General features: G+C 36.9%; 4 protein-coding genes across 4 annotated transcripts; 3 read left to right on the top strand and 1 right to left on the bottom strand.

Annotated features, from left to right (window-relative positions):
• Nucleotides 1-1,604: 1,604 nt before the first annotated feature.
• LOC131437000 (actin-related protein 3) lies at nt 1,605-4,202 on the top strand. Its single transcript, XM_058606022.1, has 6 exons — nt 1,605-1,837; nt 1,940-2,120; nt 2,341-3,109; nt 3,164-3,246; nt 3,308-3,391; nt 3,462-4,202. The coding sequence occupies exons 1-6, from the start codon at nt 1,794-1,796 to the stop codon at nt 3,555-3,557; spliced, it is 1,257 nt and encodes a 418-aa protein (XP_058462005.1). The 5' UTR covers nt 1,605-1,793; the 3' UTR covers nt 3,558-4,202.
• Nucleotides 4,203-13,599: 9,397 nt separating this feature from the next.
• Nucleotides 13,600-26,591, bottom strand: LOC131435111 (ribosome quality control complex subunit TCF25). Its single transcript, XM_058602648.1, has 5 exons — nt 26,196-26,591; nt 25,039-25,448; nt 23,926-24,975; nt 14,844-14,996; nt 13,600-14,784 (listed from the first exon to the last, which is right to left on the bottom strand). Exons 1-5 carry the CDS (start codon nt 26,346-26,348, stop codon nt 14,436-14,438), a joined length of 2,115 nt encoding a protein of 704 aa, XP_058458631.1. The 5' UTR covers nt 26,349-26,591; the 3' UTR covers nt 13,600-14,435.
• Nucleotides 26,592-26,674: 83 nt separating this feature from the next.
• Nucleotides 26,675-28,619, top strand: LOC131435112 (nedd8-activating enzyme E1 regulatory subunit). Its single transcript, XM_058602649.1, has 3 exons — nt 26,675-26,882; nt 26,957-27,761; nt 27,823-28,619. The coding sequence occupies exons 1-3, from the start codon at nt 26,815-26,817 to the stop codon at nt 28,519-28,521; spliced, it is 1,572 nt and encodes a 523-aa protein (XP_058458632.1). The 5' UTR covers nt 26,675-26,814; the 3' UTR covers nt 28,522-28,619.
• A 4,370-nt stretch (nt 28,620-32,989) lies between these two features.
• Nucleotides 32,990-49,438, top strand: LOC131435503 (syntaxin-7). The gene is made up of 6 exons (XM_058603475.1): nt 32,990-33,411; nt 33,683-33,800; nt 33,865-33,934; nt 33,991-34,375; nt 34,430-34,585; nt 48,745-49,438. Exons 2-6 carry the CDS (start codon nt 33,683-33,685, stop codon nt 48,832-48,834), a joined length of 819 nt encoding a protein of 272 aa, XP_058459458.1. The 5' UTR covers nt 32,990-33,411; the 3' UTR covers nt 48,835-49,438.
• The last annotated feature ends 11,510 nt before the right edge of the window (nt 49,439-60,948 follow it).

Genomic DNA, 60,948 nt, shown 5'->3' with positions numbered 1-60,948 from the left:
GGACTTATTCTCAGTGTAGTACCGAGTCTTTTGGAATTTTTCTTCAAAGTGAATTTTGATAGGTGGCTTATTGGCCGTTATCACAAAACCCGCCAGATATTACGATAAAAAACTTTACCAAATGATGTTACACACGGAAAATAAAATTGTAATTGCCGGTATTTATTTATTGCAAAATCAAGAGACATGATATGATCCTAATGATTATTTCTAATACTAAAAAGTTGGCTCTTGTTTTATTATGCAGATAGATTTTGTATTGATATGAACATACAAACAATCTAACAAGAACATGCTCTTAATTCAAAATAATAGCATTTTATATTCAATGAAAGACCATTTTCGAAACAAAAGTTTTTCAGCTCTTCAAATGATAGTTTTTACTTTGCATAAAAACATCAACGAGTACTCTCAAAATTACCAATGACTTTCTTAAATTTACCATCGTGTGCAACGAGCGTGTTTAATGCGATTAGTGCCGTACGCAGTGTATTATAAATATTGCAATTTGAAAACGTTTCCAAGCTAATTAGTTAGTTTTTGCAATAGGAATGTTAAAATCTGTGTTGAATTCTATCTATCACAAACGAAAACGTGGTGATTTGTTTTCGTCAATGCCCATCCTAATCCCATTGTAGATATTAAAAGCTCTCACCGCGTCAAGTAAGTCACATTTTAATAAAATTTTCAGTTTCGGATAAACTGTTTTTTTTTACTTGAATCATTTGTTTTAGCTTGTAACCACGGAAATGGTCGTAACTGTAGCTTTTAAAACAACAGTTTATCTGTTTGTGATACCAGTTTTAGACACTTTTTAAGGATTGTATTTTGTATCAGTTACTGAGGGGTAGTTAAAATTGTGATACAGTTTTTCCAATGGGAACGACATATCGCGTCATCGATGAAGCAATATAAGATTCCTCACATTGTAATTTTTTTGCCTCATAAACGACAGGAGAAACTCATAATTATTTACCATCTAAATAACATTTCTGAAAACGTACAGATATGGTTCCAATTTATTTGGGATGTTATCCCGTAAAAAAATAAACCATTGATTTTACATAAAAAACAACTGATTCACAATTAGATCTATTGGTTACAATACATTTTATTGTATCTTGACAAGATAGTTTTCATTTCCAACCATTCAATATATTGTTTCTCCGATTCTACAATTGAATTTATTATACACGTTGTGTTTCAAACAGTATGCAAACTGTACATTTAATTGTTTCCCAAGAAAAAATGCATGAGAAAATTTCATGATTTGAATTGTTACGATACTTAACAACCTATACATTCTATTGTAAAAAGCATGTTCACAATTAATTGAATAGTGTATAACAATGCAATAAAATATTTTTCAATGGTCAAAGCAAAATTTTGGAAGGTTTTGTAACAGCAAATCGTATTGTTTTTCTACAATATTTTTTATTCGGGATGGTAGATTCATTACTATTCATTATAAATTCGAACATATGATTAACATATCGTTCTTTTCAGTGTATTATTTCAAAAACATTAATATTTTAGTAATTTCGAAACTTCTGCGAGCACTGGCACGCTGTCAAAACTAATCTTGACAGTGCTTGCTGCGAATCAGCACACAAAAGGAAAATTGCATTGGAGTGACAAATTTCTTCCCCGTTCTGTAGGTGTGGTTGAAAAATTATCGTTTTTGGAATAATTTTGATTCAAATTAGTATCAGAATTGGTTTTTAACTCAATTGAAGTCTCGATTTTAGTATCCGGGGCAGATTCGCAAAAGTTGTTATTTGAAACAGTTGAAAATGTCCGGAAGATTACCAGCTTGTGTGATCGATGTCGGGACAGGGTAAGTACAGAGTTGGATATTGAGTGTGAAGCACTCTGCGTAGCACAATATCTGATAATTTTCTTATCTACACATAACTCGTCATCGTTTTGTTGTTTGCAGCTACACAAAGCTGGGGTTCGCAGCAAATAAGGAGCCTCAGTTCATCATTCCATCGGCAATAGCCATTAAGGAAACGGCCAAAGTCGGTGATCAAAGTGCCCGTCGTGTAACAAAAGGAGTGGAAGATTTAGATTTTTTCATCGGTGATGAAGCGTTTGATGCCACTGGATATTCTGTTAAGGTATGGTGCAAATATAGTGTAGTGCAGATCAAGTCAGTTTTAGTGAGAGATTGATGATTCATACCAAATAATGATGCCTTTTATTGGGCTTTATTCATTTTTATTTATATATGATATACTCATTGCATATATTAGAAAATTTGAACGTTATGATTTTTTTCTGTTTTCGATTATTGTTTAGTCATGTCAATAGTTAGTAAAACAACTTTTTTCATTGTAGTACCCTGTTCGGCATGGTCTGGTTGAGGATTGGGATTTGATGGAACGTTTTCTGGAGCAGTGTATTTTCAAGTACCTCCGAGCCGAACCGGAAGATCATCATTTTCTCTTGACGGAGCCTCCTCTAAATACACCGGAAAATCGAGAGTACACCGCGGAGATTATGTTCGAAACCTTTAACGTACCGGGTTTGTACATTGCGGTACAAGCTGTGCTAGCTCTAGCCGCTAGCTGGGCATCCCGCCCAGTAGAGGAACGAACGCTCACCGGAATCGTTGTCGACAGTGGCGACGGTGTGACTCACGTTATACCGGTCGCCGAAGGGTACGTTATTGGATCGTGTATCAAACACATTCCGATTGCCGGTCGGAATATTACTTCGTTCATCCAAAGTCTATTGCGAGAGCGTGAGGTAGGTATTCCCCCTGAACAGAGTCTGGAAACGGCTAAGGCTATCAAGGAGCGATTCAGCTACATCTGTCCAGACATAGCGAAAGAATTTGCGAAGTATGATGCCGAACCGTCGAAATGGATGCGTCATTATGAGGGAATCAATGCCATCACAAAGCAACCGTTCGGGGTCGACGTGGGGTACGAGCGATTCCTGGGACCGGAGATATTCTTCCACCCGGAGTTCTCAAACCCCGACTTTACAACACCTTTGTCCGAGATTGTTGACACTGTAATCCAAAATTGTCCAATAGACGTACGAAGGCCACTGTATAATAATATTGTACTCAGCGGGGGCTCGACAATGTTCAGGGATTTCAGTAAGTTTGTTATAATTGAAGTAATCCGTGAATATCTTTAAAACTTCATCTCAGGTCGTCGACTACAACGAGACATCAAGCGTAGCGTGGACGCCCGTTTGAGAATTAGTGAAAACTTGAGTGAAGGACGTATAAAGGTGAGAGAAGAAAACGATATTCTACTCGGCAAACGGTTTTTCTGATTTACTATTTTTTTAGCCAAAACCAATAGACGTTTCGGTGATCTCGCATCATATGCAAAGATACGCCGTTTGGTTCGGTGGAAGCATGTTGGCATCAACGGTAGGCTGCTTTGCTATGCATGAAACAGTGTGAATTCATATATTGATTCTGGTTTATTTTTCGCTCACAGCCCGAATTCTACCAGGTTTGTCACACGAAAGCTGCCTACGAGGAGTATGGACCAGGCATTTGCCGCCACAATCCAGTATTCGGTACCATGACGTAGTTCTTTTTTTCTAATTTGCACTATACTAAGTAAAGAAAAGAGAACATGCCTAAATGCATGCATACATAACACAAACATTTGAATAATGCAGAAAAATAGGGTTGCTTTTCAACTGGATAGCAAAGAATAACAAACATCATTCCTTCGAAAAATTTCCGAAACAAATTGTGCAAGTAAATGAAGCTTTTCAGATTTTGTATTATTATTTTTTTTGGTTGGTTTTACTTTTCACTGTCGGTTAATTTTTATAATTTTGATATGCAGCATCGAAGAAACATTCATTTTTATGATGCATGATTTTTCAAAATTGAAGAAACTAAGAAACACACAAAAGCAAAGCAATGGGACTACGAGCTCAGGCCAAGAGCAGATATTTTAAGCCAAACAACAGAAGTATTGTCTTGCGAGTAAATACTGCATTTAATGGAACGATTAATGAACTTTTATATCTTGTTTTGTTTTACTTGTTGATTGAGTGATATAGAAAAATACGAGTATGTAAAAAAATGTTCGCATTATGTAGAGCACACAAACGAAGGTCTGCCGACTTAAAGGAACTCAACTTGAATGAACAATCGCGATTATCTATGAATATATAAATCAAATGTGTAAACAAAAATTAGATAATAAAGTTCGAGTCAACAAAAAAAACCCGCTGTTTTTTTCTACTTGAAACCCAATCAGAGAAATGAAAAACAGAACACTTTTCTCTTTGCATCGAAATGCAATGTCTATACTGATGAGTCAAAGACGAAACGTGAATAAAATGAGGTCTTTTTTTATGCGGTCTTTTTTATGCGTTTTTTTACGCAACTTTTTTTATGCGAATTTTCAGAGTTATGCGGTTTTTTCTATGCGAAGTTTCAAAGTTATACGAATTTTTATGCGAATTTTCAGAGTTATGCGGTTTCCCTTCTGTGTTTTTTTTTATGCGAAGTTTCAGAGTTATGCGGTTTTTTTATGCGAAGTTTCAGAGTTATGAGGTTTTTTTATGCGAATTTTCAGAGTTATGCGGTTTTTTACGCGAATTTTCAGAGCTATGTGGTTTTTTTAAGCGGTTTTTTTTATGCGATACGTAAATTCGCATAAAAAAAGACTTCAGTGTATATCAAAATCGGTTATATGCCCTAGCACAAAATTTGACTAACCCCTGCTGAATCACCAAACCTGCATCGACCAGAAAGAGTCGAAAACACGTTTTCGTTCAACACACCATTATAGACAATGCATTTCGATCAGTTCGTGCTCGCATCTCAGCCAACAAAGTCGAAAATCGTTTGCGGTCGAGGCAAAAGAAACAAAGACAATACAGTGCAGTGAACAATAGAGTGTACGGAATGGTCAAATACGATTTAACAAAGCCTGAAACTTGGCCAACAAGGCCAAATTCAATTTGTATAGATTTCAAGCGTTGCAAAGTTAGACCAGCAGCAAATGAAATTGAAATCTTACTTAAAGAACGAATGCATCTAGACGCTAATAATGTAACTGAGATTCAATTCAACAAGGCGTCTAACTGTGTGTACATTATGTTTAAACGTGAAAGCGATGCAATTGCATTCGCTTCGGTTAACAACGAGGTGCACAGCGTTGAGTGTGACAACATTAAATACAAAATTCCTGTGCACATGGTGGACAACGCCATACAAGTACGCGTGCATGACCTTCCCCCGCAGTCCAGCGATCAGTGCGTTCGGGAAATTATGTCGCAATACGGTGAAGTTCTTTCCATCGAAAGAGAAGTATGGCGGAATTTTTTCCCCGGCATCCGGAATGGCGTGCGAGTGGTACGTATGCAACTACGTAAGGCAATTCCATCATACATCATTTGTGGTCAAGGTGGGACACATCCGTGTAAAACGCTGATTACCTATGAAAATCAGCTGGTTACATGTCAGTTTTGTGAACAACCTGCACACTACGGTAAACCTTGCACTGAAACTGCGAAAAGAACATCTTCAACCAAAGACAAGGTCAACCGTTCAACAACGAAAACTAGTGAGCGTAGTACTCCTGTTTCTCCATCAAACCAACCAACAACTGCAACCAATGTACAACAAGGCGCTCCTACAGCAACTAGCAACGAGCTCAAGACTGCGAACAACAAGGAAAACGAAAAGAAGACGGAAATCAACAACAAAACCACCGATGCGGCAATGGAGGACGAGACGAGCCACGAACAAAGTGCCCCTCAACCCTCGCAGGAGGGAAATGGAAGCTCTTCTCCTCCTAGAAAAAGAGTGACAACGAGATCCACTTCAAAACATTGTTTATTTAAAAAATCGGCTAATTCGGCCACGTAAAGCTTGTACGCAAATAGGCCTGAATAAAAAACATCTTTTAAATAAAAAAAAAAAAATGCATTTCGATGCAAAAAAGTGTTCTGCAAATAGCAGAAACTTTATGTCTGCTTAGCGATTCAAGTTAAACTGTCGAATTTCGCATTAAGCAGTTCAATTTGAACTGCTATGCACAGATGAGTCAAAGACGAAACGTTAAAGTATCAAACCCTAACTGTCTAACCCCTGAATCAGAATAGTAGCTTAGCAGTCAACAAAAAAAAACCCGCTGTTTTTTTCTACTTGAAACCCAATCAGAGAAATGAAAAACATAACACTTTTCTCTTTGCATCGAAATGCAATGTCTATACTGATGAGTCAAAGACGAAACGTAAATACAATGAGGTCGCGACTTTTTTTATGTGAATTTTCAGAGTTATGCGGTTTTTTCTATGCGAAGTTTCAGAGTTATACGGATTTTTATGCGAATTTTCAGAGTTATGCAGTTTCCCTTCTGCGTTTTTTTATGCGAAGTTTCAGAGTTATGTGGTTTTTTTGATACGAAGTTTCAGAGTTGTGAGGTTTTTTATGCGAATTTTCAGAGTTATGCGGTTTTTCATGCGTTTTTACGCGAATTTTCAGAGCTATGTGGTTTTTTCATGCGGTTTTTTATGCGATACGTAAATTCGCATAAAAAAAGACTTCAGTGTATATAAAAATCGGTTATATGCCCTAGCACAAAATTTGACCAACCCCTGAATCACCAAACCTGCATCGAACAAAAAGAGTCGAAAACACGTTTTCGTTCAGCACACCATTATAGACATTGCATTTCGATGCAAAAAAAGTGTTCTGCAAATAGCAGAAACTTTACGTCTGCTTAGCGATTCAAGTTGAACTGCCGAGTTTCGCATTAAGCAGTTCAATTTGAACTGCTATGCACAGATGAGTCAAAGACGAAACGTTAAAGTATCAAACCCTAATTGTCTAACCCATGAATCAGAATAGTAGCTTTTAAACGAATCTAAGTCTTTCGAAATCAAGTTTATTTTTATCTCCAAGAAATATTGATGTATTAAAAAAACACTGCGATTTGTCGGTTACGTAAATAACATTACATCTCTTGGATCGGAAATGTTCGCCATAATCCTTCCAAATTTAATTGATATTGTTAGTTTTTAAATTTAAAAAGGACCATTTGAATATTGTTCCGGGTTGGCGGTTCAATGCATAGGACGCTGGTCTTTACACGCCAGTTGTCGTATGTTCGAGCCCCGACCTGAAAGGATTCTTAGGCTGTGAACCATTTCACGGTTAATTTTAACTTTTGGTTAAAATCTGACACTTGAGTGGTTATTTGGTGTCGAGTAGTTAAATTTGACTAAAACTGTGGCCCATTTCAAAATTTGACGGACGGAAAGTTATTTGGGTTTATTTTCCACTTGCACTGGAAATAATTTCAACTAAAGAATTAGTATTAGAATTTGCATCGCGAGATTTTTTTCAGTGTTGGAAAATAACTATCGATCTGTCAAAAATAACCATGCTCTCGAGCAGGGTTATTTTTGACAACATCAAATTAATCACTCGAGTGTCAGATTTTAACCAAAAGTTAAAATTAACCGCGAAATTGTTCACAGCCTTAGTATCAGTAGGATCCATAGTACTAGCAATGCAATGATTCTGCACACTATAAGAATCGGCTGCGAAGTCTGTTGAAACAGAAAGGCCAAATTCTACAAAAGGAATGTACTGCCAAGACTTTGCTACTTTGATTTTTAAATAAGCCTTGGTTTATCGAAATTTATTGAGCCATCTTCGAGAAAATTCAGCCGATGAAAATTGTACAGCTAGTCGGTCATTTATACTATTAGATCTTCAGAAACTGAAGTCAAAACCATTTGATTACCGAACTTCATCCGAAATTTAATAGTAGCTTTCAGACGAACCAAGAAATCTGTATAAAATGTTCAAAACGACGTATGTAACAATGAGAGATTCTCTTTGTTTACTTTCTCTTTCGATTATTGCGAAATATTCCTGCTTTTTTCGGTAATTTCTCCAGAGCAGATTAAAAGATGATAGCTTTAGTTATTATTATCGGCAAATAATTGGAGAGAAGAATTGCTAAGAGTGCCGTAATAATCAAAAAAGAAAGTAAACAAAGAGAATCTCTCATTGTTACATACGTCGTTTTGAACATTTTATACAGAAATGTTGCAATCAGCTCAGCCGTCTCTGAGGAAACAGAGCGGTATAAAAAAAACACGTTTTGTCGTTTACGTCACTTATAGCATTATATCTCCGGAACCGGAAAAGCCAACCATTTGATCTTCGAACTTGAACCACAATTCAGTAGTACCTTTCAAGCGAGCCTAGAGTTATTAAAAGCGGCTCAGCCATCTCAGAGAAAATTGAGCAGTAAAATAACAACGCGTTTTGTTGGTCACGTCACTTATATTATTATACGTGGCCATTGAGCACAACCAAAGGTCGAATGATTTTGTGCGGTTGCGTACTTTACTTGATCGAAAGGGTTTTCTGAGTCCAAAGTACTCACGATTTCCTGCTAAAATACGCCTCTGAATTTCTCTACTGGTATTATTATCGGCGCCTAGCTTCGGCTTTCAGTTCGATGTATGTTTCCATTATCTTCTCAAAGTTACCCGCCCAAAGCCAAATAGCTTTACGGACACTCGGAAGATAATACCACTCGTGTCAACACTCGCTCTCGGAATAACACCTTCCAAAGTAATATTAAACTAGAGACAATTCCATCACCTTGTCGTAACCTTCTCCGAGATTCAAAGGGACTCGAGAACGTCCCAGATACTTGAACGTAGCACATCACTCAATCCATCGCTGCTTTGACCAATCGTGTCATTTTATCCGGAAAACCGTATTCGTGCATAATCTGCCATCGCTGTTCTCGATCGATTGTTTCGTATGACGTTTTGAAGTCAATGAAAAGGTGATGCGTGGGTACGTTATTTCCACGATACTTTTGGAGTAATCGTCGGATTCTTATCTCGAATAACGAGTTTACTTGAAAAAAAATATCCGGAACATTCACCATGGCGCACGAAAACATGAGTGTAGGAATATTTAGAGTTATTTCCTCGTTTTATTTATAAATTACTCCAGTTTTCACGACAAAATTAATTAAGTAGATCTTACGCTTGAGGTTGGCCCAACAATTCTCAATTGAACGCAGCTAGGGGACGTTGGGCGGGTTCGCCGACTTGGGTATCACATCGATATTCAGCCGCTCCATCTCCTCTAACGATCGCTTCGAGTAATGGGGCGACGACAGATCGGACCAGAACACCGCATCGTCGCCCTAATTATATTTCTACATGAGCGACGCAACTTCCGGCAGGCATTTCATACTATAAATTTCACGGGTCACAGTCTGTCCGGAGCGAAAAAAGAGCGGCTTCGACCCCGTGGTGTTTAGAGTTCGACTGATAGAGTTGTCAAACGTTGTCTACTGACTCAAGGGTTACTATGATTGATGCTGCATGGGTTTTTTCTTCAGTGCGGGTGAAGATAAATCCATGAAAAATCAGCAATTTTGTGATTCGTAGTAGCACGGACCCCAGTAAATGCCGTTTGGTACGGCCCTACGAATGCATTAGCTATTGGTGATAGCAAAGGATTTGGGAGAGTACCTTGTAGGCGGTGTTCAGCAATGTGCAACAGTGAAGCTTATCAACCTTTCTGTAGATAGGACATAGAATAAAATAAAGATAAAAAAGTCTTATCGATCTAGTGTGTATAGTCCAATACGCTTCCAATGCGAAATTGATCAATGACCTAACAGTAGCTTTCAAACAAGTCTAAGGTTGCTGAAATCGACTCAGTCATATCCAAGAAACTTGCGAGGAGATAAAAAAAACTTTGAAAAGGATAACATACATACACACAACACACACGTATATAACAGGAGACGTCTCCGCGGCTCCGATCAGAAGTTGTTCTTTACAGCAATTCTATTATTTTTCTAAAGAGAAAGGCAAAAAGCTTTAGTGAATGGAATATAAACTCGATGTTTTAAAAATGTAGAAGCCTAAGTAAAAGATTTAAGAAATGAGGCTACAGATTTGTTTGCCCCAGGCCCCAAAAAGGTTTGAATTTGATTTAGGTTCCTTAGCAATTATTTCTCGGAAAGGACTTACATGCTAAGTTTTGGAACATGATTTTTCACTTAAAAAGATTCTTCATACTGAGCTGAGTAACTATCGTGAAGACATCAAACATTTCAGATCAACCGTTATAGCTTAATGGAAGAAAGTCAAATTATATTACGACCAGCAGTGGTGCTAGATATATTAAGGAATGACCCATTATTCGGACCTTGTATCGGTTTTCCTTTAATACCTTTTCTACAAATGCCGGATTGTCTCGCGGTCTTCGAAGATTTTCTTCTAAAATTTCCTGCGAAAATAACACATTCACTGATTTTTAGAGTCTGTAGGGTGATCTCCGGACGATTTTGTTTTGTAAAGTCCCATACAACCCGCATAGCGTTTTGGCTACCTGGGCAGCCATGGCCACCAGACGGCTACCAAAATTGATTCAGTGACGGTTGTCAAATCCAATTTGACAAAACAAAGTCACCTGTATCTAAGTTAGCCGAGCGTTTTCTCACCTTCGCTGAAAATGTCAAAGATTTCAATGTGGAAAAATCCTGGTGGATACGGTTGTATCGTTTGAGTTGTACATCTGGCAGCGGTGAGGCAGTCGGCCCCAGAATGTCTGCCAGCCATATTTTTCCAGCTGGCAGTGTTCGTATGCGGGAAACTTTACACCTCGGTCGCGAAAATATAGTTTCACCGAGCGAGCTAAAATTTTGCATAGTTCTTACGGGACTCAAAAGAAACACGAAAAGTTAGGTGGAGCCAGACCCTGTCAGCTTGGAGCGATCTCAATCTTCAGTTCAGCAACGCCATCGCTCGGCGTCTCATTCAACATGTCATGTCAATTGTATGGGTGCGCAGTGCTGCTATTTTGTCGCGTGCGAATTTGACATTTCTCTCCCCTACTTCTATATACGTGATTCGATGCGGACTCGCCTGAGGGCGCCATGGTCGCAAAAAAGAATATTGCCAAAGATTTGTTCGGGAAATGTGAGAGCTGAATATCTTGTTAATGTGATGTCTTTGGTGGAGCTGAAATCAAATTTTTGTCCCGACCTACTGGCCATAAAAACGGTCCCCAGAATGCGTTTCTGGAAGTACCAAAAATATGACTCAAAATCTCCAAAAAGGAGCTTAATTTTAATTTATGTCGTTTATTTATACCCGGCTTTAACCAAGTTACGGTCGTTTACCGGAAACCAAAACGGAGCTCACTCACTTGTCTTCGAGATGGTTCAACCAATTTTCACAAAGAAAAGGCCCAAATAAAAGGTGTTCCGGAACCGATTTAGACCGATGCTGAAAATAACTGAAAAATAATTTTAAGGCTGTGCTAGGTTTCGCCCGGACAAACTTCTCGGTTTCTATTCAATAACCATTTTTTATTTAAGAATACCACAGTAATATTGCTGAGATTACCATTCACATGAGAAAGGCATTATTACACCACTAGGTGAATTACAACAGATTTTTGATAATAACATAAAAATCAACGTTTAAACCAGCGTTCACAAGCTTTGTCGGTTGGATCAAGATCATCACAAGTCTCAACAAGAATGTCTTTTCGATGCCTTATTTTATTGATTAAAAAAATCAACGCTTTTGGCAGATACTCTTTGGCTTTTTTTGGGTCAAAATTCAACATGTTTAGCATTAAATAAAAGTATGTTTCTAGTAAGAACTCAAGTAAACAAATATAACGTTTTGAAGAAGGAGTTTCTACTATCAAAATAGTGCTTTAAGATCAAAATGTACTTAAATGAATTAGTTAACATAAAAAGATATATTGATCTAGTGCACCTGGTAGACGTGGATTCGGTACAGACAGCTATCTTTAAGTTCTCCAAGTAGTCTCCAATTCATGGAATGTTTCTGGTCTACAAGAAAGGCAATAAGAGAGATAAACTGCTCGTTCCAGGCTGCAATATCCAACCATTGCAAGTAGTGTATTGATGACATTCAACACTGGTTCATGTCGGAGCGCTGCACAGCCACAAAACTCTTATCCTTTAAATCTTACGTGACAAACGTCATCGCAAAGAAATTGTACGCGGGCGTGGCCTACGTATTTCGATCTCTGCTCTGCTTTCGACATCATACTTGCAAAATTGGATCGGCTTGGCCTTGATGGAAACGTCCCTCGATGAATGACGATTGTGTTTCCGAGCATCTACAGCTCCGCATGGAAGGAATCTGATTCCTTTGATTTTTGTGCTGTACTGCAACGATGTTAAAGTCTCGCTTGTTGGATCGCGCATATCTATCGCAGATGTCCTCAAGATCTATCATATCCGCAGCCTAAAGGACCCGATCTTTCTTCAACCGGAATTGATGCTATTTGCTGACTGACGATCAATCAATCATACTGATATTTATTGCCTAAAGTCCTTATACTGCTTACTCGTTCTTTCTACTATAGAATATTGTCCGGTTGCTTGAAACCTTTTTTACTACCTCAATGGAGTTCATAAAATAGAATCGATACAGTGTAGATTCGTTCGTTTTGTTCTTCGTCGATTACTTTGGAATATTCTACATCAACTGCCGAGCTATGAAAGTCGTGGATTGCTGATTGTCTCTGACACACTACAAGTACGACGGGAGCTAACGCGTACTCTAATAATACCAGCTGTCGTTTGATAGCACTGACTGTCCCGCTTAGTTCCATGAGGGTAACTAATTTTTCGATGAGCGTATAAAGTTAAGAAACAAAAACTTTTTTGATTCCACCTCGACGGTAGGACGGTTTGGAACCGTCGTTCTACACACGGTCGTTGTGTAGAACGACGGTTCCAAACGAGGAAAAATTCTTCTGAATTGGACATCGGATTACGATCCCGAAAGTATCGGAAATAGGGGTCAAAAATTTCAAAAAGAAGTTTACTTTATTTTCTCAGAGATGGCTTAAGCTTGAATGAAAGATCTTTTGGGCGAAGGGGCGAAGGGTGTTTGAAGTTTCATTTAGAGCGACAATGAAAAAACGGAAAAATTCTTCCTAATTTGATTCAAAACTGTTTCGATTTGTAGCTTATACTGTTTACGCCTAGTCAACGTTCCTTGTTTCTGTTGAATGAACAGTATTTTGAAGAATACCTTAATAATATCAATGAGAATATGAGAGAGACATCATCACACTACTAGACAGGGGCGATATAAAGATCCGGTTTTGCAGAGAAACGGAACCATCATCACTAAGCTTCTTAATTTTGCAGACGTCATTGGTATTATTGGTGTTGATCGTAGAGCTGTGAAAGAGGCCTTTGTATATTTTAAGACAGAAGATGAGGTGCGATAATTGGATTGACTATAAATTCTACTAAGACTAAATAGTGGCTAGTTGAGAAGCCCAAACGGTGTTGGTGGAAAAAGTACTTGTTGCGGCTCTTAATTGGACTTTCTACGGACTCCGTAGCCAACTGAAATGCTGTAGTTCCTGTTGTCCTGTACGGTCATGGCTAACATCTAAAGGCTCATAAAACACAACAGATTACACTGAGCTGGATATGTAGCAAGAATGCTAGAGGAGAGGATGACCTGCATGAATACCTCCATAATTGAGCAATCCGGTGTGTAAAGGATACGTGATATTGATCACTTCACGTTGTAAGGCCATACAACCGTCGCTTATGTATATGATCATTTACGAATTGATAAAGTTTATTCATTACAATCCGATGTGACAAACCATCGATAAGCTTATTTCACGTTTTTTTGTGTGAAGATTATATCATCTGGGTTAATTTTTTATCAGTAAATACGATATTTGTTTCTTTATGTCGGAACGAATATAGATAAATAGAGCTCAATGAAATGCTAGTAACTTTTACTCATAAGTTTGCTGATTGCAACGTGCACGACTTTTTGCTCCAATTAGAGTAACGTATATGAAATATAGTCAATCGATTTTATGTTTGTCTTTTGATAAATTTGTAATCTTGATTCCGACCAGTAAGTCTGTTGATGTCATCAAAATTTTATTCAATCGGTATACGTTTTATACCAAATGTCAACACCTACGAACATTTGATTTTATATTGATGAGTGCATTAAAGTGAAGTCAAAAAACGTTTATCGTCGCACTGTTTTTTTATCTTTTACAATCGTAATTATCACTTGCGAAGCGTCCAATAACATTACTGACACTAATTAAATATGCATCTGCTGAATATTCAGTGATGATACTCAAGATAAGCTTTTGATTCAAACTCAACAATGATTTATTTTGTTATAGACATTATAAAACAGCTCAATTATATCAAAAAAGTGATCGCACATTTATCTATTTATCTTCTAAAGATTTCATTACTTCTTGTTTTATATGACGTAAATTTTGAAATCACATTTACGAAAAGGCTTTGACGTAATCTCGAATCAAAACTGTGCTAGCAAAATAAAACAAATGAAAAAAATAACCTACCTTGACAAAAAACACTACGTTTCTTTTTTTAGTAAATTTTTGCTTACGTTAGATAATTATTTTGCTCGTTCTCATCGGTGCTTCCATCGTCGTCAACATCGGCATCGTTTGGGCGTTCAAGCACCCGGATATCTGACAAAAAATCTCGCATAGCATCCACAATCGAGTTCAGCGAATTTGTGTAAGCCTGCAGACCGGCAATCGCTCCGTCTCCCGCGTCAGCAACGGCGGGCCCATCTACTGCATCTCGGTTACGATTTGCAACCTGTCCGGGTTGTTGTTGCTGCTGCTGCTGCTGTTGCTGTAAACTAAAGCTGGGCAGGAGCGATTGAAAGAACATCGAAAACGGTGAAGCGTTGATCATGGTACGAGCGGCTGGACTAATCGTTGGCCTAGAAAACGGGTTGGTAAGATTTAGTTGAAAGCTTGGAGTTCACCAATTATTACTGACCTCTTGTAGATGTTGATCGTATCCAAGGGCGGTAACGGGTCATACATCAAAACAGGCTCGGTTTCTTTTTTAATGAATTGAGCCAACGGAACCTTTTCTTTGAAATCAGAAAGTACGATGTGTCGTAGAATAGCTCGTGGTGGGTTCATGTACCTATTATTATCAAGTATGTTAAATATTATTTGGAAAATAAGGATGAGCAGTAAGAACAGAACAGTAATTTGAGGTTTCATTGTAAATCGTTCGAATGTCACATATTCGATTGAAGACTGTATTGGAAAAATGTTACCCTTTCTCTATGAAACATGCCTGAAAAACATATTGACTTTTGAAGGGGAAAATAGTTTAAAATGCAATGTTTACGTTTACAAAATTTTGTTACAATCTGTCAAGTGGTTACCGAAATGGTTTCCAAGCATAACATGCTTCGACAAAAAATTATGGATGAGTTTATGGGAAATCCAGAACAGTTCCACAGGTGGATCATGAAACAGTTGAGAATCGATATTCTGACCGTGTCCCGTGTGTATAAACCATTCAAGGAGGCCCAGATCGTCCAGCGGTGAGCTGGTAGCGGAAGAAATGCAATGCCGCGAACGCAAGGAAAATGAATAACTAAGAAGCAGGGTTTGGAATATTCATTCACCGGCGAATGAATATATAGTTTCCATTGCATTGTGAGCGAACAATTCCACCGCTCACAAAGAGGACGCCTTTCCAGCCAAAAAGAACCACACAAACAAAACGCTAGTGGAAGCAAATATATTCCACATACGCACAGATGGTATAGTGTGCTGGTATTAGAGTCTTCATGAAGCACAGTAGCCGTGAATATAGTTTGCTCTCTCGTGGTCCTGAACGTCGTTCTTCTCACAAACACTTCATTGCAAGCTAACGATCTTCACGGGGCTAGTAAGTGATGAAGAATATATACTCAGTTTTCGCTAACAGGCTGATGACTGGCTCTCCGACGCGAACGGCTGTTAATGATGACTTTATGCCACGAAAACTGTTGCATATCATTTATTCAACTCGTGTCAAGTTAGTAGAGGGTAAGAATTCTTAGTTATACTTGAATATTATAAACAGAAGTAACAGGAGCGAAGCAATTCGCAATGGCGATCTGGTGATCTCACCAAATACTGCAAACAAACAAACGCTTCGTTTGCTGGCTGTTAGAGAGAAACTAGCTCCTGAACTCTTGTTACTTGTGTAAATCAAATTCCTGCTGAATAGTGTTTAATTGGGTTTAATCGTAGTAGTGCATGATAGGTAATCAACCAGTAGGATGAAAAATAAGTCTTTTAATCAGTATTCCGCATTGAACATTTTTTCATTGAATTTTCATTGTGTATTGCTATAAGCTTCGAGAGCTGTAAGAAACACATGTTACCATTACAGCAAAACCTTTACTCTAATAAACGTTTGAGCGGTGGCAGTGCACACCTGTATGTGCAATTCTGTATAAACAAATGTGGATCGCGTTCGGACCTCGAAGAAACATGCGACAGTTAAGAGCCAGTCATCAGTCTGCTAGCGAAAACTGAATATTCAATCTTCATCACTATCTTGCACCGTGAAGCTAATTTGCTTGCAGTGAATTATGGGGCTAGAGCTTCTCTCTTACCGAGAGAAGGAGAAACAGTAGTAGGGGTGAATATTGTTCGCTCTCTTCTATTCTCGTGCATGGACAGCCACTTCAATAAAGCAACAAGGCTCACGCTTCCTCAAAAGCGACATGGTTCATAAAGCAGGTATATTCATGAATATCATACACTGTGAAGCATGCATACTCATCTTCACTGCTTCATTCATCCAAACCCTGCTAAGAAGCAACATCGCAAAAATAAACAGTTCGCCAATTGTGCGATATGGCTACTATAGCCACGAGAACACTTGAGGCGAATGCATCTATTTTCATCTTACCCTTATATCGTTTTCGCTTGAGAAAACTGAAACTGACCCAGGGTAGTTTTATCAAACAAACACTTTTCCCGAAATTGTGTTGGGTTAGCACTTAGCAACGGGGGTTTGAGCAAACCTGATATAAAACCAGGTTTGAAACTGACTCGATTTTCAGTTCAACAACGTTGAAACTAGCTTCAAACAAACAATTCGACAGCAGTTAGGGAAGAAACTGTGTTAGGTTTGGCATCATGTGAAAACGACATTAGAGTCAATTGATCGAACAGGGAAAGCAGATCTCACTCTAACTCATGGTTTCTGCATAAAAGATAACTACTGAGATGAATGGGACTGGTCACTCTATTCATAGAATAATATTTATTTTTTTAGAATCAACAGACACAAAGTGGTTCTAATGATAATTTCTAATTATACACACGGACCTGAATGACAAAGTTTAAAAGGTCCTTAAACAAATAAAAAAAAAAATTATACACAAGCAACTCAAGTATTGTGTTATACGTGAGAGATCAAAGTCAAATCCTGATGAGCGAATAAGGGAACAGTAGAAGAAGTAGTATACATCTGTGAATAGATTACCCATCCTCATTACGAAGTCTAAGCTGGAAGAAGCTTCAGATGTGTTACTTGAATACCAGTTGAATATAATATAATGGCTTTGCAATCACGTATTCTTAGAGTATTCAAATTAGATTTTTTTTCCGTAAACGTAATGACTGATAACTTGTCGGTATTTCCTATTGTAAGGATCACTTTACACCACTCCACGAAAATTAACAATAACCGTTGGATACAGACTACACCTTCTTGACCGCGGATGTTATAATAGATGTTGAAGTATTCAGCAAACGATAGGCGAGAAAAGTTGATATCGTTGAAATACATTAAGAATACTTGAGGCCCGAGATGGCTACCTTGTGGAATATCGGATGATATGGGGAACTCTTCGTTCCTAAATTATGGTTCCTGAAGTACAATTGCAACCATTTAAGGATGTTCGAGCTGTAACCAATTCAGTAACCGTTATGTCGTGACTGATGATATTAAATGCGGAGGAAAGATCATTGTAAATTAAGTATGTCTGCATGCCGTTTGGTATAGGATCAGTCACGTATGATATAAACAGACAATCGATTGGTGGTTACAGGACGCTTGGGCATAAAACCATGTTGAGTACAGACGATATATTGCTTGCAGTGGTTGAAGATTGGCATCAATATAAACTTTTCGAACAATTTTGTTATACCACAGACTAACAGACATGACAGTATGAGTAAATTGTTATAAAAATCATTTTTCGTGATGCACTAGTTCCACCTATATTGTACTGTGCGAACTATTTACTATCGGTACACCCCTTGTGTTACGTAAAAGGTTTTTTACTAGTTGGTTTCCCCTCGTTTGTCAACACCGATCAGCTGCTTACAGGGTTGCCTGATTTCATCAAAATATTTGATAATGAATCGTCACAATAAATTATTGGAGTACGTTGATAATATATAGGGTGATTTTTTAAGAGCTTGAGAACTTTTTTAAACAATAAAACGCATAAAATTTGCAAAATCTCATCGGTTCTTTATTTTAAACGTTAGATTGGTACATGACATTTACTTTTTGAAGATAATTTCATTTAAATGTTGACCGCGGCTGCGTCTTAGGTGGTCCATTCGGAAAGTCCAATTTTGGGCAACTTTTTCGAGCATTTCGGCCGGAATAGCCCGAATTTCTTCGGAAATGTTGTCTTCCAAAGCTGGAATAGTTACTGGCTTATTTCTGTAGACTTTAGACTTGACGTAGCCCCACAAAAAATAGTCTAAAGGCGTCAAATCGCATGATCTTGGTGGCCAACTTACCGGTCCATTTCTTGAGATGAATTGTTCTCCGAAGTTTTCCCTCAAAATGGCCATAGAATCGCGAGCTGTGTGGCATGTAGCGCCATCTTGTTGAAACCACATGTCAACCAAGTTCAGTTCTTCCATTTTTGGCAACAAAAAGTTTGTTAGCATCGAACGATAGCGATCGCCATTCACTGTAACGTTGCGTCCAACAGCATCTTTGAAAAAATACGGTCCAATGATTCCACCAGCGTACAAACCACATCAAACAGTGCATTTTTCGGGATGCATGGGCAGTTCTTGAACGGCTTCTGGTTGCTCTTCACTCCAAATGCGGCAATTTTGCTTATTTACGTAGCCATTCAACCAGAAATGAGCCTCATCGCTGAACAAAATTTGTCGATAAAAAAGCGGACTTTCCGAATGGACCACCTAAGACGCAGCCGCGGTCAACATTTAAATGAAATTATCTTCAAAAAGTAAATGTCATGTACCAATCTAACGTTTAAAATAAAGAACCGATGAGATTTTGCAAATTTTATGCGTTTTATTGTTTAAAAAAGTTCTCAAGCTCTTAAAAAATCACCCTGTATTTAACTTTTTTAGCGATGTTGGAAAGTAAACATTTATTTTACTCAACGTTGTTCATCTAGACTATTTTTGATTGTGTTGGTAATTTTCATCCGAAATTAAGACCAGAAGCAAGTAAATATTGTAACAAAACGGGTTCGATTTTGTATTTCGTTGTAGGATGAGAAGTAAGCACAATTCTCTATATAGTTTTGGCAATATGTAATTAATCTGTATCCTGCATGAAATTCGCATGGAGGTATACAAATCAATACATTACAGGTAATTCTGTATGAATGGCAACTCGGTTGGTAAATGAAAAAAATAAACACAGTCTAGATGACAGACAGGATGTATTTGATAGGGTAACGTGTCGCCATCATGACATATGCGAGTACTGTCCCAACTAAAGGAATATTCGAAATGACCGTTTATATGGTTAAAGAATCTAATTTGAGTGTCATGTCTGTTAGTCTGTGGTTATACGGTGGTAGTTGTTGTAAAATAAAGATATTATTTTGCGGCGATAGAATACCAACAAAACCAAATAAAATAAGATTGTGTATCGTTTCTTAGTATCTATATTCCCAGCCTGCACACTCCTCTCATTGTCCACCACCTCACTTTCTTTCCCTAGACCTGAAGCATTGGCTATCACTCTCTCTATAAAATTTTCACACAAAACATACGGTACCGCAGATTTGCTCACTGTTCTTCACGGTTGAATTTTTGTCTCCGGAGTTGACTCGTTTTTCACACGATGACGTCATACAGGCACAAATCTCCAAATAACAAGTGGAACGTGTCACTTGAGCCAGTTAGTTCTGATTCCACATTAGAGAATAAAAATTTACTATGGGGCGCCTTTTCAAAATATCGTGAATATCTCTTGTATCCAACGGATCAGCTAAATTTTTGCTTCATTTCATCGGAAATATGATCATTATTTTTGATAACATTTTCAGTTGTATGACATAATCACAAATAATTCCAAATTAAAGTTTTCTGAAATATTTGCCACCAACGAGCAGCGGGTCATTTCGCCGAAACTCGTTTCTTCGAATAGATCATTTCGCCGAAAGTCGTTTCGCACTCCGTAAACGAAAAGTACCACAAAACTTGTCTGGTAGATACACCTAAGCAAATGCTTTGACACTTAATAACTAATAAAGTCAACAAGTTCTCTTGGGAACTTCGTTCTGAGGATCATGAATCAATCTTTATTCAAGAGAGTAGTCTTTCGGGATTAAACACAGGGAAAAAAAATTTAAACGTTATTTTAAATATGAGATATTTCAGAAGTACAATAGTAGCTCTATAAAACGGGCGTTAACGCTGTCGTCTTTCAAATGACCCTTTTGACGAAATGGAATTCAGCGAAATGGCCCATTCGGCGAAATGATCCTGGCCCGTATCAACGAATATCAAAGGAGAAAACTCATAATGCCTTTTTCCCACCTGGGTAAGCATAAAAGATTAACACTTGACATATTTAGTTCAATCCAGAGATGCCAGGTCTGCAGATTTGTCTGTAAATCTGCAGATTTGGGGTATAGTGCTGCAGACATTTTTTGTTGTGCAGACTTTTGCAGACTTTTGAAATTCTCGCAGACTTTTACAGACTTTTGAAATTCTCGCAGACTTTCGTCTATATTTACAGACTTTTGAAATTTCCGCGACCTTTTTTTTTGCTCGCCAAATCAGTTTTGCGTGTCATACTTTATAGAGAAATTGCTGCCAGCAAGACATACTTGCTGACTGCAGATTTTTTTCCAGATTTACAGACCCTGTCTGCAGATATTTGAAATTTTTACCTGGCATCTCTGGTTCAATCTAGCATGCGCAGTTGACGTGCATCATTCCGGTAGATTCAGGTCCAGAGCTCAGTTTCAGTTCTAGTATTAGGAATTCAGTTTAGTATTAAATCATTTGCGGGACATTCGCAGAGCCAGTTTCGCTTCAAACAAGAGACATTGTATTATACGTACTGCCGTTCTACGCATAATTGTCCCATACGTAAAATATGGGATAATTAAGCGTAGAATGTCAGTATATGTCTTCACTTATTTTCACGATGCGGCTCATCAGAATTCACTGGATGTTTGCGATATACTAGACTCTGTCAGCTTGAAACAAAATCGATCTGCAGTTCAGCAACGCCATCGCACGGCATCACATTGAACATATCATGTCAATTATATGGGTGCGCAGTGCTGTCACTATGGCGCGCACGAAATTGACATTTCTCTCAACTACTTGTATGTACAAAATTGTATACGAACCCGTCTGAGGACGCCATGCTCGCAAAAAAAGGTTACCAATGATTTGTTCGGGTAAAGTGAGAGCTGGATATCTTGTTAATATGATGTCTTTGGATATACTCACATTGCGATTAAGGAGTAAGACTCTTTGCAAGTGTATGAGTAATGTCAACAATGTGTGCGTAAAAATAAATTCCGGCTGTCTTTTCCTGATTTTAATCAATAAATCTTCCACATGGTTGAAAAATAAACCAAAGAGTTCATTCTGCTTAAAATTGCAATTCAAGAAAACTGAAAATCTTACTCTAAAACTCTTCCATTTTCCTTAAAACTGCTCGAGTAATATTATTTCAGTTTCAGCTTACTTCCACTGACACATTTGATTAGCAACAAACACATTCCTATATGGATTTCCTCTTGCAGAAATTATTGCGATATAAAGATTTACTACCTTCTATAAGTGAACCCGCAAAATACGAACCTTTAATTTAACACGCGAAAGGCAATGGATATAGAATGTTGTCGTAAAACTATTTATTTTTTCGGAAAACTGCTTTTGTAACAGAAAATGTTTAGTTTTGTTTGTTTTGTGTATCGCAATCTAATTCAAATGCATTGAAGCAGTGTTGCTAACTTTTTTATTAGGGAACTAAAATTTACATTCATAAAATGTAAGCAATTTTCCATCAAACGTTGGTGAAAAATTGATCAAAATCAAATCAGGCTTAACATTTACTTGAAAACAAATTATTGCTAAAAAATATTGTTTGAAACTCAATTGTTCAAGCCACTTTGCTAAACTGGTTGTACAGCATAGATGAACACATAGATCTATGACATACGTACTAAATAAAATGTACGTAATATACAATTGACCAACACAAATTAACTTGGTTTACTCTTGATCCTTAACCACACAACCACTAAGAATAGCCACACCAACACATTCACGCGTGGATTGATCAATGAACTTTCGCGCAAAACGAAATCCATAAATATATGATCTGTAACATTTTACCGCTCAGTCAACGCCTGCCTTCATGCAGAGCAGATGAGTGAAATATTCGCTTTGTCATTTGCTTGTTGAATGGACAACTGTTCGATTTGCAGTGTGGTGTAGAATGCGGGCATGACAAATATGTCAATCTTGTTCGTTTGTATGGGCGTTTATTGCACTGCAGTTCGCTATTTATTTTGGTTCACCGGTGAACGATGTGGTTGCAGACAATGTTATACTAACGGATGAGGCACAACGTTAAGCGCTTCTAACTAGGTGATATGAAGTGTAATTTTCAATTTAAATGTTGGGTAGATTTCTAAAAAAATAAATCCAAAGTAATTTCTGATTTGTTGATTTTTTTTTACAAATTACATTATTTTAGATATGGGTCGGACAAGCAGAGTATAGAACGAATTTTATATTCAATCCTATAGTTAGCTTTAGAATCCTAGATAGTGTTTTACAATATGTATATATTTTTTTTCTACAAATTTAAATCTATTGATCAGTGAAATTGAAAATTACATTTTTAATGTTATCGTGATCAGTCGTTTCTCGTACACAACGCTATAATACATTATACTAGTTACTTCATTATACTAAAAGAATTCAAAATAAACAATTTACACAACACTTTTTAAGTAAATTTTGGAACATTCAAGTAACAATCTTTTTTTTCTACCGCTTCAGACATGGAAGAAGAAATAGGGCAACAGGGCCAAAACCGAGTTATGATAGTAATCCAATCGACAAAAATAACGAGCGTTTAAACGACACAGACGCACGGAACATGGCTGGACTGAAGACCGGGCGAAGCTCATTGTCATTGCTCCGCGAAATTAATATCAACGTCCGACCCCGTGCTCTTCGCAACAGGCATTTTTTTCGACTTCCTGTACGACGAACTAATTACGGTGCTAACAATGCTATTAATGGCTTGCAGATATTATTCAATCGCGTTTTATTAGGACTCGACTTCAATCTATCACGCAGTAGGATACTTGAATATTTTTTTGTATATTACTAAAAATTCCCTGGTGCAATTGCAACAGAAGATACTCATGTCCTTCGTTACAAATTGTTTCGAGGGAATTCGGTCACTTTTGGTACCTGCTGGAAGGAACCAATAATTGGGTGACGTCGCCGAGTTCGTCTGGTATGGAATGTGTGAAACCTGGAAACCCCCAACCCTTGGCCTGAATAGCCTATTAAGATAAACAAATGACGTGTGCATTGATCAAGAAAAGATCGCGGCATCGGCAAGGCAAGCTTGATTCAACATGGTTGTGACTCAATATTTGAGCTACCTTCACCAGAATTTGGGTTCAACGTGAAGCAAAAATCAAGTCTCGTCACAAATTTCAATTTTCACTATCAAATCAAGATTTGATTGTAACAAAACGAAATAATTTCTTCATCTGAAACCGAAATAATCGATTGATAAATCGAGCGATGAAAGCAGAATGATGATAACTCTTACTGCCACTCACCTTTGATTTCTCTTACTGGTATACTCCGCAACAACTTCATCTTTAGCATCTACTCGATCTAACACAGCATTCACGTTCCGTTCAAGCCATGGTAAAATTTCCGCATCCCTCCAAACCAACTTTGAACGGCAGACATATAATGCAATCAGCTGTTGCAGTGCTACCGTCGCCTTATCGAAGGAGTACGTAGCAAAATAACTGTGACTACTGGCACGAGAATCCGGTTGGATGGAGAGTTCATCCAGCAACATTCGTAGTACCGCCGGGAACATCAGCAGGGCGTACTGCAGCGCTCGGTCAGCCTCATCGTCACGCTTCAGATGGAACAACGCCAGTGCGTAAGAGTAAGCCATATTTGGAAGCTGCGACAAATTGTTAGTCACTTCCCACTCATCGTACAGTTGAACGAACCATTCGTACTGTTTGGCACGAATTGCATAGTAATCGATGACCAGTATGATTGCCAACGGATCGTTCACCGGATCGAATGTCAAAATCAGTTTGGCGACTTCCAATGCCGTTCGCGAGCAAGCACGAGACTCAAGATATTGTGAATGCTTGAATAATGTAATAAAAAGAGCTCGATTCTCCTGTCGGCGGTATTCCAGCCGACATGTTCCCTGAGTCAAACTGAACATCGTATGAAACGATGATTCCAACGCAAACAGTGCATGTTCAATCAGATCCGAAGCCATCGCGTGATCTTCGGACATCTTGCACAGCTCACTTAACTGAATTAACGAGTCCACGTGATACGGGTGCTGATTAATTATTTTTATGATATTATCCGAGTCCATACTTTCGACAGCTTGCAGAAACTTCTGTTGTATCAACCTGTACGATGGGCTGTGCTCGAAAGCAAAGTATACCACATTTTTATCGACTGTTCCTTTTACTGGCCCTGAACTACTAGTGCCAGCTGTTTGTTCTGGAGCTTGCACCAGGTTCATGTAGATTCCGGACTTGCCGACAGGAGGCCAGTTATCTTTTGGATTTACCAGATAGGTCGACTTTAAAATACGGGGTCCACGGTTGTTTCGTCGTTTATTTCTGAGATAAAAAAAACGTAATATATTTGTTAGGTTCCCTTATTAAAAAAACTGGTCGACTCACTGCTGATCACTGACAACCTTGCTACCAAACATCCGCTTCATCTCGTACTGAGAATTTAGGTTTTTGTGTTGAATCGAAAGCAGTACCTTCGCCGTCGAACCGGTCGATCCATGGCAAGCGGCATTGTTTGCCATCGCCGGACTATTCTCCGACCGTTCATAGCGATCGGCGAACAGTTTGTCCACCTCTTTGACGGTTTTGGTAAAATCATCCTCGGCGTCTGCATTGTCTTCACTGCTGCGCCGAGCGGAACTTGACACATATTTGCCGGTACGCCTCTTCTTCTTCTTTTTCTTCTTTTTTAATTCAACCAGATTGCTATTTTTCGTTCCGCCGGCTCCATCGCGCTCCGTTTCGTCGTTGTCGTCCTCTTTGACTTCACTTTCGGAAAGTGACTGCTGTTGGTTAAGCTGTAAGTAGTATTGTTTTAGTTTTTGATATGCATTCAGACAGATCAACGCTTTTATTATACATGTTTTGTTCGGTAGTCTAATTAGTCACGGTTTCAATATACTACGAACTAACAGTAGTGGACGACCACAATTAGGTGAAACCGGGGTTAAAAACGATGTAGTAATAATAATAACTACGAACTTAAAAAATAATTGGCTTTAAGTAACGTGTACCCAACTAGAAAACATTGAACAAGAAATAACAAAACGTATAGCAGACAGGACTCGATTCCGTTACTTCTAGTCAGGGAGCCGTTTTTTCCAAAGTTTTGTTGAATATTACTATTTTCCGCAGTATTAGACTTCAATTATCTATATTTCTTTACTGTTAAGTCACGCTAACAGTTCAATATAAACTGCTGACGCTCTGATGAGTCGAAGACGAAACATTGAAAATAGTACAGAATATGCTAAAAATAATATTAAAACTAACAATTTACAAGCTCTTCATTTTCAACTTTGCCCTTATTATTTAGAAGCTGTAAAGGCTCAATTAAAAAAAACGTTTCTCATCTATTTTCACTAGATAGACGAATCGCTGTCTGGTGTTTTGATAATAAGACGAACATTCTCAATTCAATCGATTTTCTAACTTATAGCAACTTCTAACATATTGATTAAATGATATCTTTAAGTACTTTCCAATTAACAAATTAGATCTTATCTCAATCTAGCAACAGCAGTCAATCGCTGCGTATCACTCACCAGATCGAATCGATTGATGTTTATCTTCTTGCGGCTCTGGCTACTAATGCTATTGGTATCGTAGTCCGCATCTGCACCATCTGATATTTCATCAATCGGTTCCTTGATCTCCAGCTCATTGCCCTGCAATTTTCTCAAAATACGGTATGACATGTCGCTGAAATCGACACCTTTTTTGCTTCTTGCTGTTGTTAACTAAACCAGCCGTTTCATTTGGAAAATCACTTTATCAGTTAGTTTTCTTGTAAAGGAGAATATTTTTGTGCAAAATATAAAGCCCAATGATGTGAAACATACAATAATATACTTTTTGCCACTTTTCACTGAATCAAATATCGAGTAGCAATAAATGAAAACACGCAGTTGCGAAAATCTCCCTGCATCGGTCTTTGACAACCAAATTGCTAGCAACCCCAGCAAAAAACGGATGGCAACGTGTCACTATTGCAAGTGCAGAATCCATCTCTGCTGTATGTCAACTTGCTCGAGTAATCCAGATCCAATCCATCACAGATAATTTATTAAAAACCGGCTTTGAAAACTTGGTTTCAAAACAATTTTCATTTGTTTTCGAATAATTCTTTTACCATCCACATCGGTAGAGCTGCAATCTCCTAGAATGTCCTCACCTGCGCCAAAGTCTCCGGAACTATCGGACAAGAGCAGGAAATATGACCGTCAAATTCGGTTAGTGAACAATATTGATATAGGTTGATTGATAGTCTGAAACGAAATTTTTTCCCTTCGATATTTATTTGTAGTCTTTGGGGTGAACACGGACAAACGTTATTGGAAAATGCTCAAATTTGTCTAATCAATGCAACTGCATTGGGAACGGAAATTTTAAAAGGAATCGTTCTACCCGGAATCGGAGGATTCACCATAGTCGACAACGAAATTGTTACGGAAGAGGACATCGGTTGTAATTTTTTTCTAGATTCAGCTTCGGTTGGTCAACCGAGGGCGAAGAGTGCTACGCAACTGTTACAAGAATTGAATCCTGATGTGCACGGCGATCACGTCGAGGAAAATGTTGATCAACTGATCGAGTCACAGCCGGATTTTTTCAAAACTTTTGATGTGGTTGTGGCTACAGCCGTAAACGAACGCACAACCGTGCGACTTTCTAATCTGTTATGGGACCAACACATTCCGTTTATTGTGTGTCGTTCACTTGGATTCTACGGTGTTGCTAGACTTCAGATAAAGGAACATTGTATTGTTGAATCTCATCCGGATAGCCGACAGAGTGACCTTCGGTTAGAACATCCTTTCGAAGCATTGAAAAAGCATATGGCCGAAACTGAAATTACTTCTAAAGTACCCTGGCTAGTGGTGATGTACAAGTGTCTACAAGAATGGGTAGAGGCTCACGAAGGACGATATCCGGATACATACAGAGAAAAGTCTGAGCTAAGGGACCTTATTCGGAGTAAAATGACTGCTGATGAGGAAAATTTCGAAGAAGCTATAAAGGCAGTTAATTCTAGCTTCGGAGCTGGCAAACCAAATTCTGGAATAAGAGAAATTTTGTCTGATGACTGTTGCCTCAATGTTAACAAAGAGGTACTTCCCATGGAATGTAATATTTCATAGAAATATTTATATATATTTGCATTTATTTCAGAGTAACGCTTTCTGGATTTTAACAAGAGCTTTGAGAGATTTCGTAGAGAATGAAGGAAATGGTTTGCTTCCGTTACCGGGCGTTCTTCCTGACATGACAGCAGATACGGCATCGTACATAAACTTACAGAACGTATATCGATCACAGGCCGTTCATGATGCGGAAATCGTCTACCGTCGAACTCGACAATTGCTAAAGGAGTTAAATAAACCGAACGATCTGGTTAGTGAAAGAGATGTTCGATTATTTTGCAGGGAAGCGGCAAATATAGCTATAGTTCGTGGAACAAAAATTGCGGATGAGTACGACAAAGGCTACAAAGCGACTCAGATATCTGCAGGTTTAGAAACGCCTAACTCGTTGATGGCTCATTACATGATATTGCGCGCCGTTGACAAGTTCCAGGCAGAATATGGTTATATGCCAGGAGAGTGTCAAGTCGAGGTGGACACTTCAAGAATCAAAAGTCTGGCGGCCAAAATGGTTAGCGAATGGGGCATCAGTACGCCACCAATTAGTGATGATTTGGCCCACGAAGTTTGCCGCTATGGAGGTGCGGAGATTCACAGCATTTCGGCCTTCTTTGGAGGATGTATTGCTCACGAGCTGATCAAGCTAGTTACGAAACAGTACAAATCTTTCGACAATGCCTTTATCTATGATGGAACGACGTCACAGACGGAAACATTCAAGCTTTGAGCTGGAAGATGTCATGTAATCGCAACAAATGAAAAGTAGTTTCGACTTCTGTCATTTATCCATAATTAGTGAAATAAAACATTGTTTATGACTAAAAATTCCTTTCGAACCTTTATTAGAGAACGTCAACATCAGGTTAAATTTCATGGCAATTATTTGAAGCTATAAATCATTGTCAACATTCTTTTCTAAGAGAAGATTGTGGAGTGCGATGACCAGTCGAGTGTTTTTTCAAAGTTAGGGAAAATACAAATCAATCCAATTTTGATTTCAGTCCTTTTAGAATATTATTTAACCAATTCCAGCCATTACAGAGGTTACATAACGTTTAGGTAACATTGAAATATTTTTGATGTGTTACAAAGATTTCAATTAGCAGTAACAGTGTGCGTTTTATGACACAAGAAAGTTGAAAATAAATTTGAAATCCTTTTCTTAACAAGCCGGCTTTTCACATGAAACTAATAAGCAAGATCCGATAGTTTACTGCTGTGGTATATTTTCGATGAGTACCGAATCATCCATAATCTTTCCATTTGATAAAAACCTGTTTTAATCCACCTAGTGGTGTAATGATGCCTTTCTCATATCAATCATACTATCATATATAATACTGAAAAAATAAATAATTTTCTTCGATTCTTAAAAGAATGATCGAAATCGGTTTGTTTGACCGTCTACTGATAAAAACTATCAAATTGGAAAAGATTTGAGATCGATTTAGAAATTTTTTAAAGGTTTATCCCCATTTTCAGTGATGGTATACAATTTTTAACCCACTTTACCCTATATTTCCGGATCCGGAAGTCGGATCCGCATGAAATTCGGGAATAACGGATGGGACCACAGGACCTTTCATTTGAATCTAAGTTTGTGAAAATTTTTTATGGAACCTGAAGACCTTTTATTTGAATCTAAGTTTGTGAAAATCGGTTCAGCCATCTCTGAGAAAAGTTAGTGCACTTATTTTCACAATTTTTTGCACATTTTACCCCATAATTCCGGAACCGGAATTCGGATCCAAATAATATTCAGGAATTTTGTATGGGACCACAAGACCGATCATTTGAATCTAAGTTTGTGAAAATCGGTTTAGCCATCTCCGAGAAAAGTTAGTGCAAAAAAACGTTACATACACACATACGCACATACACACACACATACACACACAGACATTTTGCGTACTCGACGAACTGAGTCGAATGGTATATGACACTCGGCCCTCCGGGCCTCGGTTCAAAAGTCGGTTTTCACAGTGATTGCATAACCTTTCTATATGAGAAAGGCAAAAATTCAATTTCGAAGTAATTTAAGGAACGTGCAATATGCGCCGTTTGTTCTGATCCTACAGAAAAGATTCGCAGACGTACGATGGACGCAATTAACTGACTTGTTCGAGGTTTCCTAGGTTTTTCCTACAAATTTCAAGTGAAAATTGTATTTTACTCTCTTTACTGTGAGGTGTCTTCAAAATTCGTCCTGTGGAAGAATGGTTGTACTGAACGCAACAACATTGTTCTTTCTCTGTGGTATCAGAAATATGATCAATGTAAAATTTATATAACTGAACAAATAAAATTTAAATCGTCAAGTTTTTCGGATATACACAAGTACTAAATATCCAGTTTTTCTTAGAACTCCAGCATAAACTGTTGAAATTCACTGAAAATTAACAAAAAGTCGCGTAAGCCGTAAGTCGCCTAACTTTTACACTAACACATTCATAAAATGAGAGAAATATCAATGACATTTATAATATTACTGTCAATTGGGTTGAGTGAGCATCCAGAAACAACCCACATTATCACATTATTGAATTCCGAATCAAATCCGAATGGGCGAAAAATTTTCATTCAGAATTCCATGTGAAATTCAGTATTAAATTCGAATCAATGCGGAATCTAGTGCAAACGATTCCGAAAGAATTTCGCCTCCAGCCGGTTGGTTCGGAAATCTACCGAAATTGATTGAGAAGATGCGGACTGAATTGTCGATTTGTTTTCTTCTCATTCTCTCCCGATTTTGTTAGTTTTCGTGGTGAATTTCAGTTTATTTCTAAGGCTGTGAACCATTTCGTGGTCAATTATAACGATTATAACATTTGGTTGAAATCTGACACTCGAGTGGTTAATTTGATGTCAAAAATAACCCTGCTTGAAATTATTTCCAGTGCAAAATCAACCCAAATAACTTTCCATCCGTCAAACTTTGAAATGGGCCGCGGTTTTAGTTCAATTTAACTACTCGACACAAAATCACAGACTAACAGACATGACAGTATGAGTAAATTCTTATCAAAATGATTTTTCGTGATTCACTAGTTCCACCTATATTGTACTGCGCGAACTATTTACTATCGGTACACCCCTTGTGTTATGTGAAAGTTTTTTTACTAGTTGGTTTCCCCTCGTTTGTCAACACCGATCAGCTGCTTGCAGGGATGCCTGATTTCATCACAGACTAACAGACATGACAGTATGAGTAAATTCTAATAAAAATTATTTTTCGTGATGCACTAGTTCCACCTATATTGTACTGCGCGAACTATTTACTATCTGTACACCCCTTGTGTTATGTAAAAGTTTTTTTACTAGTTGGTTTCCCCTCGTTTGTCAACACCGATCAGCTGCTTGCAGGGATGCCTGATTTCATCAAAATATTTGAAAATGAATCGTCACAATGTTTTATTGGATTACGTTGATAATATATTTAACTTTTTCTTGATGTTGGAGGGTAACCATTTATTCGACTCAAATTTGTTCATCTAGACTATTTTTTATTGTGTTGGTAGTTTTCACCCGAAATTAAGTGGCGGCAGACCAGAAGAAAGTAAATATTGTAACAAAACGGGTTCGATTTTTTATTGAGTTGGAGGATGAGAAGTAGGCGCAATTATGTATATAGTTTAGGCAATATCAAAGATAAACTCAAGATAGAGTAGTCTGCGATTTCTTAGGTATCATTTGAATAGGACCCCTCGATGAGCTCGGTTCACTGTCAATTTGAGTATTTTGAAGCAAAACAACAAGTGTCTGATCACTAGATGCGTCGTAACTATGACAATGATTGTTTATGTTTGGAAAAATATCAAGTTACAGTATGAACGATATTGAGAAATTTCGCTTTATATCAGTGATTCTTAGAATAAGAAAGTGAAAACTACTTAGAACCATTGTCTAGAATTTATTTAGTTTGTTATAGCCTCATCCCATGAAGCATCAGTTGTGGCAAGAAATCATTATATGCTGAATGTAAACATATGTGTGCTTCCTTTCTAACTTGTATTGTTTCCATGGCATTTTGTCGGAACTAGTCGACGCTTGTTAACGGAGGGTCAATAAAATTACATTATTACTGAACCAACTGGTTCACGATTACTGACCCAACATTTTTCAATGAAACGTATGGAACATTGTAATCTTCAGTTTATCTTTGGCAATATGTATTAAATCTGTATCCTGCATGAAATTCGCATGGACGTATACAAATCAATACATTACAGGTAATTCTGTATGAATGGCAACTCTGTTGGTAAATGAAAAAAATAAAGACAGTCTAGATGACAGACATGATGTTTTTGATAGGGTAACGTGGCGCCATCATGACACATGTGAGTACTGTCCCAAATAATGGAATATTCGAAATGACCGTTAAAATGATTGAAGAATCAAATTTGAGTGTCCTGTCTGTTAGTCTGTGATTTCATCATAATATTTGAAAATGAATCGTCACAATAAATTATTGGATTACGTTGATAATATACTTAACTTTTTCAACGATGTTGGAAGGTAACCATTTATTTTTCTCAACGTTGCTCATCTAGATTATTTTTTATTGTGTTGGTAATTTTCATCCGAAATTAAGTGGCGGTAGACCAGAAGCAAGTAAATATTGTAACAAAACGGGTTCGATTTTGTATTGCGTTGGAGGATGAGAAGTAGCACAATTATGTATATAGTTTTGGCAATATGTATTAAATCTGTATTCTGCATGAAATTCGTTTGGACGTATACAAATCAATACATTACAGGTAATTCTGTATAAATGGCAACTCTGTTGGTAAATGAAAAAAATAAACACAGTCCAGATGACAGACAGGATGTTTTTGATAGGGTAACGTGGCGACATCATGACATATGCGTGTACTGTCCCAACCAAAGGAATATTCGAAATGACCGTTAAAATGGTTGAAGAATCTAATTTGAGTGTCCTGTCTGTTAGTCTGTGACAAAATAACCACAGAAGTGTCAGATTTTAACCAAAAGTTAAAATTAACCACGAAATGGTTCACAGCCTAAGGCCGTCTAAATTTGACAGTCGAGCGATTATTTTTGGTCGAATATAGTTAAATTTAACCAAAGACATAAAAAAATACTCACCACTAAATTGTGAGCAGCATCTGAAGGTAATAAATTTTTGAGTTTTTTACTCGGTGTATAATCGAGCACAATTTGACAACTGCATTGATGATATTGAAGACGATGATTATTATTTGGTTGGTCTATCGTTCCCAAGGAATATTGAAGTAATTAATTTACGTGTTTTCGCGAAAAAAATTTATCTTTGTGGATTTGTGTTGTTTTATCTTTACGGCAGTTTCTTATCAAATAATTTTTTCTGCTGGCTAACGTTATCAAAGTAAACAACGTTCTTGTACATTCTCTTGGGAATCATCGACCATTCCATATAAAACAAAGGAACTGCATTATTGTTTAAATTATTGGCTTAAAAGGTTTACATAAACTAGAATTTTCTGCAGAACGGAAGAAAATTGTTTTCGCGGTTCGTGTGCAACGTATTCGACCAAAGCATTCGTCATCCTAATTAAGCTAGTGTGAGACAGAACGCACTAGGGTACAACAATTTGGGAGCTATCTACCATAAGGCAAGGTAATATAGTAAACATAATTCGGATGATTCATTTCTCCAGTAGCAAACTAGAAATTGGATTTGGTGTTTCCATCAATATTTTATTGACAGTGATATGCACGATTTCTAGTTATTTTCAAAGGTCAAGATTGTGTACGAGTTCGTACTTAGCGTGTGTTTGTTTAATTGGATTAAAATTTATTTTCCAACGAACTGCAGTCTGCTGGGACTGATTGATAAATCAATTTATATGTGAAGATATTCATTATTCTAATATCATATCTGATTTCAGATGAGTTATTCGTCCTTTGAGAATAGCGGTACTGCGACCACCACAATCACCAATGAAGCAGATTTCCAGAAGCTGGCACAGACCATTGCAACGAGCATACAAAAGATTCTTCAGAATGGTGCGTTATTTCGAAAATATTGTGTATTGCATGGGTTAATTTTGCTTGGTATAAATTTTCACAGTGTCGTCCATGCAGCGTATGGTAAATCAGTTTGGAACAGCACAGGATTCACCGGAATTAAAACAACAGCTGTTAGTAGTTGCAGTGCTTCGAGAAATTATTATTGCTATATTTGTTTATATTTTAGCCACCAAATTCGAACTTACACCCAGCGATTAATTACCGATACAACCAATTTGCTGAACGACCTGGTCAACTGCAAGGAACGTCATTTGAAAATCCAACGTGATCGATTGGTGGACGAATTTGGTGCTGCATTAACCGCTTTTCAGTCGGTTCAGCGCAAAACTGTAGATTTAGAAAAGAATGCAGTTCGACAGGCGCGAGGTGCCCACGTGGTTCTCAACAAACCTCCTGGAAGTAATAACTCGGGAATGGGAAGCTACAACAACTCATCGATGTTCGAGGATAATTTTGTAAGCGGCAGCCGGGGACAAACACAGGAACAGTTGCAAGAGGAAATCGACTTGCAGGCACTAGAGAGCCAGGAGCAAACCATTCGAGAGTTGGAGGTTGGTAGCGTGATGTAAAGGTTTAAGCTTTGATTTGATTTTGTCTTGTTTTAGGAAAACATTGTAAGCGTAAATGAAATCTATAAAAAATTGGGTGCCCTTGTATACGAACAAAGTCATCAGGTGGATTCGATTGAGGCTTCGGTTGAAAATACAAGCGTTTTCGTGTCCGAAGGAGTGCAAAAGTTGAAACAAGCAAGCCAGTACCAGGTAAGGTTTCGTATGCTTCACAGTCTCGTTGTCAATTCATGTTTGGAAATCATTATTCAAAATTTGAAGAAAGATTAATAGTTGAGTTAGTAATCCGAAATTATATTGCTGATATATTTAGCAAACGAGTATAGAAATTGCTCAGATAATTCTATGAATAGTCAAATTCTTAAATCGTGATTTCAGAGCTTATTTGTTTTTTTTTTGTGTAATAAATGTAATTGGCCATGTCACCAGCCAAGAAATAGTCTGTTAAGTTTGATGCGCAAATACTACCCGAATCATTCGAATATAATAGGATCATTGTTCGATTGCGTATATGTCCGCGGTTTCCCGTGTTACTTCGACCGCGTGAGCATGACCTGATTTCATAATCCACGATTATGTGACCGATCGGGTTCTGCTGTGCGAGTATGTAGGATGAAGTTTTATCTGATGTTCATTCGATTATTGAATCAATGTTTGAGATTACGATACAGTTATTTTCGATGAATCGATGTGAGTTTGAACTACACTTTCAATGCTTTCGAAACCGGTGAACGAGTTCGACTGGTTTGAATAATCGATGGATTTTTCATACCGGAGCCTTTTGTCCACTACTTTCTGAGTCTTTTGAACCAAAAATTGAAGTCTCATATAACCAGAGAGAGTTTATTTGGCGCTCAACCAAAAAAAACCTGTGAACTATAAGAATTAACTGACCAGATCAAAAGATTTCACTCCTGTTGTTGTTGTCGTTTATTAGTGGCTTAACAACGATTGGGTTGTTCGCCGCACCTTTTTAACATTCATCATTCTGAGAGTCCGGAATCGAAAGTCAGCTTTTTTTTTTTAAAAATAACTATTTATTGGAATATGAGTTAAAATTAAATTATTAAGATTTAAATTGGGTGTTCAGCCACAAGTGGTGACTTTTCAGCCCTATTATATATATATGATTTGGTTATTACCATGAGGACATTATTTGCTTCCGCAATTCTGAGATTTTTGTATAGGGAAAATTCTAAACCTACTTGTATTGTGTAATGGGGAAAAGTAACTTATATACTAACTTACTAACTAATACAGAGAGCGAATCGATTCAATTGAAGATTGCATCGATTTTTGTCGGAATTTGCTTATAATATTATGTGACATTACATATAATGGTTCTATATTTGTGAGTCTGTGTAACTCATTTGTACTAAACCAGGGAGGACGCTTCAAAATCATTTTCAGAATTTTATTCTGAATCCTTTGAAGCGTTTTCTTCCTGGTGGAACAACAACTCGACCAAATTGATACTGCATAAAGCATGGCTGGTCTGAAAATTTGTTTATAAATTAACAACTTGTTTTTTAGACAGAGCTTAGAATTTCTGTTTATAAGAATATATAAACATTTAATATATTTATTACACTTTGCCTGGATTCCTTCAATGTGATCCTTGAAAGTGAGTTTTTTGTCATACGTTAAACCTAAGTATTTAGCTTGATCAGACCATGTTAATTCCAAGCCATTCAATTTGAGAATGTGATTATTGTTTGGTTTAAGAAAAGAAGCTCTTGGCTTATGAGGAAATATAATTAATTGCGTTTTTGCTGCATTTGGTTTAATTTTCCATTTTGACAGATAATCACTGAAAATATTTAAACTTCTTTGTAGGCGACTGCAGATCACTCTTAGATTTCTACCTGTGGCTAACAGACTTGTGTCGTCACAGAATAGCGATTTCTGACAACCAACGGGTAGATTTGGAAGATCAGAAGTGAAAATATTATACAAGATTGGAGCTACGCTCGAACCCTGCGGAACACCGGCTCGTACGGGTAGCAATTCAGATTTACAATTCTGATAGCTAACCTGAAGAGTACGATCAGTTAAATAATTTTGAATCATTTTGATCAAATAAATAGGAAACTGGAAATCAGACATTTTTGCTATTAAACCTTTGTGCCAAACACTGTCGAATGCTTTTTCTATGTCTAGAAGAGCAACTCCAGTGGATAACCCAGAAGATTTATTTGCTTTTATCATGTTCGTTACTCTGACAAGTTGATGAGTAGTTGAATGCTCATGACGAAATCCAAACTGTTCTGGTAAAAAAATTGAATTCTCATTTATATGAGACATCATTCTCAACAAGATAATTTTTTCAAAAAGTTTACTGATAGAAGAAAGTAAGCTAATTGGTCGATAACTTGATGTTCCTGCTGGATTTTTATCAGGTTTGAGGATAGGAATTACTTTGGCGTTTTTCCATCTTTTTGGGAAGTAAGCTAATGAAAAACACTTGTTGAAAATTTAACCAGGAGTCTCAAGGCAACATCGGGAAGATTTTTAATAAGAATATTAAAAATTCCATCATTACCAGGAGCCTTCATGTTTTTGAGTTTCCTAATAATTGATTTAATTTCGTCAAAATGCGTCTCAATAATGTCATCGTGTGATAACACTTGGGTTGAAATATGCTCATATTTCAGTGAGACTTCATTTTCAATAGGACTCACAACGTTCAAATTAAAATTGTGTACACTCTCAAACTGCTGAGCAAGTTTTTGAGCTTTTTCGCAATTTGTAAGAAGTATTTGATTTCCTTCCTTGAGAGCAGGAATTGGTTTCTGAGGTTTCTTAAGAACCTTAGAAAGTTTCCAGAAAGGTTTAGAATATGGTTTAATTTGTTCAACTTCATTAGCGAAATTTTCATTTCGCAAAAGAGTAAATCTATGTTTAATTTCTTTTTGTAAATCCTTAACTATGTTTTTCATAGCAGGATCACGAGAACGTTGATATTGTCGTCGACGAACATTCTTCAACCGAATGAGCAGTTGAAGATTGTCATCGATGATAGGAGAATTTAATTTAGTTGGAGCTTTGGGAACTGAAAGATTTCTAGCTTCGATAATGTAATGATTCAAATTATCAATTGCTGTGTCGATATCCGCAGAATTTTCTAAAATAGTTTCATGATCCACATGATTTTCAATGTGAAATCTGTAATCCAACCAATTAGCTCTATGATAGTTGAATATAGAACTAATTGGATTATTTATAGCTTCGTTGGAAAGTCAGAATGTTACAGGAAGATGATCTGAATCAAAATCAGCATGTGTAATCGGTTCACTACAAATGTGACTTTGATCCGTTAGAACCAGATCAATTGTAGACGGGGTTTTCACGGAAGAGAAACAAGTAGGATTACTGGGATGAAGAACTGTGAAGTAACCAGCTGAGAGTTGATTATGAAGTATTTTACCATTACTGTTATTTTGCCTACAATTCCACTAGACATGCTTAGCATTTAAATCCCCTATTACGAAAAATTTCGATCGATATCTTGTGAGTTTTTGCAAATCGCCTTTAAAGAAATTTAATTGTTCGCCGGTGCATTGGAATGGCAAATATGCTCCAGCGATGAAATAAATTCCATGAATGGTTTCAACTCGATTCCCAAGCTTTCAATAACTTTAGTATTGAAAGAAGGTAAAATTCGATGTTTAATTTGCCGTTGGACAAAAATGGCAACTCCACCACCCATTCCAGTAAACCTGTCAAATCAATAAATTGTTTTCGTTAGAAGACGAATTGGCAGGCGTACCTGTTTTTTGTTTTAAATTCGAAGAAATAGGTGCCTTAGAAGAATTAGGCGTGGCATTTGTAACGGGTTTTTGATTTTCAGGTATGTTCTGTAAATTTAAGGTCGTTGATTTGACTTGTTGACTAAGCGAACGAGCGTTTAAAATTTTTTCCCTGACAGGACATTTCAAATAATTGTATTTATGATTTCCATTGCAATTTGAACATGAAAATTTATCAGTGGTTTCATTCATTGGACAGACGTCTTTCGTATGTGATTTACCACAATTCAAACACCGTATATCCATATGACAATTTTTGGTTCCATGACCGAAGCCTTGGCAACGACGACATTTCGTTAAGTTTGCAATACGATTATGCCGTTTATAATGTTCCCAATGAATTTTAATGTGGGAAATGAAACGTACTTTTTCTAAAGTGTTCAAATTGTTTACATCACTTCGATTGAAGTGTATTAGGTAAAGTTCATGGGAAATTCCAGAGCGTGGTTTAGAAGTACCATTCGCTCTTTTTTTATAAGTATTACTTGGGAAGGGGCAAAACCAAGCAATTCTTTGATTTCATTTTTAATTTCATCAACACTTTGATCATTTGATAAGCCTTTCAAGACAGCCTTGAAGTGTCTGTCTGATTTTATATCATATGAATAAAATTTATGAAGTTTCTCGGACAAATATCGAATAAGTCGTTCGTAATCTTCCAATCCATCAACCAAGACTCGACATTCTTTTCTTCGTCCGATTTGAAATGAGACTTTTACTGCCGGGAGGAAAGTAGAAAGCTCAGTACGGAATGCTTTGAAGTCGGAAATCATCACCGTCACTGGTGGCATAGATTGTTGTTTCTTCCCAGAACGACAAGCGTCCATTTTGGGAATTTTTGAAGAATTTTTTTCTATGTCGCTACAATCGGATTCAGGAAGAATCTCGTAAATATTGTTAGACGGCATAGGATCAACGGAAGGGAAATCCGTCCGTTGTCTTTTATTTTTATATTCAGATTCTATAAGATCGTGAATGTTATTGGAAAAATGTTGAATAACGGATTGTGATTTATTCCGTATTGAATTATTTTTAGCCTTAGGCTTGTTGCCTTTCCGATTGGACGCAGGCATTTTTGAAATGAATGGAATTTTGAATTTTGAATAATAGTCCTTTGAATAGCTAGCCCTTAAAAAGGCTGATTAATTTCTTAGTCACTCTAATATCACTCTTTGTATCACTTAGTCACTCTAATATCACTCTTTGTATAGCCTTGGCTGACTAATTGTTAGTCTTTAAAAAGACTGTTAGTGATTCAAATAGCCTTGAAAAAGACTGAAGCCCTGAATCAATGAAACTCTAGGTAGCCAGAAAAATTTTCCAGGAGCCAAGAGCTATATGCGTGCGGTGCGAACGACTGTTCAACACCGACTGGGAAGTCAGCTTGAATAAAACATGTTATATGGGATCAAAAAATAATTTATTTGCGGATTTAGGATCAAAAGATAATTTATTTGACTTAGTTTTCTGATAACCGGTGCTTCTCTAGAAAATATGAGTGACCTTATTTACCACACACACTTCGATTACTAGTCGCCAATGTAGTCCAGATCCACTTGGAATCACCGGACCGATCTTGACATCCAACCAATTAACTAGAGTAGGATCCCAAAAATAAACTTAGACCGTGAAGTACATGAGCACAGTACGTACCGTACCAGTTGTTGCTTAGTCTTGCTGGGTTTAACAATGCATCTTACCTATCGCAACTGTCCGAGCTTAGTCCAGGCTCCGTGGTCGTAGACGACCAGCAGTCTAGTTAGCGTTCCTTGTTTACGTTGCAATCAGCTAATATGTGCAATGCAATATCTTTTCTCTCAAAGTTTCATATTCAGCTGCATTATTTGAAGCTTTAAACGCTAGATTTTTCTCGGAAAAAATCGGAGAGAAGTTACCACGTGTAAGGGCCGCTACTAAGAAGAGAGATAGAGAGAGTTTTTGAGCCGTACAAATCTGCACATAAATATTCCATGCTAGTAATCGTCCAGCTTTTGCAAGATCTGTGAAATAGGATGTTTTAAACGGAACTCTATGCTCCCACTTAATTTCTTATAAGTTGGTAAAAAAGTTCTTCCCCGTAGAGCTAAAACATTCGCTGTCTAATCATAAGCAGTTGAAAATGTCACATATCGTCATCACAAATCTTCAAACCGGAACCTCTACGAGAACGTGGCGATTAGATTCTACAGAGCTACCATCTTAGAATTGAATTCCCAATTGACTGTTCATGTTGTCGATGCGACAAACTCACTCATAGCTGCTACTAGAGTCTTGTGCACTTCGAATTAAGAAATAAGAGAGCTTGCATGGCTTTATACCAATGCAGACGATCTTTCGTGGAAACTCAAAACCATATACCTTTATTCAATTTATAAAACTGACATTAACCCGATTTTGGCTTCTGGATGCCGTGTTTGGCTTTAGCGTTTGTAAATAAGCGCCAAATTCGTTTTTGGACTTTGGACTGCAGACGATCTTTCGTGGAAACTCAAAACCATATACCTTTATTCAATTTATAAAACTGACATTAACCCGATTTTGGCTTCTGGATGCCGTGTTTGGCTTTAGCGTTTGTAAATAAGCGCCAAATTCGTTTTTGGACTGTATCTATACATATGTACTATTGGCTTGCAAACATGGCCTAATACAAAGCCTATGGAATCTGAAAATCTCAAATAGTCCACTGCATTTTTCCTAGCATCATTGCAGTATTCTGGTCGGAGCTCTGACTGGACATTGTAAACTCAACTGTCACAGGGTGTACGAACTCAAATTGCATCACTTTCAAATGTCTGTAACTATTGACCCATTGGGTATTCAAGTTCAATGTATAATGTTTACATTGTGTAGTAGTTCTGCAATCGTTGTAAAAATGGAGTCGGAAGAACAGCAGCGACGTAAAATAATTTTGCGCACGCAAATGCGGAGCTCTGTTATCAGACCATCGGCAGGAAGCTGGGAATAGCAGAATCTACGATATCTCGTGTTTGAAATCGGCACAACGAACGATTATTGTCGTCGATTTAACTGTTCACCGGGAAAAAAAATGTGCCCAAAATGGATGTCCGTATTGTGAAAAGTAGGGCCGTGGATAAGAAATGCGGATCCGGGGAGACTGCAATATTATGGACAGAAGTTTCCTAAAATTTTTTAGGTAAATTTAATTTAAATTTCAATTTAAAATACAATAACTAAAAAATTCACTTCCCCTAAGCGTTTGTTTTTTAGTATTTTTTAATTATAAAGAGTGAAAAACAATTTTTAATCTTCGAATTTCCGGCCTAAGTCTAAGAAGAAAAAAAAACTGTTAAAGATGTGGTGAAAAAGCTGCATACTGTTTTTCACTGTCCAACATAAGTTTAATGTCTCAGAAGGTTACACAATGATTCTACGTTTTTCTGACTGGATTTGGCCTTGTTCCATGAATCGAAAGATTTCTTGGAGTGGTACTAATAAGACTTAACTTCGTGCCGAAGAACTTCAATCACCCGAACGCACTGGAACTGCGGTCAATTGAACAGTACTGGACCATCATAAAGCAGGGGCTTCGGAAACATATTAAGGAAGTAAAATCGGAGGAAAATATAAAGAAAAACTGGATTTCCACGCAAAAAATGGCTGAAATGATTTAAAAGACCTTATGAGTAGTAAGAGGAAGTTGTTTGGGTATGGTATTGAAATTAAATAATACGAACATGGAATAAAGATAAAGAATATATTAGAATTGATTTCTTGAAAGTTTGGAGATGATTGGTTGAATGGTTTGGCAACTCTGCTGGCTTAAGCTTGTTGTGTTTTTTTTAAGTGCGAGAGTTTTTAAACGTTTTTATACTGTTTTTCCATATATTTACTGTATGAAATTTGTGACGGATGCTATATCCTGCGGTTTACAAACTGACGTTATCTACACGGACCTTTCCGCTGCCTTTGACAAAATTAACCACGCCATTACTGTTGCTAAGTTAGACATATTGGGATTTGGTTCTAACATACTGCGTTGGTTTTCCTCATACCTTAATAATCGCCGATTAGCAATCAAGATAAATGACGCTGTATCCAAAGAGTTCATCGCTTCTTCTGGGATTCCACAAGGCAGCCATCTCGGACCTCTGATCTTCCTCCTGTATTTTAACGATGTGAATATTTCTCTAAATTGTCCACGTTTATTTTTCGCTGATGATCTCAAGCTATTCCAAATAGTTCGAAGTAACGAGGATGCTGTTTTCCTCCAACACCAACTTGAATTTTTTTCCAAGTTGTGTGAAGTAAATCGAATGGCTTTGAACATTGATAAATGCTCAATCATCACGTTCACACGAAAAAAAGTTTCTATAAGATACAACTACTGCCTTGATGAAGTAGTGATCAACAGAACCACGTGTGCTAAGGATCTCGGTGTAATTCTAGACGAGCAATTGTCTTTCAAGCAGCATATCAACTGTATTGTAGCAAAGGCATCTCGTAGCTTAGGATTTGTAATGAGAATAGCAAAACATTTCACAGACATTTACTGTTTAAAGTCTCTATATTGCTCACTCATTCGTACAACGCTCGAGTACTGCTCTACGATATGGAACCCATATTACCTTAACGGCTCCTACCGAATAGAATCAATACAGCGCAGATTCGTACGTTTTGCTCTTCGACAGATACCTTGGAATAACTATTACGAGCTGCCAAGCTACGAAAGCTGTGGATTATTGATTGGACTCGACACCCTTGGCATTCGACGAGATTTGTCCCCTGCTATGTTGATTACCGACATGTTGAACAACAAAATAGACTGCCCTGCACTCCTCAGCGAAATTTCTTTAAATGTACGCAGTAGAGCTCTTCGGAATAACGACTTTCTTCGATTGCCTCTTAGCCGTACGAATTATAGATATAACTGTGCTATTATTGGTCTACAACGAACTTTCAATGGAGTATCTGCCGGATTCGATTTCCACATTACGCGTAGCAGAATTCAAACGAATTTTTTAAACATACTTAAAAATAGGAATAGTTTTTAATCATTGCACGGAAAGACCGAAATTAGCATTTTGGCGAAAAAATTAGTTGATTTTCTGATTTTAGTTAGTTATTTTTTAAGACAACTAAAAAAATCTTACTTTTGCTAATTTAGATTTTTTAATTCTAATTCTCTTAATAATAATAAAATATTTGTTGAAATGGCTATTTTTTTAGTTGAATTCACCAATTAAACGTGCTGTCATTTCTTAGCTAAGGCACGCTTTATATCCATTCAACTAATTTTTTAGTTGAATTAGAGAAATGAAACGTTGTTTTCAACCAACATAAATGGTTGAATTGGTTTCTGCAATTAGCAGCTATATGGCGCTCGTTAACACCGTAATGACTACTAGCCACTAGATGGCACACTACCACCGAAAAAAAATTTCAGTCGTGGTTATCTTTTCTATATTGGCAGGTATAAATACGATGTTGTATTGGAGAAAAAGACATAAGCGAAACATAAACTTCTTTTTGAAAAATTTTACTTCTAAATCGCTGTTTTCTTCATTCGACTTCGCGAAATCGACTCTCTCACTGAAAACTTTGAGCACTCGGAAAACAAAAACCGAATACAACACGGAACGACCGAAATCAGCATTTTCGCGAAAAATTTAGTTGATTTGCTGATTTTAGTTAGTTATTTTTTGAGACAACTAAAAAAATCTTACTTTAGCTAATTTAGATTTTTTATTCTCATTCCCTTAATAATAATAAAATATTTGTTGAAATGACTATTTTTTTTAGTTGAATTCACAAATTAAACGTACTGTCATTTCTTAGCTAAGGCACATTTCATTTCCATTCAACTAATTTTTTAGTTGAATTAAAGAAATAAAATGTTGTTTTCAACCAATATGAATGGTTGAATTGGCTTCTGCAATCTGCAGCTATGTGGCGCCCTGTCACTGAAGCGGTAACACCGTAATTACTACTAGCCACTAGATGGCACAGTACTGCCGAAAAAATTTCTGACGCGGTTGTCTTTTCTATATTGGCAGGTATAAATACGATGTTGTATTGGAGAAAAAGACATAAACGAAACATAAACATCTTTTTGATTTTTTTTCTTCTAAATCACTGTTTTCTTCATTTTCACTGAAAACTTTGAGCACTCGGAAAACAAAAACCGAATACAAGTAGTACACCGGAAGGCGTAGCCCGGAATGAGAAGATACAAAAAAACATCATTTGACGTGTACAATTATAGTGCAACATTCGAAACTCACTTCACTGTTTCGCGTAAAAACATTATTACCCACAATCGCTTCAACTGCGCACAAATTCTGAATAAATACACTTTCCACTAACAGTTTACGTCATTTTTACATATCGGTTTAGAAATTTATATAGGGATATATCGTAACACATGCGAAAAACATCTAAACAATTTGCGAGCAGTTTCAACAAGACTGTCCCTTTTAGCTTTTGAATGGATTGTTTTGCTTTGACACTGCTGTCCTTCAGTAATGACGGTGATAGATAAATAGAATCAAAGTTTCTGATTTTAATAACGAAATTAGTTGTCAATGAGAATTTCGTGTTGGATTGAAATATTACTGGTTTGTGTCCAGAATATTCGCCAACTAAACACATTCTCTAAAAATAAGAGTTTTTTTCAGCACAGTAAATTCTAAATTTTAACTAATTTTATAGTTATTTTGGAAATTTTGTTGTTAAAATCAACTAATTCAAAAACAGTAATACGAATTAGGCGCAGAGCTAATTTCGGGCGTTCCGTGAAGTAGTACACCGGACGGCGTAGCCCGGAATGAGAAGATACAAAAAAACATCATTTGACGTGTACAATTAGAGTGCAACATTCGAAACTCACTTCACTGTTTCGCGTAAAAACATTATTACCCACAATCGCTTCAACTGCGCACAAATTCTGAATAAATACACTTTCCACTAACAATTTACGTCATTTTTACATATCGGTTTAGAAATTTATATAGGGATATATCGTAACACATGCGAAAAACATCTAAACAATTTGCGAGCAATTTCAACAAGACTGTCCCTTTTAGCTTTTTAATGGATTGTTTTGCTTTGACACTGCTGTCCTTCAGTAATGACGGTGATAGATAAATAGAATCAAAGTTTCTGATTTTAATAACGAAATTAGTTGTCAATGAGAATTTCGTGTTGGATTGAAATATTGCTGGTTTGTGTCCAGAATATTCGCCAACTAAACACATTCTCTAAAAATAATAGTTTTTTTCAGCACAGTAAATTCTGAATTTTAACTAATTTTATAGTTATTTTGGAAATTTTGTTGTTAAAATCAATTAATTCAAAAACAGTAATACGAATTAGGCGCAGAGCTAATTTCGGTCGTTCCGTGTGGGACTACAAATTGTCTGTTGATTACATGTAAATAAATAAATAAATAAATAAATAAATAAATAAAATGGGTGAATTTGCCCAAGATTTTCTTGTGATGCAATTTGAGTCCGTACATTCAGAGTGGTGAATATTATTCATGCGGTTTGTGTGAATGCGATCACGGTACTTCACATCATCTGTTATCATATCCAGAGATGCCATTTATACACATTTTTATATGCTCATACAGATTTAATACAGAGTACAGATTTTATACAGATTTCCTCAATTTAATACAGATTTATACAGATCTCACAAAAAGTAAGTTAGAAAAAATTAAACTTTTCTGTCTGAGCTATGTTTTAGTATTTGACTCTAGTGATGAGATAAAAGTATTTCAATCAAGGGACAAATTACAAATTAATATGGAAATCAGTTGGGAAATCCATTTATATTATAATTTGAAACCAATTTTAACTGATATTCAAGGAAGTAATGGCATCATGAAATTTTACTGTCAAACTGAGAGTTGTATGATCCGACTTGACGTTTCATATTGGGCGCTGAAATTTCTTGTCAAATTATGAAGTCAACAATTTCAAACTAGATAAATATATGGAGATAGAATTAAATTATTGTGGATAAATAAATAAGAAAAAGACTATGAAATTTTGTCGTTGAATATTCTTGTGAACGCAGCAATGACTGATTGAATCTACCATCCTACAACTACAATCTATTGGAATAACATTTTTTTGGCATAAATTTGTGTAAGAATTTCATTTTATTAGTGAATGCAGATCAATACAGATTTTTTATACAAAGCAATACAGATTTTCTATGGAAATATCTGGCATATCAACTACGATTCTGATTTTCCATACATAGTTGAATCTGAGAATGGTGAACTAAAACTGAAAGATATTCTATCGTTTCTCAGCCAATGTGTTACGGAGCTATAGTCGAAGGGGTTCACCATTCTTTCTGAAATGAATAAATCCTTGCTGTATTTACCCAGAAAAGGTTTCAGCAGTTTTTTGGTGCCTCTCATGGGATGCGGAATTAACTTCTGCTTCAAAATATTGTAAATCGTTATGCATTCTTTTGTAGAATCTTTAAATCCTTTCGAGTGTTGGTGGTTTCATTAAACGTGCTACACCTTCAGGGATGCAAATAGATTAATTCCAGCCATTTTACCCACTATACAAGTCCTTTCCATTTCATTTTCGCCTTTCCCTTCCCATCAGGGAAATTTTGAGAAACCATTGCAAGACACTAATCTCCAAACAATCTGGGGAACATTCCACTTGAGCCAATTTGTTTGTTCTGATTCCTACACTTTAGTCAACATTGATTCGGAATTCATACTGGCTTTCGGAATGAAAATTGTTCGCTCACTCTACTTAGATTCAGAATTAATTCTATGAGAGATATTGAACGGATTCGTATTAATTCATAAGTGAATAATTGAAGAAATACTAACTGTAGGCAGACCCTGTCAGCTTGGAGCGAAGTCAATCTTCAGTTCAGCAACGCCATCGCACGGCATCACATTCAACATATCATGTCAATTGTATGGGTGCGCAACCCTGCTATTTTGGCGCGCACGAGTTTGACATTTTTCTCCCCTACTTCTATGTAAAAGATTCGATGTGGGCTCGCCTGGGGGCGACATGCTTGCAAAAAAGGATGTTGCCAATGATTTGTTCGGGAAATGTGAGAGCTGGATATCTTGTTAATATGATGTCTTTGCTGTAGGTCAGAAAGTCAAAGAAAACGACACTCTGTTTTAAAGTTTCGATTTTAATAATCAATATATTCTCCTTGAAGAGTAATACGATTTTTGGAGCGGTCTTCCAGCCTCAAAAAGCCTATCTGTATCAACGATTACCTCATCATTCGAAGCAGATTTTACACTTTCTTTTGATATCTGTGCGATGCTATATTGTGCAACTTAACTTCTCGATTTTCCGAATCGATGGATTGAACGTTTGATACTATTTTATACCAGTCAATGATGATTGCTATTTCTTTGCTTGTACAGTAGAAGTGGTCGGGATCCGTACCAGATCGAAAATAAAATACTAATACCCGTACCCGACCCGAATCTGAAAATACTTTTACCCGTACTCGACCCGAACCCCGATCGCTATGTACAGTTTCTTTTTTTTTTCATTCAAAACAGAGTTTCATAAACAAACAACATTTTTTTACCTCTATTGTTTTCAATTCTCCAAAAGTAGTGTCACAGACTAACAGACAGGACACTCAAATTAGATTCTTTAACCATATAAACGGTCATTTCGAATATTCCTTTAGTTGGGACAGTACTCGGATATGTCATGATGGCGCCACATTAGCATATCAAATACATCCTGTCTGTCATCTAGACTGTGTTTATTTTTTTCATTTACCAACCGAGTTGCCATTCATACAGAATTACCTGTAATGTATTGATTTGTATACCTCCATGCGAATTTCATGCAGGATACAGATTAATTACATATTGCCAAAACTATATACAGAATTGTGCCTACTTCTCATCCTACAACGCAATACAAAATCGAACCCGTTTTGTTACAATATTTACTTGATTCTGGTCTTAATTTCGGATGGAAATTAACAACACAATCAAATATAGTCTAGATGAACAACGTTGAGTAAAATAAATGTTTACTTTCCAACATCGCTAAAAAAGTTAAATATATTATTAACGTACTCCAATAATTTATTGTGACGATTCATTATCAAATATTTTGATGAAATCAGGCAACCCTGTAAGCAACTGATCGGTGTTGACAAACGAGGGGAAACCAACTAGTAAAAAACCTTTTACGTAACACAAGGGGTGTACCGATAGTAAATAGTTCGCGCAGTACAATATAGGTGGAACTAGTGCATCACGAAAAATGATTTTTATAACAATTTACTCATACTGTCATGTCTGTTAGTCTGTGGTAGTGTCACCGAAAGCAGAGTAACTAATTAACCGAATGCTATGAAATTTTGACAAATGGCATCTGAAGTATATCTGTTGAACGCTAGTAAGATGTGATCATGATCGAGCATTTAAATACATTAAGCACATAATCTTCAAGATATTAGTTTCTTAAATCTAGGTTTATGTTCAGCAAAATACTAGATACTAGAATGAAACAACTAAAAGTATTCTAACGAAATATATTTTCTTTCATTGTGCAGAACAAAGCCCGCAAGAAGAAGCTTATTTTGGCCCTGATAGCAGCAGGTATTCTGACGGTCATCATTTTGCTTATCATAATTCGAAATTAGAGAGTTCGGGTAAACTTTCTACAGAACAGAACACGACAAAAAGAAAATTGGAAAGTGCATGTTTCGAAAACTCTGTTTCAATTAGTAATATGAAAGGATCTGTCTAGATTATGTTTCCTACATTCGCTATATTGTCGAAGTTGTAAGTATGCCTATGGTACAGGTTTTCCTATCCCCAAACTTTTGACCGGCAGTGCCGTCCCTAACGAACGTGATAAATCTATGTATGTTTACTTATTTTCTTACGTTTGAATTTCACAGAAGCTGCTGCTTCCCAATATTGTCGTGTAGAAGTTGAATAAAATGATTGTAACATTTGATAGAGTTCTCCAAAGCAAATTTTTATTTCAGAGCAGAAAATGCGAGATATATACTATTTATTTGATATTACCTTATTCTATAGTGACGATTCACGTTTAATTCTATACTTACTAATGTCCTTCTTCGAACACTGTATTTTGAGGTATGTATATCGTATTGTTCGATTAGGTATATTAGATATAGTGCACGCATGCGATGAGAAAATACCAAGAAAACGTTAAAATAAAAAGGATATAAACATAAATATATAAATAAAAATGTCAACAGAAAGCACCGCAACAAATGTATATTCTTTGCTAACCTAAAATTCTTACCTTTTACAAACCTCCCCAGTTTCCCAGATACAAACAATAAAACCAACCACTTGAGAGCCGCAAATGGTTTGTTTACATCGGGGTTAATTTTGTATATTTTTCTACAAATCATTTTCTCATAACAAAGTCCCGATTCGAAGTCGTATCATTCATGCTCGCGGAGTCATTCATCCGGTTGTAGGCAGCCATCAGAAACACATGCTTGCTCCGCAGCACGCCGGGATTGCAGACATGTGCAACCACGATGCCAGCGATGCTTCGTGCGTGGGCTTGTTGCCGGGTATGGAAATAAAACAATAAAGAGAATCATCGTCCGTTTGGTAGGTATCAAACCCTTTTGGTTCCAGTGATTCCCATGCAATCGAAAAAAACATTTACCATCCTGATGCAACAGCAGTCCTTTACAGTGCAATTAGCGTGGTTTTCAAAATACATTTTGGATACATAGCTCGGCTCGTTCGAGTTCAGAACACGGCATGTGTGGTCGCCACTAAAGTATGTTTGTTCGATATATGTTGTGGAATTGAATACACTTTGATAAGGTCTGTTTACAAAATGATGTTTTTGAAATGACTGAATGGAGATTTGTTTATTTAATGTTCTTTTTTGTGTAGACAATATACTGAGATCAATATGATTCAGTTGAAACAGAGCTCTTGGTATTTTGGTACTTGCTACAGTAATTTGAACTCTTTCAATTTGATTTTCCCAATTCTTCAATTGATTTAGATTTAGGTTGATCCTGCGCTGGAAATGCGTTCTGCAATCGAAACTCAAGAAAAATGAAAAAAACGTTTGTTTTCAAGTTTCTGAATTTCGGCGCCCTCTTGATCCTGGCACCCTATGCGACCGCCTACTATCCTTTTATTCGACCCTGGACGTAACTATGGTAAACTGATTCTACATTCAACATTACCAACTGCACTGAAAATTTACTAAAGACACTTTCTTTCTGACAGTCTACCGCATAGCACGATGCCGTATTACAAAGGGTGATTTTTTGCTAGTATCTTTTTGGCAAGCACTGTTTTTGACAGATCACGCGTGAATCGTGTCTTTTGTCATCGCTAAACTTGTTCATTTTGGTCTATAATTTAAACATGAATCGTCCTACGAACGAATAACGCTTGCAAATTATTAAATGTTACTATCAAAATTTATGCTCGGGTAATTAGATTTAGAGATCCATTTTTTATATCGAAAAATTGTGTTCAGCGATGAAGCTCATTTCTGTTTGAATGGATTCGTCAACAAGCAAAATTGCCGCATCAGGAGTGAAGACCAGTCAGGAGCATTGCAAGAGCTACCAATGCATTCCAAAAAAGTTTGGTGTGGATTATGGGCCGGCGGCATCATCGGGCCGTATCTTTTCAAAGGGACGGGGTCGGAACGTTACTTTGAATGGCGTGGTTTTTTTGTTCAAAATGAAATTAGAGTTCAAAAGAATTAGATATGCCTGACATGTGATTTCACGGTGCCACATCCCACACGGCACGCGAAACATTGACCAAATTGTGAGCCGCCTTCGGTGAACAGTTTATCTAATGTTTTATCTAAGCCTAGTGTGATTTAAAGCCTTTGGATCTATATCTTGTGGGCCCATGCTAAGGCTCATGTCTACAAGGACAAACCAGCAACGATTGGCGCGATGCAAGCTAATATTAAAGCATTTATTCGGTAAATACCGGCCAATATGTTGGAGATAGTGGGCCAAAATTGGACTTTGCGCATGGGTCATCTAAAGCGGAGTTTTTTTTTGAAAATCAAATCGGATACCTCTTTAAAAATCACTCTTTTCAATAGGTATTTGCTAGAAGTTTCTGATTGATAAGAAATCTTGCGTCATTTCGAGTCACATAACTTTGAGCATCGAAGTAAATATGTTGCGTTATTGCAACAAAATCACATACATCGAATTTAAAAATGCATAAATGCTCGCTCTAATTTACCGAAGTTTTTTATAACAATTGTAGACGTTTCTAGTGCGATTCTTCCAAAGTGTTTACCAGTTCTTGCAAGATGATATCAAATTTATTCAATGAATATTTCTGTAAACCAGTTCCATACACATATGTAATATTTTGCAGAATTCGGTAATTTTTGCCGAATTTTCAACAGTTGAACGATCGGTAATCTGCTCGGTAAAAGAATTGATTACTGAGTGTTCGGCAATGACGATTTTGTTGAACTGCCAACAAATTAACGAACAGTCTGATGAATGGTTTGGTAGTTTTTTTTTATTTGATTAAAATTCTCAATTTCAAGGGTTTTCGGATTGGAAAACAAAAAAAAAACATTTTTTTTCATTTTGCTGTTGTGTTTTTTTTTTATTTTATTTAATTTTGCATATTTTTATTCACAAAATTTAAGGAAATTAGAACCAGTCGGTTTCGTTGTCTAACATAGAGAAAATTATAAATTATCATGCTTCCTATCTGTTGATGAGGGAAAGATCATTGTATCCGCATATGTGAACATTTCAGTCGGAAATGTTTTTATTATTCGTCGCTTTCATAGTCGCATTTCCAAAATTACAATCAATTCGATCTTTGATGTAATCCGGGATATACTTCTGGCAGGCCCGTACCCAGGATTTCTTTTCGGGGGGCCTTAGATAAAAAAAATGTCAAATGAAGATTGCTTATGTACATAATTTTCGGTGCGTATTTAACAGACACTTTAAACATTTTCACTGGAACTATCATTATCACGTATTAAAATAAAACTGTGACTGTGAGTGAGAGGAGGTTATTGTATTACATTTCTTAACGTTTACTGCCATGCGATTTTAGTCGCGTTTGTGTATGACCTCCTAAATGTTCATTTATGAAGCACAAAAGTCCACAAGACTTCTGATAGATTTTGAGATTTGTGGAGAATGGGAAACATCTTCTAGATTTGTAGGTCATATTAGTTGATGGCTGCACACACTTACTTTAGCTATGCAGGTTCCACAAGTAGTGGATTAAATTTCCATAACGAAACTCACATCGATTTCTCAGATGTGATTCAAGGTTTGGGAACAAATAAAGCAAAATCAGGTGAACAAGAGGGATGGACAAGTAATTGGAGCCCTAAATTTTGGTCTTTAATCGCTCCATTAATGCACGCCAATGCTTGTTTTTTCCCACAAAACCGGCATCATGATCTTTCCGACCCACTGAGCCTCACTTCCAGGCACTAGTGCCGCTTCGAAAAACGACTTCAGGCCACTGTCGGGAAATCATTTTACTCTCTGGTGTATAATAATGGATCCAGCCAAACATGTACTCGAAGTACACTCGCGTTCGTTTTTTAAGTCTTAATTAAGTATGTGCGAGATCCAGCGGAAGGATATCTTTCTTATCTGTAGAATCTTACCCAACTACGCGCACCTTCTCTTTTCAGTCATCCAGTACAATTTAGTGTCTTATTATTATTGTTGTTTATTTTCCCCCGGATCTAACCTCCATTTTATTTAGTTTTGACACTGTTCGTTTCGTAGCAAACATTTTTTTGTTTCTGTTTCAGATTTTGAGAAACCCTCGGGCCCCCTCTTTGGGTACGTGCCTGGCTACTGACAGTAAAAACATATTAAAAGCTTAAAAAAATATATGGGTTATTAAATAATTTTAACTAAAGTTGGCAATCATGCACCCGTTTTTCTTTTATAAAAATTTGATTCACAAAATGATTTCCGCTTGACAGTTAGTATTACTTGAATGTCGTATTTACTGAGTTTCGGTACTTTGATAGAAAAATTTACGGGTTGCCGATCGTGCGGTAAAATTTTCCGTAATTATTGTAAAATAAAATTCATGTACCGAAAAAATGGTTATTTCTGATCTTTACTGTAAATTTTCGTGAAAAAAATTACCGAATACCGGAATTAAACATTGTTTGTAAACATTACTTAGTATTAATTTTAAACCTAATTTAACCATTTGGGAATACTGGTCTGTAATAAACAGCAGACAGTATTTTTTTATGTCTAGAATTATAAGCTGATACAGTGTAAAAATGTTTCAATTTAACAGCAAACCATTTCAACCGAGCCAGAACATATGGCAGTTATGACATTCCAACAAACCTAGAACTTCTTAACGTAACTCCGGAAACAACTTTCGAAAGCGTTTCCCATACCATACCATATACCTACCGCAAAGCAAACCATCGTCACCGTGCCTGTAGAGGAAATAAAACGCGTCCAACAGTCTGGGGAAACATTTCAAAATAAACAAACACGGGTCTGCCTGCTTGGCTGCTACATGCAGTTCGATTCGGAACGGGTAAAAACAAAGGTCCCCAACCTGCTCTGGCCTCACCCCAAATGCCCTATTCGCGTGATCCGCATCAACGCCATTATCCATCGCCATCGGTGCTCGCATCTGTTTAAAATCAATGATCCCCCAGCGAAACCTAACCCCAACATTGCCGCGAATTCAAGGGGCAGGACGCATTCATGTCCTCTGTGGCGAAGCATTGCATGTTGTTCTCGTTTGTGTTACTTCACTGGCTCGGAATCTCCCGATGCCAGGCTAAGTGATGCCTTTGTAGAGAATGAAACTGCGGGGCAATTTTCCCATTATTCGAAAACCTCTTTGTGGTTAATTTTATGATATGATAAATATTTACAAGATAGAATTTTAATTTGTGTGTCGTGATGCTATACAGTGTTTAGTGTGAAATCGGTCTGGCTTTCATTGAAATTTTGAATGGAACGGGTTGCCAAAAAAACATCACAATCATACTAATTTAATATATCAATGAATAAAAATGGGAAATTAAAAATTAATCATATAACACAAAATCGTTGGTCATAGATTGTTCATGCATTTTGTTTCCTAATTTTCCTATGTTTACTCTAAAAAGTATTAGGAAATTTGATAAAAAAACGCAGAATAACTGTTACTCACATTTTTCAACGAATTAACGCTAAGTTAATATCTCTGAAAAAGTTGGAGTGAGATTAACATTATGCCAACTGCAGCCTGAATACCTCTCACAGGGGGAGTCGATAATTATTGCGACACTTTAGATGGATTGGTAAATCCAAAATTGCTGAATCAAAACTGTGTCCGAAGTCTTGAAATTGGCAAGAGCAAAGACAATATCGAAAGAAAAACCGACCATTTGCAGCGAGAAATAGCACAAATTGTGAGAGTATCGAAAAAAGGAGTCAGTACAACATTGGAAATATTTGCGGCCGACACAGGAAAACTTCAACAAATAATGGTAAATATATAGAAATTAAAATTACCAAACTGTAAGACATTTGAGTCGAAATCAATCATACACTTCCAAGACCGATTTCTGATACAATGGTCACACGTCGATCGCAGGAGATCGTTTTGTACAGACGATTCGTTGCCGTTGTTGCGATCGGTAAATGGTTGTAAATGTTCGGATGTTTATTTCAAGGTGAAGAGTAAGGTATACCATTAATAATGGAAAACAATATCTGCTAAATTGCACCACGGCCACGCTTACAGGACCATATTCTTTCCATGAAATTTTTCTTCCCCAAATCACAAGCTGCTGTATGCCTCAATAGCTTCACGAATTCCAGTTTTCAGGTTTTGAATCGACGCTGGGTTGTTGGCATAGACCACTTCTTAAACTTGGCCCCAAAGGAAGAAGTCGCAAGGTGTTAAATCACAAGATCTCGGTGACTATTTTGATCACCTCTTCGTGAGATAACATAGTCAGGAGACATTTTCCGTAAAAGTTCGATGGTTTCGTTGCTTATGTGGCATGTAGCACCGTCTTGCTAAAAGTGATCTTTGTCCAGATCAATAGCATCCAGTTCCGGACATAAAATATCATAGTTCATCTCTCGATAACGCAATCCATTCACCGTAACCGTAACTCATGTTCGAAAAAGTATCATGAGCCACATCAAACAGTTACACGTTGAGGATGGAGAGGAAAGTTTTGGGTTTCCGAGCCCCAGATGCGGGAATTTTGCTTGTTGACGTAGCCACCGAGATGGAAATAGGACTCTTCAATTCATATGATTTTTCGATGAAATACTGGATCATTTTAATTCATTTCAAGGACTCAGCAAAGACACGACGTTGTTCATGATCGGTATTGTTCCATTTTCATTATTGACGTAATTTCTACTTGTCAAATGTCAACAAATAACAACTTCAAAAGCGACATCTGTCGAAGTTACGGGCTATTCACACTCAAATAAAAATTCACGTTCGATTCACTTGAAAAATCACGTAGAATGGTTTCAAATGTCAAATTGAATATTTTACTTGACGGAAATGAATGTTATACGAACATCCCCTAAAATGAATAGAGTCATCACATAAGGTTTACGTGAATTGACCAAACGTCAAACAATCTACGTGAATTTCCAGTGTGAAAAACTCGATTTTGAAAATGGCGAGCAGTGGCCCTCGAAATGTAAGTAGTGTAAATATTTGTGAGAAAAGTTGTTTAATTACAATTTTTTACTCCATCGACCGGACCATTCCAGTATGAAAGTTTCCATGTGTTCAACTGGACCGAGTGCCTGCGTGAGTCCGGAAGTTTACCCGCTACTGCCGAATACTTCAAACAGGCCGTTGGTATGAAGCTAGAGACACTGGGACCATGTAATGCGACTTCAACCTGCATCGGTAGTGTTGTGGGAGTTCTTGGATCTCGACTTCGGCTTCGGTTGGATGGCAGTGACAACAAAAACGATTTCTGGAGGCTTGTCGATTTGAGATACCACAACGTTATTAGTTGCTTTTTAAGCCATTGGAATTATATGACAATTTTCTGAAATAAATGTTTTATATTTCATGGCATTTTTCATTTCATAGATTTATATCAAAATCTGGAATCTCCCTTTTGACTTCAACCAATATATGAAATAGTAATTTTCTGGTATCTGAATTTGATATGAACTGATAGATAAATGTGATATGAACAGTACATTACATTTTACCTATGAAACACGTAACTTTTACTGGATTATGCATTATACAGCTTTTAAATGCCAGTCCATTAAAACCTACGTGAAAAGTAGGGTGGAAAATATTCACATAACTTTTCACGTAACTATAATATGATTATTATTTTGAGTGCATAATTACACCACATACACCACAGACTAACAGACATGACACTGTGAATGAATTGTTCCAAAAATAAATCTTTGTGGGAACAAGTTCCACCTAGAGTGACTATAATCAGAGTGGCGACAGCTGTTCGTTTGGAATGACAGCTACCAGTTCCAAACGAGCAAACGACCTGTCAATTCAATGTAAAGTTAATGGAATGTTTTTAATTGTTGCCAGCATTACGGATGAGATGTCGTCACTCTGGTTATAGGCACTCTAGTTCCACCTATATTGAGCTGCGCGAACTATTCATTATCGGTTCACCCCTTGTGTTATGTAAATGTTTTTTTTACTAATTGGTCCCCCGTTTGTCAACACAGATCAGCTGCTTGCAGTGATGCCTGATTCCAGGCTTAGTAGAATATTTGAAAATGAATCGTCGCAATAAATTATGGGATTAGGTTGACAATATATTTAACGTTTTTAGCAATGTTTGAAGGAAACAATTTATTTTTCTCAACGTTGTTTAGAATAACAACTTCTCATGTACGTAGAACCGATTATTGGTTTGTGGTATATACATTAATATTTATACATTTTAGTTAATTTTTTGCACGGAATGTAAAAAGTTCATTACCGGGCCCGATGTAAAATGAACTTGTAGTTATCTAGGCTATTTTTGATTCTGTTGGTAATTTTCACCCGAAATTAATGGGCAGCAGGCTAGAAGCAAGTAAATATCGTAACAAAACATGGGTTTGATTTTGTATTGCGTTGAAGGATAAGAAGTAGGCACAATTCTGTATGTAGCTCTGGCAATATGTATTAAATCGTTATCCTGCATGAATTTCGCATGGACGTATACAAATCAGTACATTGGAATAAATGGCAACTCTGTTGGTAAATGAAAAAAATTAACACAGTCTAGATGATAGACTGATTGTTTTTAGTAGGGTAACGTGGCACCATCATGACACTTGCGAGTACTGTCCCAACTAAAGGCATATTCGAAATGGCCTTAAAAATGATTGAAAAATCCAATTTGAGTGTTCTGTCTGTTAGTCTGTAAACATATGATGAATAGAATTTACATAACAAAGTGCCCAATTTTGTATTTTAAACACACAATGGATCCCATAATGAATAAATTGTATTCTCATTATTGTAATTTTCACTGGCGGTCACCGAAGATTGCGATGCGACAAGATTGCGATAAAATGCGAAACTGTCATTTGCATCGATTGAAACCCAAACCAGAATAATATTTTTTCAAATTGACCGTTAAACGACAATGTTTTTATAACAAGAATAATTATACAATGATACTTTGTATTATTCGACATCTTTGTCTTCAAAACCTCGTTCTTCTCTCGAAACACTATCAATATTACCTATAAAAATAAACTACTATTCAAAACTACTACGTCTACTCTAAAAAATCAGTTGTCTTTGACAGATACATACTTGTTGATGATTTTAGCGAACAAACAAAAAATTCTTGTCGCTAAAGAATATTACCTTTGGAATATTCCTAATGACCAAGATTGCAATAAAATGTTGAACCAAATACATTATTTGTATTTGGTTGAACTGTTTTTAAAACAGATGCTATCATTGTGGTTCAATCTACTTGAAATCGTCATCAATAGACGCATCGTCGCCACGAAAAAAAACCTTAATTGAATTTTTGCTGATTTTTTTCCACTCTCCGACCTGTCACTTTTTGTGAACCACGCCAAAAAGCGTTATTAGAAATAACAACTTAAAGCAATGAAGAACATCCTATCATAATATTTTCTTTCACTTACAAGTGGTCCCTTTATAAAAACAGTTTCGGTGGGACGTGGAACAAAAACGCACGAAAAAGTAACCACAAACGATTTCTCATTAGTCTTGCTGGCCATGTTGCTTCACGGAAAAGCCTGAATTAATTTTACTCCTTCATTGTCCTTCAAAGTTCAGTTACCACACACCACCACAGTATGGTTTAACTTTCTCTGCAGACATAAGCTTTCCCCGAACTGAAATCATCACGATCCGAATCGTCATCCTGTTGGTTGAATGTTGGCAGGGGTACCCTCAGTGATGCGATTGATTCATTAACATATTTTCACCTTTCTCTCCTGGGTGGACGTCTTTTTTTTATGCATCATCCTGAACCTGGAATTCATCCTACAGTCCGTGTATAAACAAATCACACGCATATTTTGTCGAGTCAATGTTTTTCTTTCATTTCTCACCTGACGTACTTGAGAACTTTTTCGATAAAATAGAATGTTTCGAACTCACTAACAGGAACTTTGAATCTTTCTCTCATTTGAAGAAATGGATTTGAGAAAAATAACTTGATTTAAAAACATATTAATATTTTGCTACTGACATGATTTGAAGTGGGTTTTATTTCCACTGTAGGCTGTCATTTTAAATGATTATATGATTTTTCTAGTTGTGGAACAAAACATCAAACCTAAAAGCGGGGAAAATGCAATTGCAAGTTTTAACATACCTGAGCGATGATAGAGTATTAATTTTCAAATGCCGGAAAGACTTGCTTGTGCACGTATTTTTTTCCTCGACTGTTCCAATCCTACGATAATGGAACAGCTAAGAAGATTTGAAAGTTAATTTCTTGAGCTGATGGACAGAAAAAGGCCATCAAAAGCATTAACTTTTCTAGCTCGTCAGCCCACATAGTGCAAATGAGATAAGACCCAAAATCACACATTGCTGCAAACAAACCCTAATCTATTGCAATATTTTTCCTGCTGGAGCAAATCACAAAACAGAAGGCAATAAGACAATGATGTGTGGTTTTCTCACTCCTGCTGAACTGGACTGAATAAAAGTTGCCTGAAGTGTTTACACAAGCATCTTCATTTATGAAACGAAAACATCATCAGCAATGAACCGCTAATGAATAAGGTGGGAAGAAACGTGGGCACTCGAAAGGTGCTAAAAATAACAGAGGGAAAATTTCTGTCACCACCGAATTCCGGTAAATTCCTATCCGGGGCTCTTTTGTGACGGGCAAAAAATCGATGGACCATGGAGGTCTCACGTATATTGTGTGCCAATGAGATCTAGAAGGAAATCGCATTTATAACTATCGGTCTTATTTGATCACGAACCCGAACATGCGACGATATTTCGATCTGCAAATTGAAAGAAAATGTGAAATACCACCCTTGGAGTTTATATGATATGTATACGCTTGAGACAATTTAAATAAAAATTATTTTTAAGTAAGCCTTTCATGATTGGTCTCGTGTCATACCAGAACGTTTTTGATTGTTGAGTTAAAATCTATACCTTCTTTGCTCGATAATCAACATTATTTGGCATAATTTTGCATAAAACCTGTACTATGAACACAGAAAACGAAACGAATCAAATTACTTTTCTTTTCGTCTTAGACTCGTCAGTGCATAACAAATTATGTTGAGCTGTTATGCCACCTAGCAGTCCAGCATAAACCGCTAAGCAGATTTGCTATTTGCAAACCACTTTTTGCTTTGCACCGAAAAAAGAAATTGTTTTTTTAACGTCTTGGGTCTTAAAGAATGATCACTGATTGGATTAAATGAGCTATCGATGCACTTGGATTATGTTCGAAAAGTAAGGGTCATTCGCTGATATCTCAAAGTCGACAAGTCGTAACAGTTTAAATTTATGTAAGTTCACTACTCGTTCAACTATTTCATGTGTACACAGTTCGAAAAATTCTTGTGATTTTACATCTTTTCAGATGCACATAAATGGAGCGTCATATTTCACACAAATTTATATTCCAGAGCATGTAAAATTGTGTGATTTGAAAATTACATGGCTTTAAAACGAAAGGAATAAAAATCAAAAGATCGACATCAACAACGCGACTTGAGCTGAGCTGAGCTGAGCTGAAGTAGATCGCCCGTAGTTGCACTTCGTGATTGACCGAATGAGTGGAAATGTACAATGAACCAAGAAAATGAAGCTTGGGAGAAGCAAATCATTTTCACTGTACATACCCACTCACTCCTAACTTTTTATTGAATGATCAATAACGACGCTGGCTACGACCAAAGGCTGTGCTACTGAGGGAAAGGAAGGAATGTTAGTCCGATACTCGTTGTTTCTAGAGACCGCGGGTACCACTGTATCTCCACGAGCATCACGTGATAGGGGATTTGTTAGTAGAGAGGGAAAAAGATCCAGATATGTTTTGGTAAACAATATGATCTCAACAAAACCTGATTTTCGATACTCAGGAGCAATATAATATGCAAGAAAAATACAAAATATCTCCAAGGAACGATCTCACTAGTATCCCCTTTCTCCTGCTCGCTCTGCTGTCAGCAACGCGAGAGGAAACACGACCGCTGAAAGAATAAAATAAAAACACTCGCGAATGGGTCCGCTGCAGACCAACCCTAGACCCTCAGTCCGAATGACATGATCTA

This window comes from Malaya genurostris, chromosome 3 (assembly GCF_030247185.1).
Source record: "Malaya genurostris strain Urasoe2022 chromosome 3, Malgen_1.1, whole genome shotgun sequence".
In the NCBI taxonomy this organism is placed as follows: Eukaryota; Metazoa; Arthropoda; class Insecta; order Diptera; family Culicidae; genus Malaya; species Malaya genurostris.
The sequence above is the reverse complement of the archived record's forward strand: the minus strand, read 5'-3'. Positions and strand labels throughout refer to the sequence as shown.

Bases quoted from the DNA above. Each gene is read 5' to 3' on its own strand.
- LOC131437000 (XM_058606022.1), top strand. From the start codon at position 1,794: ATGTCCGGAAGATTACCAGCTTGTGTGATCGATGTCGGGACAGG. The intron at 1,838-1,939 runs GTAAGTACAGAG...TGTTGTTTGCAG, and splicing joins GTGATCGATGTCGGGACAGG to CTACACAAAGCTGGGGTTCG. The intron at 2,121-2,340 runs GTATGGTGCAAA...TTTTCATTGTAG, and splicing joins CCACTGGATATTCTGTTAAG to TACCCTGTTCGGCATGGTCT.
- LOC131435111 (XM_058602648.1), bottom strand. From the start codon at position 26,348: ATGTCATACCGTATTTTGAGAAAATTGCAGGGCAATGAGCTGGAGATC. The intron at 25,449-26,195 runs GTGAGTGATACG...TACTACTTACAG, and splicing joins ACATCAATCGATTCGATCTG to CTTAACCAACAGCAGTCACT. The intron at 14,785-14,843 runs GTCAGTAATAAT...CCCGTTTTCTAG, and splicing joins ACGATCAACATCTACAAGAG to GCCAACGATTAGTCCAGCCG.
- LOC131435112 (XM_058602649.1), top strand. From the start codon at position 26,815: ATGTCCTCACCTGCGCCAAAGTCTCCGGAACTATCGGACAAGAGCAGG. The intron at 26,883-26,956 runs GTTAGTGAACAA...ATTTATTTGTAG, and splicing joins AAATATGACCGTCAAATTCG to TCTTTGGGGTGAACACGGAC. The intron at 27,762-27,822 runs GTACTTCCCATG...CATTTATTTCAG, and splicing joins GCCTCAATGTTAACAAAGAG to AGTAACGCTTTCTGGATTTT.
- LOC131435503 (XM_058603475.1), top strand. From the start codon at position 33,683: ATGAGTTATTCGTCCTTTGAGAATAGCGGTACTGCGACCACCACAATC. The intron at 33,935-33,990 runs GTTAGTAGTTGC...TTTATATTTTAG, and splicing joins CCGGAATTAAAACAACAGCT to CCACCAAATTCGAACTTACA. The intron at 34,376-34,429 runs GTTGGTAGCGTG...GTCTTGTTTTAG, and splicing joins AAACCATTCGAGAGTTGGAG to GAAAACATTGTAAGCGTAAA.